Source organism: Macrobrachium nipponense, chromosome 14, assembly GCF_015104395.2.
Source record: "Macrobrachium nipponense isolate FS-2020 chromosome 14, ASM1510439v2, whole genome shotgun sequence".
Taxonomy (NCBI): Eukaryota; Metazoa; Arthropoda; class Malacostraca; order Decapoda; family Palaemonidae; genus Macrobrachium; species Macrobrachium nipponense.
In genome coordinates, this window is record NC_087207.1 from 61,941,382 (window position 1) to 62,002,329 (window position 60,948).

The 60,948-nt window shown below is 39.2% G+C and overlaps 2 protein-coding genes across 2 annotated transcripts in view; both read right to left on the minus strand.

The window, feature by feature from the left end:
• The window catches only part of LOC135226549 (leucine zipper putative tumor suppressor 3-like), a 231,023-nt gene extending 212,794 nt beyond the window's left edge, over positions 1-18,229 (minus strand). Inside the window, exons 1-2 of the mRNA XM_064266208.1 lie at positions 17,991-18,229; positions 11,831-12,497 (exon numbers count right to left, since the gene is read on the minus strand). The gene's annotated coding sequence lies outside the window, so the exon portion shown is untranslated. The remainder of the gene's footprint in view (positions 1-11,830; positions 12,498-17,990) is intronic.
• A 17,569-nt stretch (positions 18,230-35,798) lies between these two features.
• LOC135226251 (mucin-2-like) lies at positions 35,799-44,125 on the minus strand. Its single transcript, XM_064265690.1, has 8 exons — positions 44,037-44,125; positions 41,898-41,968; positions 39,649-40,009; positions 39,125-39,213; positions 38,641-38,856; positions 37,701-38,307; positions 36,571-37,614; positions 35,799-36,391 (listed from the first exon to the last, which is right to left on the minus strand). The coding sequence occupies exons 1-8, from the start codon at positions 44,086-44,088 to the stop codon at positions 35,799-35,801; spliced, it is 3,033 nt and encodes a 1,010-aa protein (XP_064121760.1). The 5' UTR covers positions 44,089-44,125.
• Between the last annotated feature and the right edge of the window lie 16,823 nt (positions 44,126-60,948).

The window sequence follows — 60,948 nt, forward strand, 5'->3', positions numbered from 1 at the left end:
CGTGGTCGGTATGGTGTTGGCATGCCATCTCGTTTCCCGCGAGTTCGATTCTCGGGCGTTCCACTGAAGTGTGACAGATGAGTATTTCTGGTGATAGAAGTTCACTCTCGACGTGATTCGGAAGTCACGTAAAGCCGTTGGTCCCGTTGCTGAATAACCAATGCAACGTAAAAACACCATACAAACAAAACCAAAAATATAGCAGACATAACAAACGGCGCAAAAATCATCACGAACATTGATCTGCTAAAAAGGTATTTCCAAGTCCTGGTGGCAAAAGAAGATATCGAGAAGACCGCAATCATCACCCCTTTCGGCACCTACAATTCAGTTACAGTTGTTTTGGCCTCCATAACTCAGGGGTGATTTTCCGAAGACTGATGGACGAACTGTTCAGGGACCTTCCATTCTGCATGGTTTATATTGATGACATACTAATTTTCAATCAAAACTTAAAACATCTCAAAGACATTAGGAAAGTGCTACAAAGCCTAAAAGAAAATAGGTTAAATAAATTATTACCATTGTTTTATATGTAACATTGCCAAAATAATGACCCCCATATATGAGTGCCTTAAAGGAAATAAAAAGAAAATAACTAGAGTAGAAATTCAACATATAGCATTTATTCTAGCAAAAGAAACAATAACCTCTGCAACAACACCAATCTTCCATTTACCCAACAGGTCACTCACACTGACAGCTGATTCAAGCAATATGGCGATGGCACCGTACTATTTCAGTCGCTGATCTCTGAGCCATAGGGAAAAATTCTTCCTCCCCTCAGGAAGGCCCCCATCACCCACCAAGCCACCTCCTCCTACATTTCCCTTCAGGAAATCGGGATTCCTCAGGTTATATGGATCAGCGGCAGCTTCTTTCCCTCTACTGTCATGCATTATGATCTTCGTCTCAACATTTCCCAGACACTTATAAACTTCCTTTCTTTAAAAGCAGGATTATCGCTTTCTTCGTAGTTAAACCCCACTTCCCTTGTTCCTGTTTTATTCCGCACTTTATTCTGTCAGCGTTCAGACTTTAACAGCTATTAAGGCTAGAGGGGTGCAAATTGGTATGTTGATCATCCACCCTCCAATCTTCAAACATCCCAAATTGCAGCCCTCTAACCTCAGTAATTCTTATTTAAGGTTAAAGTTAGCTAAAATCGTGCGTTTGGAAGCGATATAAGCCAGGCCCTCACCGACCTGTGGTTAAAGTTTCATGGACTGCGGTTCATACAACATTATACCGAGACCACCGAAAGATGGATCTATTTTCGATGGCCTTGATTATACGATGTACAGAAAATTCGACTGTGCCGGAGAACCTTCGGCGTATTTTTTACTTATTTTTCTTCGGACCTGGCCCAGTAGAAGTTATTCGGCTAACCCTCCCATAGTCTTCACTTTTAAAGAAAGAGAAATCTATAAAGACTAATATCCCGGCAGACGCAACTGAAAGAGAGAAAGAGTGCAAAAGAGAAATACCATCCCAGAATGACGCAAGATTACAATGATCCCTTGGTCTCACGGTATAAGGACCAAAATGGAGAACTGAAATAAAAAGAAAAGAGTTGGGTCAGGGACCTCGCCTGAGGTCAGCCGATAAGGAAAAATCCACGAAAGGGAAAGGAGCAAAATCATTCCTATGACAAGCATCGCCATCTGAAATTTGCCAGCAAGGCAAAAGTGACAGATAGTGAGTTTGTCACGAAAGCAAAGTGACAGCTGTTATTATTATTATTATTATTATTATTATTATTATTATTATTATTGCACTTCAAGTATCTTTGTCAAAAATGACAGTAAAATGAGGTCAATTGCCCATCAATTGCTGCCAGAGACGTTACATATTTTCCTGAACCTCCGAACACAACAATTTCATGCCGCTTTCTTACAAGGAAGGGATCCGGTGGTGGAGAGGCCAACCCAGGACTGGGCGACAACAAATCTAACCGTGAAATGCAATATGCAATATGCGTAGACTATTGGTTTAACAACACGGGAAAAGTAAATGGATGCACATTGTCTTTTGATTTCTAATGATCAGATAGTGGATTTTCTTCAACGGTTATCATTATTATTATTATGATAATCGTTATTATTCCGAATAAGCATATATTCTTATGGAAAAGGCGATAAGAACAGAAACTTGCCCACAAGCTTTCATGAATTTGAAAACTCATAAGTGAAGAAGAAGAAGAAGAGGAAATAACAAAAGGAAAGGGGAGTGTTCTTCAGTACACCCTTAATTAAACAAGGCGACTCAGCTCCAAGACTGGGGAAGGCCTCGGTACAGAGTCTATGGCGCAGCGCAGTTTTGAGGGCATCAGGGATATTTGGTCAATGACTCGGCGTAAATGCGGCACCCGAGATGACCCAGCAGCCGCCAACAGCAGAACAGGTGTTACTTACTACCAGTCAGTTTTGCAAAAGACAAATGAGAGGGAAGGAGGGGGGAGGGTGGACGCCCCCAATAAAATCTTTGATGATGAGAATTATAGATCAAGCATGCATTAAAGAAATCTCGTCCTGGTAGCTTGAAACAATGTTCAATTGGGAAAAGTGTTTTTTTTGGGGGAAAAAAAAAAAAAAAAAATAAAAATGAAAACAAACATTCGGGAAAATAAAGAAAAAATAAACATTCGTGGGAGACGAGTCCAATATTTGAAGAGGCATTTTATATGGCAGAGAAAATGCCGGAGATGGAAAAAATTCCGGATTCTGAATTGTTATGAAAGAAGCCCTGATCATACCGGTTGACCCTTGAGTTCATGATTTCCACAAACTGTCTGTAGACTACGAATTCAATAGACAAATAAATGATAATGAAGAACTATAGACCACCCCTTTGGGGGCAAAATTTCGTAACAATATATCAAAATAATAAGTTACATATCACACTAAACAACGCGTTAGGAACACAAGTCACAGACTGCGCTTGTGCTACTACAAACTTGATGGTGTCAATATAAATCAGTTGATGACCAAACTTTTCCTACAAAGACATTGAGGACGCCGTGAAAATCTAACTACAGATGCTCTTCTGCGTATCATGAAATTCAGTTTTACCGGGAAAACAAGTTTCAGATAGCATTTCTATTCACGAATCTTTTAATGTGTAAAAATAATAAAAAAGAATAAATAAATTGCAGGCTGTACTTGTACCTTGAAAAGAAAATCAAAGTTTTCTCTTTCACTTTTATGGAAAAAAAATTTATATTGCCAAGAAAATCAATCATATATGCCGCTTGTATCCTCAAAACTTTTCATGAAACCAAAAAAAGTAAAAGTTGCAAAGTGCTTTTGTTCCATGAAATTCTTACAGGAACAAGGAAATTCATTAAAAGTACAATAGTTTCATGAAAACTTTGAATAAATCCAGGATGGGGAAAATGAGACAGATATTGAATTTATTTTATGAAAATATGTAAATAGACACAGAAAACAAAATCTAAGGAGCACACTCAAGTCATGAAAATTTCCATTCATTCCAGGAAATAGATCGACAGAGACCCTGGGCAGGAAAAATCTAAAAAGATGATAATGAGGCAGAAATCGCCGATCGTACTTACGTACATCATCGAACCTGAACAGAACCAGGAAAGCAGAAGTGAAGTGGCAGCCCTCACGATCGTGAAACAAACTGAGCGACGCAGCAGAGGAGTGAAAGACACCACGAAAGTCGGGCCCCCAGATGGAACACCTCCAGCGTGAAAACATGGCCATCCGGAGGGGCAGGGGGTGGAGGGGGGAGGTCGAAGAATGCAAACGGGGTTCGGCACCAACGCTGCAGTCAATTCTCATTTCTTACACTCACAGGGCAGCCCAGGTTAGGAGAAAGCCAGCCCAGGCCCCACTGACCTAATCCTGTCCGATCGCTAAACAACAGTTGCTCAGCCCGTTCGACTTTGTCCCTCCACGACGCGCCGATTTCTGATTAGCATTTCGCTCTTTCTTCGACCCAATCCGATGCTGGAAGTGACGTCATCCGTGGGGAGAATCGACACCGAAATATTATAGACTCTCGAACGTTCGGCTTGAATGTATCGTGTACTATAACTGGCAGAGATAACAAGAAATGTTAGAACATAAAACAATTTTCCTGGCTTTCTTTCGAGGAGCATATCTCCAAAAGAATTTTTCCAAACAAAATCCTGATTATAAAAACGATTTCTACTTTGTTTCTCAATGTTAGTGTTCTTGAATAGTTTCCTTTAAAGAAAGGAAAGGAAAATGGGAGAAAGAGTTGGCGGGGAACATGCTGGAGCCGCGTGAGAGACCAACGTACCCCAACCCAAAGAGTAAAAAGTAGGTGAGACATCTCCCTCTCACCAGCCACCACCAGGAACCCACCCCTACCCTTTGCCCCCCCCCCCTTGCACCCCCACAAACGTGGCTCCTTTCTTTTCACGAAATCATTTCTGTGAAGAAAGTTGTGTTTTACTTCGTCATAAAAGATCTCATCTAAGATACAAGTGACATACTTTTGAAATAGTTCCTAGGGTGGATCTTTATGTTTTTAATTTTATTTTTTCTTTTAATGTAAAAGAGTACATTTTTTCACGAGTGATACTTGCAAATGTTTCTTTGAATGGCAAAGGCGAATTAATCTATGCAAATAGTCAGACCGGATTATAACGAAACTAAGTCGTCAGTTTTATAGAATCATGTGTATTCAGGTCATTAACATTCTAATATGCAGGATTTACTTTCCCATTTTCATAATTCCCCTTTTTGTTCGAAGATCAGTCAGGCCCATTAACACCGTAAGCAAAGTTTGTTTCCTTGATAAAAAGTAATAGTATCTGACTCTCGGTGACTAGACAGATTCTAGTATGTAAGATATATTTTATCTTTTCAGCCTGAAGTCGTTCCAGGGAGAGATCTATATACAAAAAAGACAATGGTCATTTCTTCAACCTTAGTTGTTTCATAGACCTTGACAGGAGGCGCTTCAGCAACGCCCTTCCTTTCCCACACCTCTCTCACTCCATCCAGCAACCTTTCTCTAGGTCTTCATCTCCTCTTCAAAATCGCCCCCCCCCCCCCCCCCCCCCCCCCCCCCACCCCCCCACTCTGCCGTCGTCCAGTCCATTCTCGTGACATAACCGGACAATCTCAGCAACACTCAGCTCCATCCTGACTGATCCTGACATCAGTGTTAGCCATTTCCTTGTTTCTCACCCTCTCAGTTCTTCCTCATATACACCACGCAAATAGTTCGCTCATCTCAACAGTTTCAACCTTTCTTCTTTCATTGACATCAACATCCAAACTTCCAATCGCGGCTTCCATCGACCCTCACTTCCTTCCAAATCTTGTGTGCACATACGTACTTATTATGAACGTTACTCCCTTCCTCGATTCGTCTATGAGGTGAAGCACCTCTTCTGGCATCCTGTCATCACCGTCACATTTACTCCTAAATGCCTATATGAACCAGCCACTTCCATTCGTCCATATTGAATTCATTGTTCCATTTTCTAGGTCTTCATTTTCCCTCTCACCCTCAGCGAGGCTCACATCATTCCAAAATTTCGCATCATGTAAACACCTTCAAATTCATTCAAGAGGTTCTGCAGTCTTTCTTTACTATCCTCAATCAGTGCTGTAACATCTGCAAACAACATCATCCACCCAAACTCCATTAACTGAGCATTTCACACCACCTCAACATAACAGTTAATTTATCAAAAGGATCGAAGGAAAAACTATATATGTTGTGGTAGGTACAGCTCGTAACCAGCAGATAAACGAGAGCAACACTAATTTGATGGTTATTGTGTGGTATCTTATGTGAATTGAAACTTAGGCTGAGTTTTCATTAGTTTCTCCACTAAAGGGGCTTCCAGTATGAGGAGAACTTTCTTATACATTGTACATTGGTGTATATAATTTTGCACAATCATGTTTACATTCGAGAGATAAACAGGCAAGATTGCAACTTGTAGATAAATAGAATTGCCATTTACAGGCATTTGGTAATCTGAGATCATTCCAGAATGTAAAAATCCATTAATTTTCCATTACAAAAGAAGAAACTTGCTTCTACCATAAGTGTTTTTGTTGCTTGGTCATCGCGTAACTTCTTTTATGATGATTTTTTGTACGAGATGCCAAACACGGAAGAAATTAACTATTTAATTAGTTTTTTTCTTATGGAGTTTTACTTTAAACAACACATTATTAATTCTTCATATGACGGATTATTTATATGGGAGTTCAGAGGGAACTGATATTATACTTGCCAGGGACCCATTAAAAAACTGTACCATGTATAGTTCTTCTCAGTTACATGTGTCGATAGACTAATAAATAATGAATGTAACTGGCAAACCAAGAAAAAGAAACATTAATGTACGTCACAAAGGGCGTTCCACATTCCGATGCTTAGTCAGTGGCAGGTGCAGTTCAAGCAACGTCAACCCTTTGCCCATCAAGAGAGCGAATATTTCAATGGCATTTGACGCTGAAATGAAAATTATCCGTCATGTCTGTACACCAGCGCCAAATCCCTCTGTTGCAGATTAGATAGGTCAATATTGCCATTTAAAGAGACCTCAGTCAACTTTATTGGCATGATCATAAATTACAGTAAAATTGGTTCCCTTTAAGGAAAATGTATATCTTTTCAGCCTGAGTGTAATACTATAGTTCCACACGGCTGAATTAGGAAATGATGCAAGATAAACAGCAAAATGAAACGCAAATGGTATTTCATTACATTATCAGCAGCTGAGGAAATAAACAGAAAGATTTGTGAAATAACTGAATATCCTGCATGAAGACAGGCAATTTAGGCTGTCGTCGACACTTTCGCTAGTGCCACAACACATCAACAACGTTCATACATCTTTTTTAAAATCAGTTTTCTAAGTCTGCATTGTCATCGGTTCTGTGGGCTTCTGAAAACTCTGTACTAACCGCTGATTCAGCTGTGTGCTGTCGACTTGTCAATAAACAAAATTTATTCGCAAGAGGAATTCTAGGATAAGAGATCCTGTAATTGACAGAATTTTACTCTTTTCAAAATCAGCCATGAATCTCTAAAGCGATAACTGCCACTAGCACATTGCCATTTCATGAACAGGAAAAATGACCCATAAAATTCTCAAAGTGTTGGTGGAATAAGAACATATGATGCTGATAGTAAACTATTTACCTGGCATACATGCGTCCATTTAGATTCATGTGATAGTACATGTAATAAATAATCTCTCTCTCTCTCTCTCTCTCTCTCTCTCTCTCTCTCTCTCTCTCTCTCTCTCTCTCTCTCTCTCTCTCTCTCTGTACTTAGGAGATTCTGATATTGTTAGCTGAACTAAGCAATGCAAATTTTAATATCTTCCTCACTGGAAATATCAGGGGTGTCGGCATTAGCCGCTTGACCTTTGCAAATCCTCATTCCCAAGCAAAGTACAACACGGAAGCACAACAGAAAGTGATCACGCTGAATAGTCAGCAGGCAACTAAAGTGCTTGGACGGATAACTGCGTACAACTGGCAAAAAACTGCGAGATGGTTAAACATATATATATATATATATATATATATATATATATATATATATATATATATAAATATTATGTAATATGTATGTCTATGTGTGTGTGTGTGTCTAGTGTGTATACATGTGCCTGAATGATCTGTTCACGGGCATATGTGGCGCAAACTGTGGTAAAGTATGGAAAAGGCTCTGTATACTAATCTAGACGATTGAAGAACATTACAAGAACGAAGAATTTACAGAACATGACGATGTAAAAGAGGAATTCAAATTTACTAATGCAAAACTTATCTCAAAACTATTATTGTTATTATTATTATTATTACTGAACAAAATAATCATACATTCTTAATGTGATATTATTGTTACTGACCTTCGAAGATCACGTTCTGACAAATGCGAATGACAAATGGACCCGTTACAACGTACATATTTTAAGCATATTATTATTGAAAAGCATAAATCTTTAGCTTTCGAGGGTAACGGCCGTTCTCATGAATAATTAGTGTTATTATAATTACTGGCAGTAGTATACATAAAGAACCCTTTTCTACGAGAATATAAGCAAGTTTCCAGTAAGGATCACCGTACATACCTGTATGGTTTTGAGGTTTACACAGACCAAACTTCTGACCAAACGTAACCAGCGATACCTCAAGATCTATGAGCGTGTCTCCCTCAGTACCAAAACTGTGAGGTCTTCTTTGTCGAATGTTTACTTCTCCTCAAAGAGCTAAAACTATTTGTATACCTCCTGATGGACAAGCGGAAAAAACGTAACATCGATGATACTCATTGACAATTTAAGTCAAAAATGAGACTAAATTAATAAATAAAGTGGAACAGAAATAAAATGTTACCCCATGAGCCACAAATAGTGGAGCAGAAATTACATGAGGCTCCAATAGCCCAAAATAGTGGAACAGAAATTAGATGATGCACGATGAGCCACAAAAAGTGGAACAGAGATTAAATGATGCACCATTAGCCACAAACAGTGGAACAGAAATTAAATGATATCCAATGGGCCACAAAAAGTGGATCAGAAATTAAATGATGCACCACGAACCACAAATAGTGGAACAGAAACTCCGTTTAATGAAACGAAACACAATTAAAAAGAGGGAATGCCAAGGAACCGTTCAAAATTACGCAACACTTTTTGTACCTTCCCCTTGTCACGCCTCATAACGCATGCCCATGCCCAGACGCCCACTTGAGAATGAAGTAGAGTCAGCTAGTGTGGCCTCCCACCCCCCTGAATGAGTACGTTACCTTTTTTTAATGCAATAATATATTAGAGTGCAGCCTAATACCTGGAAATTACCTTGAACTTTTTCTGAACACCTGAAGTTTATCATGCTACACAAAGTAGACGATATCAAAGTTTAGAAGAGGTTTAACTTACTTTGTGATATTTTTCTAAGATATTTATGCATAGGTATATATATATATATGTAGTAGAAAATGTTGAAGTTCAGACAACGGTTGAGCTTGTCAAATTTCTAAATATATAATTATGCAAAAAAATTAAATATCATACCCTCAATATTACTAAAATATGATTAAAGCCTATTGCAGAATCTTTATTATCTCTCTTTTGTCCTTTTACATTTATATCTTTAAAAAAAAGACAAAGCAAAAAATTTGAAATTGTTATGTAACTTATGACTGCATCCCCTTCCCCCAATGGTTATACTCATAACACTTCACCTTACCCCCTCCCCCCCTAAGGCGATACGTCATTTTTGAACGACCTCCAAGCACCACAACTAGCAAGTCTATAAAGCCAGAGAAAGTTCACTACAAGATATGTACCTAGAGTTAAGTTAGATACTGCAGGAATACGAACACCAGTCTACATCGTCCGTCAAAGGTCATCTTCATCCGTGAATATTTGGTTTCAGGACAAGGTCAATAGATGGCAAACAACGCACGAACAAATGACCGGAGTTGAATGGCCAACTGTGCTACATCTGCGTTGTAGGCATCGAGAAGTGCTGAGCCCCAAGAGTAAATGTCTCGTGACTTGGCTCGATTCTCGGCTCGGCCAAAGCGAAATCAGAGGAATTTATTCCTAGTGATAGAAATTCATTTCTCGATGTAATGTGGCTCGGATCCCACAATAAGCTGTAGGTCCCGTTACTAGGTAACCAATTGGTTCCTAGCCTCGTAAAAATATCTAATCCTTCGGGCCAGCCTTAGGAGAGCTGTTAATCAGCTCAGTGGTCTGGTAATACTAAGATATACTTAACTTCTCGTGACTTTGCTGTAGTTTCAGTTCCAGGTTACCTATGGAGTATGGACCAACTCGAGCTGGCAAAGTACAACTACAGCTGGTCGAGGGTGACCAGCTGCTTCACAGTTCCCTCTATCCAAGATGTAAGAAGATAAGGCGAGTTACATCTCTCTCTCTCTCTCTCTCTCTCTCTCTCTCTCTCTCTCTCTCATTCCATTACCAAACAAAGAACTAGCTATTTCATACACATAAAAACAATTCAAAAAATAAATTGCCCTCTCTCGTTTTTGTGTTAGCTAGGATTTCCTTTTGCAGTTATTATCAACAAAAATAGGTCTAGTCCTAATTCCGGTTTTGTCAATCGTAACCAGTGAACATGATTTATTTGCATCAGGAATCGAAAGGAAGATATGTCACTGTATATGCTCTTTAATTGCCAGAATTATCCTTATAAACCTACGGTTCATTCAGTTATGCAAACCGCCCCCCCCCCTCTCTCTCTCTCTCTCTCTCTCTCTCTCTCTCTCTCTCTCTCTCTCTCTCTCTCTCTCTCTCGAAAATAACTGTCCCCTTCCTTTGCCCGACAAGTACTAGGCCCATTTCATACACAGGAAAACAATTTCAATAAATTGTTCCTCTCTCTCTCTCTCTCTCTCTCTCTCTCTCTACTAAATTATCCCTTTTGCAGTTATTCTTAAATACACATAGGTCTAGGCCTACATTCAATCGCATCACTCTTAACCTGTCAATATGGTTAATTGCATTAGTAATCGAACGGAAGATACGTTTATGCACTTTGGTTGATAGAGATGTTCATTTAAGCCTATAGTTAATATATCTACAATTTTAAATGCAACGGTTCGACTAAACCAAACTAGAGTCAAGATGTTAAATAACTGCATCAACAATGGCACTACCATGCACAGGTAAAGGTTGCTTTGGTATGGCATCATCCTTCAATTTTCTTTCATTTGCAGGGGCAGCAGTTAACCGAATCATGCCTGAGTTTTCTTGCATAATCGCATTGTTGACAATAAATCGAACACCGTTTGCATTTTTGGTGTTTATATGGTCACTTCTTCTTCAGATGTTCACCCACTTCCCGCGCATTTCGGGATCTTTAAGGAAACAGTAAAAGCTAACCTTATCACTTCCACCATTGTCCCTTTCTGTGTTACAGCATTCATAAATAGTACACATCACCATTGCAATAACGTATAGAATTCCAGAAACCTCAAGAATTGTCACAAATTCGTGACAGTTACCGCTTGCAAGGGGCAGAATGTATAGGCATTGGCTTGCCCAGCGGCTACCGATGAGAGCACCAAGTGACGTCATGCGCGGGAGAGTTGAAAAATCGACCTCTGCGTAACTTTCCTTATCTTTTTGCATCTTGCCTCTGCCTTTGTGTCCATTCCCTGTAATGGCGTACGTCGTGACGCCCCTGGTAATTTTCCCCGAGTACAATGTAGGTCATAGAAATTCAGCTTTTGTCTCTATTCCTTGCGATGACGCATGCCATGACGCAAGAGGTCGTTTTCCCCTGAGTACGATGTCAGGCAACAAAGGTGCAGATGTTGCAGAGTGGGATACACTCATTTCTGGGCGGATGAAATCTCACGTATATCTATTGGTGTTGCGCAAAGACTGGCCTTCTTCCTTTTCTGGATTTTCACAAATGGTAATTCATTGAGTCTTCTTTTGCGTTTGCCGTTGAAATTCAAGTGCCTCCATTTGTCAGGACAGGTGAAAAATTGCTCATCATTTTGCCGTATAGAATACATTCGTTCACATTATTCTTTTTTTAAAATTTTCCTTATTAAGTATCAGCGTGTACGCTGCAAATTTTCAGTTATTTTATCCTCTTATTTCATAATGATATGCTTAAGCAACAATGCAAAATTCATACCAATTAAGATATACAATTTTCGACGAGGAAAAAGTTCACAAGAGGACATTCAGAGAGGATTAAATACATTCAACATTATGCATTTTACACGTGAATGAAACAAAACAAAACAAAAATGCAGAGAGATAAGCTGTTTTAGTTGCAGGGGAAATAAAAACAGAAAACAGACTTACCTTTTAGGTTGTACTGAACTTGAGCCGAGCTGCGTTGTCAGCCTGAAACTTGCTGGAGCGACAGAAGGCGCTCAGACAGACACGAGCCTTACCATCGCGGCTGGATGAGGCAAGTAACATTTCAGTCCGGAAGTGGAGCCAAATCCAGCAGGGAGGCTTCGGGGAAGGCACGATGAAACGGACCAGTAGGAGCAGTGGAGGGAGTAACTTGGAAAAGCTAGGAGTGGGAGTGGCCCACACAACACAGACACTCCATCATCCACTAACCCGACCCTCATTAAATGCAAACGGACGGCCTCCGTTTCGATTGAGACCACCTGTGAAGACTTTCTCGCGGTGCTTTCCCAGTTCGTTAAGACCATCTCTGTCACCTGACCATAGAAAGGCGACTTGCCATTTATTCGTACATTGGATTATCACACGACTGTCTTGAAACAACAGGAAAACGGGAACTTTCTTCACTCATTTCTCAGTCCATCAAAATGTTGCACACGCTCTGAGCCTCAAGAATCAACCCAGTTCCGTCCGTATTACTCACTCTGCTGATATTCGCTTATCAAATCACTAGTGTGCGGAAATGGTTGCAGAAGTCATGTTTTCCTTGCCGATTTGATTTTAATGTCTTTATAAAAGCGTATTTCTCCTCTTTTCCCCGTTGAGACTGAATCTGCAACAAGAAGATAAATTATTACAAAATCTGATTACACAGAGTATGTGCGCTTGTATTCGCAAACAAACGCGCACTCACACACACACACACACACACACACAGGTAAGAGATTGTGTGTTAGTGTTTGGATGAACATACAAGTTCTATATACCGACAATAATGTTCATAGATACTAGAAAAGTCCTGGGTCATTCTGATGTCCTAAATTATAAAATATTATTTAACATTATGTAGGTATGTATGTATATATATATATATATATATATATATATATATATATATATATATATATATATATCTCTCTCTTCTCTCTACGCTCTCTCGCTCTCTCTCTCTATCTTCTCTCTCTCTCTCTCTCTTAGGAATTGGATGTGATGTAATATCTCAAATTTCCAAATATCTAACCTTTGTTTAAAAGAAAAAAAAAACTCTGCATATAAATGTAACGACATTGAACTTTTCTGGCCAGTCACCCAACGACGGGCAGCTAGGTAGTCCGCAACATGACCTTCTCATCGTTTTCCCACTTGAAGCCTTCGCCCTCCCTAATGGGGAGTGGCTCTAGGAAATGTTATCCTGGCGGTTTTCAAAAAGTATTTTGTCACCCTCTACAGTTTAATAACAGCTCGTCACAATCAGTTAGAGATTGTAGTTGACGAAATCGATATTTTGAGGAAACTGGGGAGCGAACTTGCGACTGGCTAGCCAGACGAGGCAGATAACGCTTAGCCAATGAGCCGTTTCCCCAAAGATGTTCTCCCAGAGAGGGAAAAGGGCAGTCGCTGCCACATTCGTCTTTTAACTACTGCCTACTGTCAAACATCTGGTGCAGAAAACTTCCGAACTTCAGGGTCATCGTGTATGTACCTATAAAGGGTTTCAGCAGCAACATGTCAACCAAGTCAATAAACAAAGATTTGTTCACCTCTGTTTTGCACACACTTCAACGCCTCCTGAATACTAAGGCCCTCTCGCCCCAACGCTTTATTTACACCTCCAGTCATCATTCGAATGAAAACAAATGAACGCGTTCACGCACAGGAACAAGTCAAATACGAAGCTCATTTCCAGTGCTTCTTCCGTAATCGTTCATAATGGTTAATTGAACACGAGGCAAAGATTCACATCGAGCGCAATTAAAATTTTGGAAGCAACCGTTGCAAGACTTCTTCCAAAAAAAAAAAACTTGACTGAGTGGTTAACCTAAACTGGCGTTACAAGGGCTATAGCCATCGACGTCATATATTCCTCACTGTTCATTGTGATCGAGCAAATATCATTTGTCTGAGACTTAATTTATAGAATGATTTTCATTCCTTCAATGTACTTCGATTTTATTCTCCTAATTGCTCCTAAATGATCGAAGAACTTTCACAAATAAAAAAAAGAAAGAAATCGAAGGGGTATTTATCATTTTGCACAAATTAGCGGGAAACGGAAATTCACAAGCTTTGATACTGCATGCAACAAATTAGTTCTAAATGAGTTAGGTCTAGTTGATCTCGTCAACAGGTCAAACTGCGAGAAGGTGACTGGAAATCCCCAGACAGAAACGAGGGAGCGAATGAGCCAGGACCCCGAGGAGGTACACAACGGACCGTGGCCGAAGATCTACGGCTACGAAATAATTACAGGAGGTCGTCGGACTGAAAATCATATCACGAGCACGAGGGTACTCTGAACATGACAGGAGAAGCTACCCTAAGATAAAAACCAGCTTTATAAAAGTAAAAAAATAAATAAATAAAAAAATAAATAAATAAATAAAAAATCGTAAAAATGTGTATATGACAAGAAGAACAAGAAGAAAATAGATACAAAAGATTTCGCTAAATGGGTCCCTATCTATTATCATTACTATTATTAATGCAGTAAGCCATACTTGCAACGCAAACTACCACAGCACTGAATGCCCAGATGTTGGTATAAAAAACAAAGCAGAACGTGGACAAAATGAATTATTTTAAATCAAAATAAATCTACACACACAAAGCAGCAATCAGTATAAGTCAGAATCTACGTTAAGACAGCTAGCTGTGCGAGGCTCTTGAAAACACTACCACAGCTGCCTTAAACGCAGGAATATTAGCATCAACAATATTGCCAAGAATCCGAGTTAATTTTGAGCTGATGGAGGCCACAAAATCCTAACTGGAGCTTCCCTGAATTAAAAGTAAGGAAATAGAGATAGATCTACATAAAAGATCGCCAAACATTATTTCTTAAAAATGATCGACTTTTAGCATAGAAACTAATAAAAAATTCTACAACATTTTTATTTCATTACGATGAGTAAGCAGAAAAGAACTAGACGCTTGCTTTAGACTTATCATCACATGAAATCAAAATGCCTTTAGTTATGAAAGTGATTGAAATAAATTTCCAGTTTTTCTATCAAATATCATGTAATTTCATCGTATTTTTCCCCTCAAAATTCGCTTTTTGCTCTTAAAAGAATTGGTTCAAGACGGCACTAACATTCCAGTTCTCAAATAATATTTTGGGATGAGATTGCTGGCCCCATGCGTTACCCTAGCTACAGCTACATCAGTTCGCCTGCTACTGGGTAAACAAGTCACTGGGTCAACTGAGACACACTGAATGTATCAGGAATAAACATAAGTTGTTTCACCCTTTCCAGGATCGATCCCAAGGAATCTGGCTGCTGAGATGAGGCTAGTAAGCACATGACCTGGATAAGAATATATATATATATATATATATATATATATATATATATATATATATATATATATATATATGTATGTATTATATATATATATAATATATATATATAATATATATATATATATATATATATAAGCTTGTGTGTGCGTGCGTGTGTGTGTAAATATTCCGTTTCCTGCCTCCCTGCTAGATAGCTATGAGATGACGTAATCGATCATGTGCTTCATTCCTGCTTTCCTGGAACCAGAACAAATCGAGACGAAGCCAAGAAGCGATTTCGAGCTGCGTTAAAATCAACTTCTCGGGGAGAACTGAATCCACTTCAAACGCGAGGCGCACTGGCCCTGGTCCGTTATGGATGGACAGATGACGACAGCGAGGGTACTTCTTCGAACCATTTCATTTCCTTTCTTTTTCCAGTCTGCTTTTTTCTCTTGAAGGTGGTGAGATGCCTTGCGAAGTCATAACCAGGATGCATCTCATTTCAAATAAAATCGGGAGCACTTGTGGCGTACAGACTACTTCCTATTTCTTGCACTTGCCTTCTGCTTTTGAAAAGAATAAGACACCTTAGAAGTGATAAAAGGTCCTCATTAGATTTAAACACAAAAGAAAATGTCCACCTGTGGCGACCCGTCTTTAAATGCCACGAATTTGGGGGATATTGACCAAGTATTCCAAATACTCCACCTAACTTCCTTAGGTCAAGGAAGTGGAAATATATATTAACCCTCTTCCAGTACAAAAAATAAATAAATAAATAAAAAGCGCTTCAGACCTCTCATAAAATCAATCTGTCATCACAGAATACAACAATGAGTGGAAATAAATGATGACGAGGCAAATCTAGTCGTATTCCTTTTACAGTTATGCCGAGATAAAAGGCTATGGTCATGATGCATGATATCCGGGTACTGGGTACTGGCGGAAAGAGGTCAGGCTTATTTACAACACCATCTGGGGAAAGGGCACAGAACTAACCTTGGGATATTCTTTCACCTAAAATGTAAACAGCGTGTATTACATGGTCATGTAAACGTGTGGAATATTGAAGGAAAAACAAGAAATAAAGAAAATGTTTCAAATTCTACGTCAAGCTCAGAGAAGTTAAGGAAAAATAGAAAAGAAAGAAACATTATGATGATGATGATGATGATGATGATGATGATGATGAACGAAAACAAGGAGTGTTTGGGGATGGGCCGGTAAATGTTCACTAAATGTAACACATGTACAACACCCGAGAGGAATATTCCGATAAAAAGGGTATCATTATGAAAATGCACGGCAAGATATGAGATGAATCGTCGGAATTATCCATACTATATACTATATATATATATATATATATATATATATATATAAAATCAATACTACATATATGTATATATATATATACTATATATATATACATATTATATTATATATATATATCTATAGTATATAATAGATATATATATGTATGTATGCATGTATAGGTATGAAATTTGTGTTTGTGTTAGAGAGAGAGAGAGAGAGAGAGAGAGAGTTAGTTTATTTGTTATCATTATAATTTCTCATATATTCTGCGCGTCACAGGTAAATGTCATATAGCATATGACGTCTATGAAGACCACACATGTATGTGATTCCCATGTGACAAGAGCACAATTTTAAAACTGGTCCTATAAAGTCAAAACAGATTCAGGTGAAGGATCATCCATGCTTCATTTTCTCTCCGTTTTGAAAAGGTAAGACGCACTGGCATTTTCAAAATGGTCAACATCCTTTAGAACACACACCCACCCTCTCGCAGGCTACCCAGTCAATGCAAGGTGGTCGGTTGCTCACTTAGTAGGTCATTAAATTGGGTCAAATCGTGACACACTGAGGGCAAAATCCAAGTCGTCTCTGTTGTCAACGTCAATTTTATAACTATCGAATACTGAAACTTGACCAAAAAAAATTCTCTCTCTCTCTCTCTCTCTCTCTCAAGCACCCACACACACACACACACACACACACAAACATACAGCACAAATACAAAATGATTCTCAAAAATAAATTAATACACGAGCAAAATTCTAGCACGCACAGTTCGTGTATATATATATACATATAAATATATATAATCACGTGACTATGTTAAATAAGCGAATACCACAGGAAAATGATGGGCAGAAATCCAAGACGAAAGCGCTTCGATTTCTTCCTATCATTTTCCTGTGGTATTCGCTCATATATGTGTATATATATAATATATATATATATATATAATATATATAGATATATATATATATATATATGTATAATATATATATACCTATACCTATAATATATATTATATATATATACTATATCTATATATATACTATATATATTATATCTTATCTATGTATATATATATTACTATATACATATATAGTATGTATATATATAGATATATTATATATATATATATGTGTGTGTGTGTGTGTGTGTGTGTGTGTGTGTGTGTGTGTGTGTTGAAAGTCATTACACTGATTCTCGCAAAGTATTCGACGGCACACTTCAAATAAAGAAAATGCAAACACGAGAAAAAAGTTAAATTCATGATTTTCTTTTCTTCTGACAGAACTTCCACGCTACTTTCTATTATTTTCCCCGAGAGAAAGTACAGTGGTAATTTCAACGCTCCAATAAGCATAAATCCAAATGCATACGCACTTCTTAATTATCGAAGCACCCTTCTATTCCTAATGAATGTTCTCAACCAAAAACGGAAACCCAGAGTTACAGAAAATAGAGAAAGAATAAAAATCGTGACACCTGTATGGTACTTACCGCTGATAGTCGGTACTAGTAAGTAATCGAGAGAGAAAAGAGATGTTGGTCCTTTATTCGTGTTTATATAAAAAGGTCTTTGCGAGTTTTCAAGTTACTAGTCACTGTCACCAAGAGGTCCAAATCCAGTGCTCGTTCCGGGAGGTGGAGTCGAATGGCTCGTGAAATCGCGACACAACACGCACAAGAACGTCCATACAAGCAAGCCCGAGGAACGGATGCAACAGGAAGAATCTCGAACCGATCCAGTGCTGGCAGCACACTGAACTCGCATCGAGGGAGGACTGTCTTCACCACCTCAAGTTTCACGGGGTCACTTCGCCTCGGTCTCAGTGCCCAAACACTGTTGCCATCTCCAGGTTTCAACGTAGCTCATTCATCGCACGTTTCATTTAGCGAACTTCAGCTCATCTTTATCGTTTTTCTCATTTTGACTCCATTTAGCATCTTCCCTTTCGGCCAAGGCATCGAAGGCCTCCTCTCGCTTCGTCAAACTGTGACATTCCTCGTAGGCTTAACTTTCTCCGTCTACGTCATGAAACATGGCAGGACTGGCACCGTTGGCAATGACTATGGAGTCCATGGGGTGCTGGTGGTACTAGGGAAGGCGGTGGTACCAGGTAGGGGAGATCTCTCGCGTGTGTGTGCGTGTGTGGCCCGGTTGGTAAAGTACCAGGAAATCTGAAACTTGCGTCTCGGTGATCTTCCGTTCAACTTCCCTTCTTATCGGTTCGAATTGAATACGAAATGACGGCCAAGCGTCCGGGGCAGACAAATGCTGATTTCCATCAGGAAAATGAATCCTCTTTATGTGGCAAACGTCGCCAGGAAAAGGAAAAATGCAATTGATAAACAAAAACAAAAAACAAAACAAAAAAGCAAAACAAAATCGATACAAGCCCGAACTCTGGTCTTTTCTAATTTTGGCTGAACAGCTGAGAGAAAACGGCCAATGTTTCTCTCTTCCTCCTTGACCGGAGAGGTGCTTTCTTCGAGGGCAACTATCCCCATCCCTTCCCACCTCTCCCTCCCCAACCCCTCCCCCACCACCCTAATTCTCGAGGCCATCACTTGCCCCAATGAACCAATAGAAAGCATTGCTCCCAACCGGTTTACTCTCTCCACCTTCCGTAAGCCTTTCTCACTTCCTCATAAAAACCTATCGTCCCAAAATGCAATGTATTAAAAGTATTTTGAGAATAGCCTGCTGCACGATGGTATTTGCGGGAACCAGTGAGGGTGTTTGTAGGGAAATGAGCGTCCCTTCAGATAAAACTCGCCCAAACACCTTCACAACTCAACATATCTTACGAAATCGAGGGTCAGAGTGGTAAGTTTGAAAAGTATAGGCTCATGCTTTCTCCGGGAGAGGTGCGCTAATACGGCCTGAGAGTGTGTGTGTGTGTTCGAACGGTGCAATGACCGGTAGGCCAGCGTTGCCACCGCCAGCGAAAACCCTAAGCATCATTCTTTAACCTTGAAAGGAGCGAGGGCTGCTTCGATAACGTTACGACGGCGACGATAACGTCGGAAGAGAAGGAGATCGACTCGGATTGAGAAAGGGCCCGAAGTCTCTCGTGGGAAATTGTGACAGGCGTCCGAAATGTCACCGCTGGTAGGTAGTGCGCCCTTCGGAGCAGGGTAGTATACATATTATGTGCCAGAAAAGCCTACGAAAGGATTCAGCTGACTGAGCTTTGATTTAACCGGGATCTACGAACGAGATATCCTAGCTTTCTCTGGCAGTGCTCTACATGAAGTGCTCTCTCTCTCCTCTCTCTCTCTCTCTCTCTCTCTCTCTCTCGTCCTCTCTCTCGCCTCCTCTTCTCTCTCTCTCTCCTTTAAAAAAAAGGTGTATAACCCTGTCTCTCTCTCTCCTTTAACAAAAGGTGTATAACCTTGTTACAAAAATAGTTCCTCATGAAAACAATGAACTGACACATTAATATTTTTGAATAATGATGCGGACCTTATATAATGTCAATTCCCTCAAATGCACGGAAGAAGATAAACTGTTTGTGATGGATAATGTAAGGCTAAGTATTTACTTGAAAAACGATTGTTCAGTTTGTAAAATAAAAGCCTAGAAATTTATCTAAATACGACTTGGAAATATATTTTAGAATGTCTTAGCTAAATGAGCAGACGTAAAAGTTACGAAGACTAAGATATAAACGGGGCCAGGCTGATTGCTCTCATTGCGTCAATTTCGTGTTTGTCAGGCTCAGCTGTGAAGGAGAACAACGAATAAGGAAAATGTAAAATTTGACAGGGGCAAAAAGGGGAGAAGAAGAATATGAAAGAAAATATGAGACAATGAAAGGATGATAAGAGAAAAAGAAAAATCACGAGATAAGCAAAAGGAGGAAAGAAAAATACGGAAAACAGAAAAAGAAAACTAAAACGCTGAATGCCTAAAAGAAAAAAGATTAAGAGAGGCGTGGAAGAAAAACAAGAAACGAGGGAAGAGCTAAAAGAGAATAAAAAAGAAGTGAAGGAGAAAATCAAGTGAATGGAGAAATGGAGAAAAATGAGACGTAGAGAAATAAGGAAAAGAAATAAATAAAGAGAACATGGAAAAGAAAGAAAATAAAACGAAGGTAAAAAAAAATTGACAAATACGGAAAGGTTGAAAAGTAATGAGAAGAGAAAATAAGCCAAAAATAATAAGAAGAGAAAAATAAGGAAGTGAGGGAAAAGAGGGACCTGCTGGCCTCCCAGGCGTAGGGGGAGGAGGAGGAGGAGGAGGAGGAGAAGGAGGAAGATCATGAATGACCTTAGAAAAAGTCGAGAAGGGAAGAGACGAGTGACCTACTCAAGTGGTATCTGAAGCCGCTGCCTCCTCCTACGAGAAGTCTGGCTGGAGTGAGGAGGCAGTCGGTGATTCACCTGATGTTTTCGTTGCCCCAAATCAGACCTTCATCGGGAGAGGAAAAAATAATAATAATAATAATAATAATAATAATAATAATAATAATAATAAATAGTACTGAAAGTAATTGCTGGGTCAGCTGCATTCAGTTTATCTCGAGTGTTCTCTGTTTTTCTGATAACTAACTAGTTCAGTTATTAGAAAATGAGAGAAAACTCTACATAAACTGAATGCAGCTGACGCAGCAGTCACTTTCAATACTACCTAATAATAATTATGATAGTAATAATATACATGGGACATAGTACACAGTAAAGACAATAAAAGACACGCACTCTGACACGCGAAATAGAGTGATTAAAAAAATGACAATTGGTAATATCCACACAGTTGCTGGATCTTGAGAAGGAAACTTGGGAAAAGGAGATGATCGAAATCGGTCAATGAAGATCTGAACGCAAGAGGAAGCAGAGAACAAAATTTAGATCAGTGGTTCCTAAACTTACTTAGCAGAATGCAGGGGGCCATCATCTGAGGAGAGGTATGCATAAACCCATGGGTTTTATACATACATGGGCTATGCTTAGCGGTGGGTCATGGACAAGTATCCTGTTTGAAAACTGGTAACGACCACAAAAAGATTTTGAACCACTGTTAGGTCTTACATACAAAGTATATGTTAGTATTGCCAATACATTCGAACAAATATGACTATATACATACATAGTTTTAGATATTTTTCTGTTTAAATTTATGACTGCGTCAATAACCTAAATGTTGTGACGCCAGTTTTATTAGACATAATCTACCAATCTCATATCCATAAAAACAGTTACCCATAACAAGTGATAGTGAGAGGCTTAATTCACTGGTAAAATCAACAGAGGCTGATTGGATGTCAAGAAAAAGCCACAATATCGTATCTTACTTGTCTTGGGATCATATATATATATATATATATATATATATATATATATATATATATATATATATATATATATGTATAGATATATATATATATATATATATATACACATATATATATACACATATATATATACACACACACACACACACACACACACACACACACACACACATATATAATATATATATATATATATATATATATATATATATATATATATATATATATATATATATATATATATATATATATATATATTCGATTGTGAGCTGAGTGCACCCGCTTTAGTAATATGAGTCCAGAGAGAGAGAAGAGAGAGAGAGAGAGACGAGAGAGAGAGAGAGAGAGAGAGAGAGAGAGACAAAGAAGAGGTTAACTGAAATATAAACAACTATCATTTTCCACTATTTTGGAAGAAACATTGCAAGTTCTAGAAGAATACTGAGAGAAAATACGGAAATAAAACCGCTTTGTAAGTTATTCAAAGAATTACTCTTTTCTGTACCTTGTTCCTTCATTTCAAATTCGTCTCCACAATGAGTCTTGCCTTAAGGTTTAGTATTTGTCTCAGAGCAAAATGGTAATGAGATGTTAAGTTATATTCCTTTACACACTTATTGCGCGCATTAAATTATTTTATTATATTTATTATGATTATTATTATTATTATTATTATTATATTATTATTGCTGCTGCTGATGTAGGTGTTTCTGTCTCATCAATAATGATGATTGCATCAGCAGAATTTAGCCAACAGCAAAGTCTCTTATTTTCCAGGCAATTACCATCTCTGTTGAGGACAATTCGCGAATACTACATAAACAGAAATTCTCAGGAAAAAAGACATTGTTCTGGAGACTAAACTCCGCCGATGCGATCATCAATTTTAATAAGACATGTAGAAGGGGTCTCCTTCCTAAGGATATCATTATCATAATATATTAAAAATAATTAACATAGTCACGTGTAATAAAAAACAGATTATTATTATTATTATTATTATTATTATTATTATTATTATTATTATTATTATTATTATTATTCCTAATAACATATATTCTTGATGACTAGAATATCTATATATATATATATATATATATATATATATATATATATATATATATATTCGTGTGTGTGTATGAACATTAAATAGAGATACGAGCAAAATTATGAAGACCAACAGAATCTTAGCCTAGTTCAGAGTGTGAAGACAAAGCAAAATGATCAAAGTGAATACAGAATAAGCAATTATACACTGCAACCGAACCTGTACTTGGCAGGTTTTTTGTACAACACTTCTAGAAAAGCAAGAAAGAAACAAACAGCGATTTATCTGAGAGAGAACGCCTTACGAATGGCTTCACACCGGACTGGTTTTGCTCTAGACCTCCCAATCCTAATTAGGATATGATGACATACATTTTGACGGCGTACTGATCAATCACAGGCTTTAATTTTTGCTCTCTTTCCTTGAACACAAAGTGAGACCCACATACACGAACAACTACGTACACAATTCGCTGCTTAGGTCCCCCGAACCAAATCGGACTTTTTGAAGTTAGTCGCCCGTGTCGTTCCTTTCCGAGCCCGACGAGAAGAACCGCCTCTAAAGACTGATTTTTATTCACATGACCTGCAACAAAGGTTGTGGCGTTGCCTCACAGTCTGTGCAGTTAGTCGATCTGAAACTGTCTTTGGAAAGTTCGGTAAAGGTTTCATAACTCTAGTCACAGTTTAATGTTTAAGGAATTTATCAAAGCGTTTGATAATGTTTAAATGATGATTAGTCCAAAATATAACAGAAATAATTTAGCAGACAATAGGAAGAAACAAGGCTGAAAGTAATGGACTCTAATGAAAGCGAAGGAACTATGTAAAAGCCGACAATAAATTAAACACCCAGTATTATGCCGATTGCTCCAGGGTAAATAGCTGAATATGCAGTGTACGCTCATTAACCTCTGTTTCATTGTCTTCCGTAAAGAGACTTCGTTTGGAAAATGTAGTTTCTCGGAAGCTCTTTCTCGGTAGTAGTATCTTTTAGTCCGCTCTGCTTGTGTTGTAGGCCGATGGTCTTGTTGGTGCGAGCGAGCGATCTCCAGCCCCGGAATGCGGCGTTTTGAGCGATCGTCCCGCCTGCCCTATTGCTCGATAACTCTCTTCAGACTTTGGGTATTATTATATGGAAATTAACGAGCATTGGCGACTTGATAAACAATACTTGAACGTCTTGGGGTGAATTTTTCTTCTTTGGGCGAGAACCAGTTGTGAAGTTAATGAAGACAAACGTTTGCTGATAGGAATTACCCAATAATGTCAAGTTTTTCCAAATTTTAAGGCTTATATTTTGTAAATATAAGGTAAAACTGATAATTTTGAATAGCCATGATACTTATTTAAGGAGTTTATTCTAATATTTATAAAGATAGAATTTGTGAACTTCATGAAATATTACGAATGGATGTAAATTGTAGCAGTATGATTTTGCAAATTCCGAATTTAGTGACGAAGCCGGAACAAATATGTTCTATCGGAAAGTGGTTTTATTTCATTCTCTAGATCTAAGAAAGTCTAAGAGTAAATTATACAAGAAAACCAACAAAAAATACCTGGTCAAGTATGTGATTTTTGTTAATATGAATTGACGAGGAGAACAATTAACTTATTGTAATGATGGAGCCAGGAAAAGGGAGATTATAAGAATTATCATCTTCAAATATAGGTTTCATGCTTTTATGAGATGTTAAGTATAGAAGAAATACATCCACAAACCGTTAGCTATATATGTCCTGTACGGCCGGAATATTGGTCTCCCAACTATCTGGATATGCATCCTGCTTTTAGCGTTCGCACAGAATATCCTGTTGTTGCGTTGGACACGTCCTCGAAAATGTCTGCGCCGCTCATGTTGGTTGAATCCTTCTTCATCGGTGATTTTAAACCAGTACTGGTGGTCTCAACGCGGATGATGGCTATATTCGCTCATAGAAATTTAAAATGCGGTTACTTGAGTTGATCCAATCCGTAGGAACTAAAGCACTACAGATGATTGACTTAATAACAAAATTCATTCGATATTTTTGCCAATGCTGAAACGTGGCTGAAAGACTATGAAACTGCCAAGACTGCTGGAATGACCTCACCCACCCAGAGCTTCCTTCCTTCCTTCACGTTCAGAGGGAAGATGAGTTCCGCCTACTGGCTGCTTGACGGGACTGATATATCAGCAGCCAGTGTCTGTATCTGTGGTGATTTTTAATCTGTGGATGGATGATCCAGCCAGTGGAGGTGTCAAAGCGTTTAATGCTATAGAATAGCAAGCAGTGAATGTGGAATTTGCAGCGTGATCAATTACATCTGTTAACTAAGTGGCCATTGGAGTCCTGCGAGCGCTGTGGAACTGGCGCCGGACCTGGAAGAGCCATCAACAAGTAACAAGTAAGTGTCAGCGTGGTTACCCAAAGATGCCATCGAAAGGGCTGCGAGTGAACTCTAAGGTGTTAAGTCATTCATCAATCATATTGGTGTGCTTTCTCTACAAACAGCATTTTTAGGTAGCAACTGGCCATATATTCCACTAAAGGAATCTAATGGTACGGGGTGGTCGGGCTTGCGAATATTTCGGTAACCTATATAGGCGTCAGTCTGGATCTACATGTAAAGTATTTTATCATATTTTCATCCTTATTTCTCTTATTCCCTTCTCTAATGAACCCACTTTATTCTGTTATCCACAGCTATTCATGCCTTATAAATATCCGGAATAATCGCTCATCATAAAATCCAAGTGGATCTTGCCTGTTAGGGGATCGGGAGGGGAGGGGAGACACGGCACATCCGCCCTCTTCCTGCAAACATGTTTGTCCGCCCGAGGTGGGGCCTGGGTAGGTAGGGGGATTGGGAGGGTACGGGAGACAAGACGGGCAGTGCCGGGTTTCCAGCAGAACCGACTTTTTTTTTTCACCACTCGCTTATCAGCATCCCTTGCGTTATTGTTACTATTTCTTTATCAATTAACAAAAATTAAGCTAAAGATTTTACTATCCTGTAGTTTGTATTAATCAGTGTCTGTTTGCCGATGTCAGTTACTGTAGCTAACACGCGTTTATAAACTGAGAGTTGCGTTACAATTGTCTTTATAAGACTTTTTTTTTTATTATGCATTTAATTCCATAGATAAAAATCAAATACATTTTATTTATCCGTTACGTAATGGAGAAGGTGTTAAGTACACCACTAACTAGAAGCAGCTGCATGTGGCTAAAGAAACGAATAATGAGCAGACGCCAAAAACGATTTGGAGGCAAAAGCGACGCCTGAAACTTGACAAAGTCCCACTTGTAGGACTTCATTTAATTTACTGCGAATATGAATAGACTATTTGTTATTTTTAAACCCAGATTTGATCATCTACGAAAGAAATGCGTCTCTGAATTAAGTTCCATTCGGCCGCTAAAGACAGTGATGATGTCGGGAAACCGCAATCGGCTGATGATTCTGAGAATGCAAACGAAACCAGAATCCAAATGGCACTTGTTTGCTCTGTTCATATTTTGTAATATGATAATATGACAATAATATATGCCCTATGATTAGGTACAGTAAAACAAAAGTTTAATTAAAATATTATTATTCTCAATACAAGTATATTCGAATTTTGCAAATCGGTAGCTCTGTGTAACAACTCATTAACCGGGGAAATTCTCTCTCTCTCTCTCTCTCTCTCTCTCTCTCTCTCTCTCTCTCTCTCTCTCTCTCATCACCCTCTATACTTGTGATGATCCACCTCTAAAAAAAGTCCGGTTTTTAGTACTCCGGATAAAGGATTGTCACCCTGTACCGACATGAACTACCGAATCGAGAAACAGCTGATTGCGACGTCATTTACCGTAACTGTCAAGTAGACATGTTGTTAAAACCAAGGTATATAGAACATAACTTGATTAAAACTGGCCGATTCTCAGTGGTGGCTTCCGTTGCTGAAATTTATATACTTTTTTTATTTGTCCTTCATAAACTAAAGCTGAATAACACGAACTTAGGTCAAACTGTCAAACGTTTAGGAATAAGCGAAAATGATGTCCGGAACTGGCGGAATCATAATTATTGCTTGTACAATACAATACTGCGCACGTTTTAAACCCGACTTAGTTCATTTACAAGAAAAAGGATCTCCGAATTGTGTTTCTTTTAGCAACTAGTGGCAATGAAGTTGTCGGTAGTTAAAGTTAAGTATGCTATCCTAAAAGTTTAACCAGACCACTGATTGATTTGCAGGCCTCCTGGACCTGGCCTGAAGGATTAAGATTCTTTTTTTTTCTTTCTTTCTTTTTTGTGACTAGGAACCAACTGGTTACTTAGCAATTGGACTTACCGCTTATTGTGGGATCCGAACCACATCATATTAACAAACGAATTTCTAATCACGCCAGAAATAAATGGCTCTGGTTCCACACTGGCAGCTGCAGGAGCGAACTCGGGCTACCAGTTGGCAGTACCAAGACCACCAGTTATCTTGGTAGTTTTCAATCAGCCAAGATTTTGAGAATGTAAACAATATCAAATGCAAATGGCGCATAGCAATGTTTATATTCTGTAATACAGTAACAATATGATGATAATACATGAAAAATACTGCAATTGGATGCCTCGAGCAAAACAACCTTTATTTAAATCATCGTTATTATAAGTATAATTGTACTGTCTAACCTTTGCATGATCACTTTTCCCCAGAAAATATTTCTGCTTTTAGAGTTGATCGGTTCTAGAATTACGGATAAGATAGATATGTATATTGCGGTGTTTACATTATTAATATCAATATCTTAAAATAGTCAATCTTTGTTATAAGCCTTTCATGAGTGTTTATGTCTACTTAAGAGTAACAGTAAGAGTAACAGTTGTAGGAGGGTAATATAACAAGCAAGATGACGTTGGGTGTTTTGGGATGATAGTTTGGGATGTATTTTTTTTAAATATTTAAATGTTTTAGTATGATATTCTAAGGTACATTTTTGTTAAGACAATTAAATTAGGCAGTGAATTGTTAAAGTAGGCAGTTATAAGCGTTTTAGTTTAAGGGGTAACAGCGCTGATATCTGGCTGGCTTCTAGTGACAATTTATGAAGGTGAAGGTGAGAGAGTAATTGCGTTCAGAAGTGAATGGAAAGATTTGCTATTTCCACCTGATGAATAACACGATTCTTTACTGAAAAACATGAACAGGTAACTCGCCTTTGCCTCGTTTTAGTTGTGGCACGACAGATTCCTCTGAAGTGTTTCAGATATGTTCGAGCGGAGCAAATGTGTCCTCTGGACATCCGTCACATTAAATGACGATGTTTTGTGCAATAATTAGCGTTCGTAATAAACAAATAACGTTAAAAGTGCATTAATACAAGTGTTGCATCTTTTTCGTCAGAGTCCATTCACTCAAATAAAGCTTTTGTAACTTTTATCCTTCACCAGAGACCTAACCTTATTATTTTTTTTTAACACAAAATTGCTAGAAAAAATGACTTTTATTAAGATATTGCGTTTTAAAATGAGCGTTGTTCGTGTCTAGAGAATAGTGAAATTATGGTGAAATTGTTACTCCTTGTACCCAGGAGCTTTAGGAAGACAGTGTACAGCTATGCTCAGAACTGATGCTACTTGACTGCATCATATATCGTTCAAAATTCACTAACTGGCAACCTAACATCCATCATATTTGTCTATTATGTCAATGCGAAAACACGATTATTGCATACAGTAAGGCCGTAATATGTTTTGTAAGAGTTAAATTGGTCCTATATTTCAAAACAGTAAGAAAATATCATGTGTAACCAAATTTCAGAAAAACAGTTACGAAACATTCAAGAAACTTTCGTTCACTCACTGCAGACGCATTTGACAAAAAAAACCCATCATCAAACCTCAGTTCAAATGTTAAGTAAAAAAAGGAAAAAATTATAACATTGATATTACTTCCAATGCAACCATAAAATTTTAAATATTCAGATTTCATTGCTTTCACTCCTCAACACTGAAAAACATTTAAATAAATTAATACAAAAGTAGAATGCACCCACCAATATCAACCATTGAGGAGAGCATATGCTGAAATTATCTTTAAACCATTTATTTTAAATTTGTTAGAGAAATATTGGGATTTTCATAAAAACGGAATTATTTAAGTTGCATTTCTTAACTACTTCAAAACTTATGCCTTACTAGCAAATATTCGCCTATATGATTATTTTGTTAAAGCCAAGATTTTGTTCCTAGGCCTAGGTGTCTTAAATTTCTTTACTTGCTGTAAATAAATTATACTTAGCATTCACACCTCTAAATTAACAATTTCTGGCCAGATAGCATATGAAGTTATCTACACATTCTTGCACTTCAAGTTATCTTATGAATGAATAAATTATACCCCAAAGCGAGAGGAAGGACTTTTAAGAAAATAATATTTTAAACCAATTAAAAAACAAGTGTTCCATAAGCCTTGCCATTTCAAATGATGGCCATCTTCTCAATATCATTAAAATCATCATCATCTTTTATTCCTGAAAGAATAAATCATTTTGCAAAATACAGGCAGCTTGAACACAGCCTAAAACTGCAACATTTAAAGAATATGACTGAGCTTATTAGGTCTACTGTTATAATGCTGCAGAGGTAGTTACGTTGATATGGAGCATGTTAAGCGCACTGTCATTGACGGCTAGCTGTGAATTCGCAAATTTGTCAACATGTATGACATTAGAAATAAAAAAACAAGTTTTAGCACTAATTGGCACCGATACGTTGAGTCTGAGATTCTGATTTGAGCATAGCTGTACCAAGTGGTCCCTTCGACGGCAATCACAGAAGTGCAGTGTGTTTCACATCTTTCGAAGTGGTATAGAAGCACCAGTGTCATATTTGTTGTTCTTAAGGAGGATTTCCTTAAGGTTTGCTCTTGCTAGCCTCTTTAACTTTTACTACCGAATTTTAGGATAAGAATGAACCGCGAGTATGTCCTTCAAGTACCAAACAGGATTTGTAGAGATAATCCTTTGTAATGCATTCAATGCAGTAGAATGACAATATCAATAAATCTAGATAAAGTAGAATAAAACTAGTTACTGTTCAGCAGTGATGACACACTTCGGCAAAATTACCGTAAGTCACTTGGGATGAGGCGCTGTAAAAACTGAAATCTTTATCAACGAAAATCTTCTTGTCTATCAGGAAAGAGATTGACTGTCACTTGGACTCTTCGGGTAGGCACGAAAATAGCTTCACGGGTAGATTCGGGGAAAGATTCTGGTGGATTCAAACAAATCTCATTCGTAAAATGACTTAATGATATTTCTTAGCCTGACCCATGTTCTTTGGTGAATCTGTGGCAGCGTTCATAGAATCCCTTTTAAATAAACTTTCAAATTATATCTATCTCACTATCTACTATCAATTCAACAAAGTAAGCATATCATTCAAACCTGCTGTTTTGGTTGTCTTTGAGAATGAACAAAGCAGTCATGTGAACTGGTATGAAATTCTTAATAAAATCATTACCCTTTTGAAGGGGGAGGACTGGACATAATAACCACTTCTTCAGATATGTCCTGCAAAGTCCAGAAAAAATGTCTACCTATCCAGGTTGACAACCCCAAAAAATTAGTACAAGTCTTTATAATCAGCCAATACCATACCTTGGCACACTTGCTCCGTAGGAGAGTAGCACCGTCAGTCTGTAGGCATTATTTAGGGTTCTTTATAGCATTCCTTCTGCTCCTGGCTGCAGTCTCATTCGTTCCTTTTACTGTAACTCCGTTCATAATCTTTTTTCTTCCATTCACTCTCTCCTAACAATTGCTTCATAGTGCAGATGCAAGGTTTTCCTCCGTTTACAACTTTAAAACCTTTTTACTCTCTCTCTCTCTCTCTCTCTCTCTCTCTCTCTCTCTCTCTCTCTCTCTCTCTCTCTCAAGATTAAGCCAGCCTTATTCTGGTACGGGCTCTTGCTCCTGGAGTAGCCCGTAACTCAATTTTTCTTTCAGCGCTGAATACCTCATAGGTCCCAGCGCTTGGGCTTTGGCCTAAATTCTATTTTCTATCCCATTCCTTAGCACACCTGTTACAGTTATCGAAATATTCCTCCAGAGTTGAATGGCATTAGAAGAATCACTTGGCATATCTTTGTGAATAAAAAAACTAGAAACCTAATGAGACCAAATCTAGCATTTAAAATATTTGATAGTTGGCGATGATTTGTGATAATTAATTTTCTTTAGTTTTTCACAACATTCAGACAGACGCTACCCTCCAGTAACTTCAAGTACCCAACATCACGGAAACCAAAGGTGAAAGTTTGGTGCTGAGTTCTCAAACTATCCATACCTTTAGCCAATTTTTGGAAACTTTCTGCCCTCTCCACAGTATCTTCACAAATTGTGTTCGAAAAGGATATTTAGATTAGACAGCATGCTTATTCACACGTGACTAAGTAGCTGAGTAATGGTGAGGCGTCAATGAAATGCTCGAGTTATGACCCATGTACAAGTATCAAGTTTCAATAAGAATTATTTGATATTTGAATGAATTTCATTAGGATCGTTAACGTCAGTGTAAAGAATGGTTACGAAAGAGGTAAAAATCTTTTGTCCATATAACTAGTTCCAAACATTCCCTTTTTCATGCCATTAATACCCCTAATGATGAATAGGTGTGGACTTTGAATCATTTGTAGTTGATGACTTCGCTAGAATACGAGTGTGGTTGGGACCTCCACCCCCCACCAGTAATATTCAGGCTCCTGGCAAAAATGGCAAAAGAAATACTTCACTGGTCAAATCCACTTCTGTAACCATAGTCCGCATCAGTGGCAGGGTTGCCAAGTTGGCAACTTTGGTGCCAAAATCCTGAAAGTTGGCAACTTTTTGAGGTGGTTGGCAACAGAATTTTGTGGTTGGCAACTACCACCAAAATTGGCAACTTGTTGGCAACTTTCGGTTATCAAAAATATATTTGTTGTTTTTCTAAACGATTGTTGCAAAATCTCTACTGCAAAGTCCACAATTATGCTTTGCCGCTAACCATCACAGCCAAGATAGTTTGAAATTAACTTCTTTGCCAATACAAAGGTCAAACTTCCACTCTGACCTGAGTAATCAAGAATTAAGAATGACGTTTTTGCCGCCACGGCCACGTTTGTTGTGTTGTGTTGGAGAGTTGCTGTGATATTTTGCTTGGTTTCATAGAGTTGTAAGTGATATTACTACGATTTATTGTTGTGTCTGTGTGTATAGTATCTCCTTTCTAGATAACACGATCATAAAAATTGACGTAGACCTATAAGGGCGTATGCCTTTTTGTCGGTTTACGCATCTTATGACGTTTGAATTATAGGCCTATCTTATATTCAACTGGTTTATTTTGGTTCTTGTGTTTATTCTTGTTTTTGTTGCTGCTGTTATAGTTCTTGTAGTGTCTTCGAAAATTTTTCATATGGTATCCTAACATTGCAGGATAAACATAGACCTATTCATAAAATATTGGCGCAAAGAATTATCCGCCTACTCTTAACTGAAATTTAGTAATGCTTTAATTAAAAGTAATCGAGATCTTTATGAATATTGTCTGCTCTAGAATATTCTCCTAACAACAAAGAGAGAGAGAGAGAGAGAGAGAGAGAGAGAGAGAGAGAGAGAGAGAGAGAGAGAGACTCAACTCAATAAGAATGCCTCAAAACCAAATGATTCATGGGCTACTCGCAGTCGCAGACTGGTTTGAATCATACATTTTTCTAATTTGTTAAGTATCTTATGATGCCTTCCTACCATAGCCTTCATTCCCATAGAAACGCTACAGCAGCCTTATATTTACTCGTCACAGCAATATAATTTATCCCTTTAGTAAATATATTTTCAGTATAGTTCATTGAAAGCAATTTGATAGTTGGTGTAAGGCTGAGACAGTCCTAAGATTTGGCCATCCACGCATGTATGTGTATGTGATCTTGCTTATAAGTGTACAGTCCACTTTATACATATACATTATACATCGAGGAGTTGAAAGTTTCAACTTGAAACTAGTATATTAATAACAAGGTAGCCTACCCTATTTCCAACAGATACGGGTAGAAAACCATTTGCAATAAGAAATTGACGTGTAGGCCCATGCCCTGTCATTGTCTCAAAATATAAGAATTTGATGTGTAGGCCTATCCCCTGTCATTGCCTCAAAATATAAGAATTTGACGTGTAGGCCTATGCCCTATCATTGACTCAAAATATATGAATTTCACGTGTAGGCCTATGCCCTGTCAGTCTCAAAATATAGGATTTTGACGTGTAGGCCCATGCCCTGTCATTGCCTCAAAATATAAGAATTTGACGTGTAGGCCTATGCCCTGTCATTGTCTCAGAATATAAGAATTTGATGTGTAGGCCTAAGCCCTGTCATTGACACAAAAGGTATTTCAACAAAATCTGTAGACTCCCACTACTGTTTATTTATCTCATCCTCACTGGTAGCTAATAGATAGATAGATATAACTTAATGTGATAACAGATTTGAATTTTGGTAGGAATAATGTAAAATCAGCTGTTGTTACTTATTGGGGCTTGGGGCGTGAGGGGGGCAAGTTGAGTCTTGAGGGGAAAGTTGCCCACCAGCCCCTCCCCCCTAAATGACGCCCCTTACTGAGATAATCAAATTTGCAAACCTACTATTTGTATCAGTACAAAGTTTCAACACAACGATGTATAATACCCTGTGAAATTCAAGTTTCTCTCATTTTATGGCAAATGCACAGGTAACTAAGAGGAAATGCATATAAGGAAGGATGTTTTTGTCTAAATTAATCAAGGGTTATTAGTAGAAAAAGGTCTCCGTGTTGTTACATTTTCCATCTCTTCCTTAACTTTTTCCAGAATGTTCTCTTGCCTTTTTCCAAGATATCTTAAATCTTTCTTGTTACCGTGGCAGTGACATACTTTTCTGAATTATTTTGCCTCTACAGCCAGTCATTACCTAGGCCTGTTTTTGACTGTTCAGTCACCTTGTTTTCCACACTGCTGACGCTCACAAAAACCTATGCTATGTGGTGGAGGTCGGGCGTCTTTTAACCGAGATAAGGAAAGACTTCATTCACTTGGTAAACTGATGCCATGCCCATTATTCATTCTTCAGATTCGTTTATTCAACATAGTCAAGACAGATCTTAGATGATGAATAATTGGAATAGAAGAGAATTGACACTCTTACCGGTCAAAGTTCACTTACCCGATATGAACAGGTAAGGGGAACGGTTCTGTGAGCACTACCACGTTGAAAGATGTTGGGTTAGATTTATTTGTGAATACACCATGCGGTCATCGGAGGACAGTCCCCGTAGGAGAGTAGTTCCGTTAGTGGACCTACCTCATGCGATGTACTGTAGGCATTACTTAAGGTGCTTTGCAACGTTCCTTCGACCCATAGCAAAAACCGCTTTCGTTTCTTTCACTGTACCTCCTTTCATATTCTCTTTCTTCATCTTACTTCCCAACCTCTCCTAACACTTGATTCATAGTGCAACTGCCTTGAGGTTTTCCTCTTGTTACAACTTTCAAACCTTTTACCGTCAATTTCCATTTTAGCGCTGAATGACCTCATATGTCCCAGTGCTTGGCCTTTGGCCTAAATTTTATATTCAACTCAACTCAATCGGAGAACAGCAGTACCTGAGAAAACCTCTGTTACAACGACAGTTGTTCTCATGTCCTGATTTACATAACCAACGGGATCTTTGAATCTGCAGGTTACAGAATATCGTTTTATCTTATTACTTTAAACTTATCATTACGCAGAATTCTTGAAGAAGTCGAGTTTCCTTGGCAATAAATGATTATGCAGTGCTTATTGAACTGTTAATATTTTTTCTTATTTTATTTTTCGGCCACTTAAGTGTCCATTTTGCTGTATTCCTCATCCTACTGCCCTTCATGCAAAGATGATGACTGGCTGACCCACCTGACGTTGCCAAAAGCCTGTACTAATTGAGGTTTACCTTAATGACTCCTCAGTCGGGTGGAGGTGACTCGAACAGAATAGCTCTGCATTGTAATATGAAGACAAAATTTGAAGTCTTTCCAGAGCCCCATCGGCTTCTTTTTCCGTTATTTCCAGTGTCGGACTTTTCCCCTCTTCCTGATGGTTTCTTCCTACTCAGTCGCCCGACTTATGGGAAATTGATGTGGTTCTATATTTCGTTTTCATGCGAAGGGGGAATTTAAAGTGTGACTTCACTTTATGGAAATTCGCCCTCCTTTCCTAGCAGCAATATTTTGTGGAAATGACCGACTGCTAAAAGACAACAAAAACGGTCACATTTTAAGATCACTAGAAATGACCTTGGAACAGTGTCGGCACCTAACAGAGAAAGAAATTTGTTACTGAGGAAAACTGTCATCATTCTAGACTGTTTTTCTCATGCAGTGAATGGTAGGAGAGCTGAAATTGGCAAATTTAAAGTCGGCCGTAATTTGATACATTCTCCTCGAATCAAGAGAATTCTAAAAATGGTGATGTTACTCTGAAATACTAGGAAACACTGAATTCTATTTCAATGACAATACAAAATACGAAATGAAACTGTATCGTGGTTGGTAGATACCAATGTCACATTAACCCACATGTTGTAGCAGTTAGAAAACTAGTCATATCTCTTTTGTTATATTTATTCATAGTACATGGAACCAATCATAAACATTTTCAGCTCTGCTTTTTACAGTTTAATATTGAATGTTCTGTAACATTAGGAGACTACCACATCACTTTACGCAAATGACAAGGCACAAACTGCAATCATAGTGAAAATAAAATTGAAATAACATTCCTCTAGTTATTAATAGACATGGCAATCAAGTTCATAATGGATTGACATGCATCATTACCTCTGCGATGATCATTTTTAGAAAGGCATATTTCCCAAAACAAAACAGCATATATGCTGGCTTCATCTGTAGCTTTTAAGGAGACTAGTAGCTGAAGGTTTTCAAGCTGTATTTGTCGGTTTAGTGGTATGACAAGAATCGACTGTGGTGGTCGACATCATTGAAGACAACGTAGTAGTTGAAGCAGTTGTGGGTGACGTTGTTGTGACTGTTGTAGTCGGCTTCTCAGATGTAGTTTCCGGTTTTGTGGTAGAATCGGTGTGACAAGCCGCTGTGCTGGTGCTCGGAGTAGTGACTGTTGTTGGGACTGCTGATGCTGTGGTTGAAGCTGTTGTTGTTGGGGCTGTTGTTGAAGCTGTGGTTGAAGCTGTTGTTGATGCTGTGGTTGAAGCTGTTGTTGTTGTTGCTGTTGATGTTGTGATTGAAGCTGATGTTGTTGGGGCTGTTGTTGATGCTGTGGTTGAGCCTGTTGTTGTTGTTGCTGTTGATGCTTGTGGTTTGAGCGTTGAGCTGTGGTTGAAGCTTGGAAGCTGTTGATGCGCTGTTGAGGCGTGTGGTTGAAGCTGTGTGGTTGTGTGTTGATGCTGTGGTGAAGATGTGTTGAGCTTGTTGATGCTGTTGGTTGAAAAGCTGTTGATGCTTGGTGTGTTGAGCTGTTGATGCTTGTGTTGAGCTGGTTGCTGCTGTGGTTGAACTGATTAAGTGTTGATGCTTTGGTGGTTGACTGTTGATGCTGTGGTTGAGCTGTTTGATGCTGTGGTTGGACTGTGGGTGGCTGTTGATGCGTGGTTGGAGCTGTTGATTGCGTGGTTGTTGATGCTGTGGTTGGAGCTGTTGATGTCTGTGAATTGATGTTTGCTTATGTGTTGTTGCTGTTGATGCTGGTTGCGTGTTGAGCTGTTTGAGGATGTTGATGCTGTGGTGGCTGTTGATGCTGGTTGCTGTTGATGCTGTGTGAAGCGTTGTTTGATTTGTGTTGTGTTGGATGTGTGCGTTGTTGATGCTGTGTTGAAAGCTTGTTGATGCGTGGTTGCTGTTGATGCTGTTGGTTGAGTGGTTGAATGCTTTGTTTTGTTGAGCTGTTGATGCTTTGTTGGTGCTGTTGATGCTGTGGTTGAAGCTGTTGTTGTTGGAGCTGTTGATGCTGTGGTTGGAGCTGTTGATGCTGTGGTTGAAGCTGTTGATGCGTGTGGTTAAAGCTTGTTTTTTGAAGGCTGTTGATGCTGTGGGTTGGAGCTGTTGATGCCCTGTGTTGGGGCTGTGATGCTGTGGGTTGAAGCTGTTTTGATGCTGTGTTTTGGGAGCTGTTGATGCTGTGATTGGGGCTGTTGATGCTGTGGTTGGAGCTGTTTTGTTGGGGGGTGTTGATGCTGTGTTTGAATTCTGTGATTGCTGTTGTTACAAAGCTAATAGTTGTTGTTGCTGTTGATGCTTGTGGTTGAAGCTGTTGATGCTGTTGGTTGAAGCTGTTTGTTGGAGCTGTTGATGGCTTGTGGTTTGAAGCTGTTGTTGGAGCTGTTGGATGCTGTGGTTTTGGAAGCTGTTGATGCGTGGTTGGAAGCTGTTGAGCTTGTTGTTGAGCTGTTGATGCTGTGGTTGAAGCTGTTGATGCTGTGGTTGAAGCTGTGAGCTGTGGTTGGGCTACGTTGACGCTGTGGTTGGAAGCTGTTGATGCTGTGGTTGGAGCTGTTTGATGCTTGTTGAATCGTTGATGCTGTTGATGCTGTGGTTGGAGCTGTTGATGCTGTGGTTGGAACTGTTGATGCTGTGGTTGGGGCTGTTGATGCTGTGGTTGGAGCTGTTGATGCTGTGCTTTGAAGCTTGTGATGCTTGTTGGTTGGAAGCTGTTGATGCTGTGGGTTGGAGCTGGTTTGGATGCTGTTGGTTTGAAGCTGTTTGTTGTGGGGGGCTGTTGTGCTGTGGTTGAACAGGATTGATGCTGTTGTTAAAGCTGATGTGTTGTTGTTGTTGATGCTTGTGGTTGAAAGGCTGGTTTGGATTGCTGTGGTTGGAGCTGTTGATGCTGTTGGTTGAAAGTCTTGTTGTTTGTGGGGCTGGTTGAATGCCTTGTTGGTTGGAAGGCTGTTGATGCTGGCGTTGAAGCTGTTTGTTGGGTTGGAAAGCTGTTGAATGCTTGGTTTGAAACCTTTTGTTGTTGAAGGCTGGTTGAATGCTGTTGGTTTGAAGCTGTTGATTGCTTGTGGTTGGAGCTGGGTTGATGCTTGTGGTGTTGGAAGCTTTGTTGTTGGGGTTGTTGTTGATGCTGTGGTTGAAGCTTGGTTGAATGCTGTGGTTTGGAGCTTGGTTATGCTGTGGTTGAAAGCTGTTTGTTGTGGGGCTGTTGATTGGCTTGTGGTTGGAGCTGTTGATGCTGTGGTTGAAGCTGTTGATGCTGTGGTTGGAGCTGTTGATGCTGTGGTTGATGCTGTGGTTGGAGCTGTTGATGCTGTGGCTTGGGCTGATTGATGTGATGGGTTGAAGCTGTTGTTGGAGCTGATGATGCTGTATGTGGAATGCTGGTATTGCTTGTGTTGAAGCTGTTGATGCTGTGGTTGGAGCTGTTGATGCTGTGGTTGGAGCTGTTGTTGTGGGGGCTGTTGATGCTGTGGTTGAAGCTGTTGATGCTGTGGTTGAATCTGTTGATGCTGTGTTTAAGCTAATGTTGTTGCGGGATGCTGTGGTTGAAGCTGTTGTTGGAGCTGTTGATGCTGTGGTTGAAGCTGTTGTTGGAGCTGTTGATGCTGTGGTTGGAGCTGTTGATGCTGTGGTTGAAGCTGTTGATGCTTTTTTGAAAAGTGTGTGGATGGGGACTGTGATTGTGCTCTTGTTGTTTGTATAGCTTTGAATTGTCTGTGTTTTTGATGATGTTGTGTTGTTGGGGCTTGTTTTGGATTGGGGGTCGTTGTGTGTTGAAGTGTTGTGGTTGTGTGTTGTTCTTGTGGGTGAAGCTGTTGATGCTGTGGTTGAATCTGTTGATGCTGTTGTTAAAGCTAATGTTGTTGTTGCTGTTGATGCTGTGGTTGAAGCTGTTGATGCTGTGGTTGAAGCTGTTGTTGTTGAAGCTGTTGATGCTGTGGTTGAACCTGTTGTTGTTGAAGCTGTTGATGCTGTGGTTGAAGCTGTTGATGCTGTGGTTGAAGCTGTTGTTGTTGGGGTTGTTGTTGATGCTGTGGTTGAAGCTGTTGATGCTGTGGTTGAAGCTGTTGTTGTGGGGGCTGTTGATGCTGTGGTTGAAGCTGTTGATGCTGTGGTTGAAGCTGTTGTTGTTGAAGCTGTTGATGCTGTGGTTGAAGCTGTGTGCGTGGTGAAGCTGTGTTGTTGAGCTGTGATGCTGGTTGAAGCTGTTGATGCTGTGGTTGAAGCGTTGTTGTTGTTGTTGTTGGTTGAAGCTGTGAATTGACTGTTGGTTGAGCTGTGTTGTGATGTGTGTTGATGCTGTGGTTGAAGACGATGAGCTAGTGGTGGTTGGCTGGGTAGTTGTCGTGGTTGTTGTTGTTGTTGTAGTTGTCGTTACTGCTGGAAAACACGAAGGTGTCTTAAATATCCAAAATAAGACTATGATATATATATATATATATATATATATATATATATATATATTATATATACATATACATTGTGTGTGTATTTATATTGTTGCTAATTCTTCCCTAAGCTCCAATAAATTCTGTTTCCAGTTTTGACTGGAGATTAATGAGTAAATTCAAAAGAAGATTAACACAAGGATTTACTTTCTAGTTTCTTTTCACAGACGGCATAAATATTTGCTGCATTCTTAGTAATTTTGATTTCTGACCATAAATAACACTGGTAAATTTAATGCCATCCTGTATTTTAACTATAAGAATCCAAAGCTTTATTCGTCGGTCAATTTCTGTTTATTATATGCAACATAATCAATTTGCACAAGGGCAGCCGAACGGAAAAATGCACAGCAGAGGATTTACTTACTTGCGCAATTGCATCCTGTTACTGTTCGGGGTTCAAGATAACTCGCTCCAGTCGTAACTTTCACACAGACGAGTCTGACGCAGTTTTCGTCAATTCTGGCGACTATGGCTCCGCCCCAAACTAATTTGTCGTTGAACTGGCACTGGTTGCTCGACTGCCTCAACACGACCATGGACTCGGGAGAGATAGGACTCACGTCAATGGCTCGAGGCACAGACCCATACATTTGCTCCACAAAAACTTCCTTCTTTCTTGCTGGAGTACAAGTGCAGCCACTTAAAGGAAGAAGTTCTATCTGTGGGCCAGCTGCATACCATTTGCATTTCACTTCAGCACAGTTCCCGGGAAGAGACTGGATTGTCTGTTGAAGAAAGGGTTTGATTTTTCAGTATTCCAAATTTTTTATTATTCATATTTCTCCAAAAGAAACCGTTTTTTTTTTTTTTACCAAATTCCATTTAATATTTTAAAGTTCTTCGTATGTCTTCGAAAGTTACTTCCATAAAGATTCACGAAGTTACAATGATCCTTCCACTCTGCATTCATAATTGCCTTTCCTCTGTGTAAAATCTGCTGGCTATTTTTACCAGATACATATGTAATTGTATAGCCACAATGGCCTCTTAACTTCTCAAATTCTTTGGTCTTTTTCTGAATACGCTTAAGCCTCGAGATTTCAGAAGTTAAGAGGGTTTTGTGGCTATGACAATTACACACACACATAATGCATGTATGTATACATAATGTTAACATGTGTGTGTGCGTGCGTGTGTGTGTGTAAACAAGGAAATGATGTAACAATGCTTTTGTTTTGGGGCTTTGACAGGCAATGCGGCACTTCGGAGGCCTAAAGACACCCAATAAACGAGTACAAAAAACAATGTTTGAAGCTTGAAACTTTTTTAGCTTTGTTTGTATTCCTGGTAACTGTGCAAATTCAATTTAATTTATCTACAAACAATGCAGATGCAAAGTTAATGCTGACTGGGTCTTGTCAGTGAATTTACAGGTAACGGTGCTCACTACAGGAGAAATGTTGCTACCTTAGCTGTTTGCTCATCGAATGGGTTTTATTAAAAAAAATAAAGGTTGGACTTGGAAGAGAAGCTTCAGAGACTGGAATAATAATGGAAGCTTGACAGATTTGGAATCGGCAAAAGCTCGCAAATTAGAATACATTCACATTTCTACGAATATAGTATACGAGATACATCTAAGAAAAACTGCCATAATGAGGACAGGGTGTGCACAGAGGAGAAAGGATTAATGAGGTTGAGTTTTTCACTCTCTAGGAATATTGACATCAAACACAGGTTTTCTCAAGTTAGAAAGTCGAGACACACTAAAATAAGTAAATCAGGCTGAATAAGATTTGGAATTTTTGGAGTGAAATTACGTACAATAGTAAGATTATACACAAGTACAGTGCGATGTATGTTGGTATAGTACAGACATGAATCGTGGTGTGAAAATGAAAAGTTGCTGTTGATGTAGATTAGAGAATGAAGGCTTAGTTGGAAGAAAGTGTTACGGGTCAAGCAACAGGGCAGAATGAGAAATTATACCAAAAGGAAAATGACGAAGTTCCTTATGTAGACGAGAGAGTGGTGAAAGAAAGATGAAGGTTGCTTGGCTGTGGAGCTACTAGGAGCAAAGAGTGTGAGAGTTTCGCCTGGGCTCCTGAGGGCACCAGAAGGCAAAAAGGCCCAGGCCTACTGCAACTGCAGTGAGAACTGGGACAGGGATCAGGAGATTTGTGGAAGATTAAGCGTAGATGAAACATGATTGGCGGAAATTCATAGAGGCCCTCTGTGCCATACGCCCTACGTACGTATGTGTGTGTTGGCATGAGATTTATTAGGTATGATAAATTCCCATAACTGAAATAACGATTGCTTATAGTAAATTTACGGAGAGAAAAAAAAAAAACAAATGAATTACAAATAACACTAGATTTTCGAACAGCAATTAAAGATATTCGAGCTTTCTAAAAGTGGCCATGTTATTCGTTTTGGAGATATAATAATCGTCAGTTTGATCTAAGTCTATTTTTCCTTCGATAGTCTCTAAGTTATTTGACGTTGGGATTTAACTTAAGATTTGAAATGTGCATGTCGCAATTCTATCAAACTGAAGTAACGAAAATGAGCACTCGTAAGGAGTTTGAAGCCAGCGAAAACAATATGGAAGTAGTTTTAGAAGCAATATCATAACTACAATGAAGGCGCTCTCTTTGTTATTGTACTTGCCTGTCCTCCCCAGTAGATTTTGCCATTGTATTCGCAAGTGTTTGCACGCAGATGAGCTGCCCAGGTCCATTCTGCAAAGAATAGTATATGGTACTCAGGAAATTTGACGGATGCAGAGTCATTGACATGTGATTTCTAATAATCGTGTAGTTCAAACGCAATCGAAACTGTTTCATTTTTCGCTTACTCGGTGAGTAAGCCTACAAACCACTTTGTTGTTGGGCGGGGCCTGGGCTAGGGGTAGGAAAGCCTAAAAAATTCCGAAAAAAGGTGTTTTGCACAAAGTTAAATATACAGGAATTTTAGGACATGATATTTATGGTTTATTTATTGGAATGAAAATGTAAAATATAATATGCATGTTAAACAGTACACAATAATGATTTCTAATAAAATATGTCATATTCTAATTTGCGTTGGCGAAACAACGCTCTATTTGACAGCAGATTTTAGCACGCGCCCCAAGTGAGCTGGAGGTCGGATCGTTCCTTGTTACTATGCTAACTGACAGGAAGCTAGGAAGTCATGGATGAAACAGAACACTACAGAAAGAAGCCAGCGATCAATTTTCGTCTTGAAAACTTCTTCCCTTCAGGTGGCGTCGTTATTTCTTTTCGCCTTTGCTTCATAGTACTATTAGCGATATGGTCGCGCATCCTCCCCAGGAGCCCTTAAGGAATGCTTCATGCGAGGCCACCTTCCATTCGAAATCAACATTGCCCAGAGTCTTCGTTTCGGTTGCTGCTTCTTCAGTTGTTCATCCAAGCCGCGCGCTCTCGGTGCTTTCCCTCTCCTGTAACCCAACTCTTCCTTAATTCTTTACATTTTCTCGTTCTGTTTCCTTTTTTAATTTGGTATGAGGTTTATCCTCCTGTTGCATTCAATTTCCCACAAATTTTTTCGTCCTTTTGTTCCAATTTCCTCCAACCTTATCTACTTATTCTCTTTTACCCGTAACTTTCCTCTATATTTTATGTTGTTACCTATGGTTTTTTTCCTTTTCTTCTTCTTCTTCTTCTTCCTGTTCTTTCCGGTATTCTATGACCTTTCTCTGGTTCTCCTTATCCTCAGATCTTCCTTTTTTATTGCTTTCCATTTCCTGTCTTTTCTATTCTTGTTGTCATCAGTTCCCATGATCTTATTTTCCTGTTATTGTTTCATATGGCCATCTCTTCCTTCTTTTCTATTTTATTTAACCTTTCTCTTCCTCTAACTCTTCTATCCTTTATTTAATTGTCGTATACCCTTTCTTTTTCTGTTTTCAGTTCCCTGTAACTTTTCTCTTTCCTTATTTTTCAGTTCCAATAACCCTTTTCTTCCTGTCAATTTCAGTTTCCTATGCTTTTCTCCTTATGTTTTCAGTTTTCTAGAAGATTTTTCTTGTTTCCATTTTCATATAGCCGTATTCCTTCTGTTGTTCTCAGTTTCCTAACCATTATCCATCCATATGGCTTCTAATAATCTCATCCTGACCCTAGAACCCCTTTCCTCCTATTGCCATTCTTTTCTTTTCTCAATGGTTCCTGGTCCCTATAACTTTCTAATAGCGTCGCTAGGTTTACTGTTTCTTCTGTAACCTTGTCACACTCTCTGTTCTCTCCATTTTCCCTGTAACCTTTCCAGTTAAAAAGTCTGTGTTGGGACTACTGTTGCTAATATAACATCACTATCCTACTCTCTTTCATTATTTTTCTTTATTTGCTAGCTAAGATAGGGTACCAGATTGTGACCGTCACGTTTGCTAATATTTGATATGCCAGATAACTTTTTAGATTGAAAGCGGAGGGACAAAGGCTTTGGAAATCGTGAGAAAAGATTAAATCAAATCCCGATATAGCTGTGAGGCGGAGGGGTTATTCTCTACATAAAAATAAGGTAGAATAAGAAATAGTATTATGGAAATTGGCAACGGGTAGGGAAGGACGAATGGATAATTTAGTTTTATACACGCAGGGCGCTATCTGACAACATTTTTCGACCTAAAATAATGAGCTTGAGTACACTTAGGTATTGGAATCCCTAAGAACGAACCCTCAAGGGTAATTTAGCCAATTCCTTATAATCACTGCATGATGACAACTATCGAGCGTGCTACCTTTTCACGTGCGAGTAGTAAAAAGAAGAAGAGAGACAATGTACCTGCAAATGCTAGACTAACGAGGATGGCGAAGGTAGGACCTGCTGCAGCCATGGTGAACCTGAGAGTGGCGAAGCTTTGCGACTTTCTGTTTTTATATTTTCGTGGCGTTTGTAGTGTCGTCTTCGCGAAAAAGCACCTCAAATTGGATAAGATAAGTAATGAACAGAATTCACTTGTACAAACAGGAACCGCTCATACAGTTGAAAAAGGTCTGAAGCACGCGTAATGAGGTTCACTGAAAAGAGGAAAGTGCCACGGAGAAAATTGCTTTTAAATTGACATCTTTCTGGCCGAGTCGACAAAATAGTTTACACAAATAACTTGCATATCTTTACACTGACAGTGGTCAAAGAAATTACCTAACCGGGTTAAACGGTAAGTCTACATCACATTTTTGCTGCCATCGCGGTCTTTCTGTTCGTATTTCCAAAATTAATTTATTACAGTACAGGGTTTCCAAGGGTGTTTTTTGCATTTTTTTTTCAGATTAAACAGAAATTTGACAGTTAAGTAAGTGCTTAGTGATACTGGATCGAATGTATACTTCCAAGAAAAGTTACAGATATTTACGTGCACCAACAAAGCTACAATGTTTGAAATCGTGTTTCACTCAGCCAGTGTGACAAGTCACCTAAGAAATTAATTGTCATGGGCCTCCAGTCTGTTCTGTTTCTAGGTTCACATCTCTACGTACAATAAAAAGGAAAAAAAATGGCTGAAATCATTTTCAGCAACTGTGACTCATTTTGGAAGTCACATTTGCTGAAAATTATATCAGCATTGTTTTCCTTTTTATTGTACATAGAGATGTGAACCTAAGAAACAGAGCAGATTGGACGCCCATGACAGTTAACTTCTTAGGTGACATGTCACACTGGCGAAAAAATGAACCCATACTTCCTTATTCATGTGCTGGGTGAAACACGATTTCAAACATTGTAGCTTTAATTGTTGGTGGACGTAAATTTCAGTAAACTTTTCTGGGAAGCATATATTCCATCCAATAGCACTGGGCACTAAATTAACGGTCAAATTTCTGTTTACTCTGAAAAATATAACATAATGCAAAAAACGCCCTTGGAAACCCTGTACTGTAATACATTAATTTTATCAAAGTAGCTATGCTTGGATTATAAAATGAGAAAATAATTGTCAAATAGTCTATGAAGCAAATATTTTACTATGGCCATAAAAGAAATTACCATTATCCATTCAAAACTGGGATTCAAAACAAATTAGTGTGCAGAGAGGGTCAAGAGTCTAGATTTGATAACAAAGTATGTAGACTAAATATTGCACGGCGTCGAGAAGACGAATTGCATCCCATGGCATTAAACTGGATAAAGATATGATTTCGAAACGGATGCCTTATTAAAAGTTAGATCTTCAGAGCGAGACGTTCATTAAAGAAGTCAAGAAAATTTGAAGATTTGTGTAGCAATGAATATACGCCGTCTTGAAAAGGACTCTTCTTTTTTTCTGTGAACTCATTCTTGAATATTTTCACTGCAACTAATACTGTTATTCTCTCTCTCGCTAACCTTGTGGTTTCTCATGTCATTTCAGGATGTCGAGGCCATAGAGTTATCTAGTCACTTAGGACAGAAGCTTGCTGGAATTTGCATAATAATCTTTGTCATCTCTGCTTGAACATTGGATGCCATGTGTCACCGTGGAAGCACACCAGATGTAACCAGGAAAGGTGAACATTCTAGCTTTTATTTATTTCTCTTGGTTTTACTTCTTTTACAGATGCTCCAAAACAAGTTTTGACACTTCTAGCTCCTCTGGTGTTTCCCATCTGTAACTTCTGTTAAAGATGCTCCAAAAAAGTTTTGACATTCTGTTATTGTGGCTTGCAACCTTGCCACACGTCCATGTATTGAATGGGACGAAGGGTGAAGAAATGAAACTGTAGGTTCTTAAAATTTCATATATTGACAGCTACAGCGATGTGAAGGCGGGAGGAAGTTCCGTGCTTCACTCCTCAGTGACCACAGGACAGGAACGGATTAATGCATCGTATATATGGCGGGAAACAATAGCGGTGTTGCCGCATATAAATGCAATGGTGCCACGATGCGTAATGAAACAAGTGGTCTTACAATAAGTACAGTGCAAATGGTAAAAGGACAAATGCAAATTAATGATAATGTAAATGATGCAAAGTAAATGAAGTAAACTTAATTCTCTGAATTAATAATATACATGTGTGCATTTCATCTGTATGCAATGCAATCGTAATGGCATTTGATATCTATACAACTTCTAGCTCCTCTGGTGTTTCCCGTCTGTAACTTCTGTTACAGATGCTCCAAAAAAGTTTTGACTGTCCCGTCTGTAACTTATGTTACAGATAGTCCAAAACAGGTTTTGACGATTCTAGCTCCTCTGGTGTTTCCCGTCTGTAACTAATGTTACGGATGCTCCAAAAATGTTTTGACGCTTCTAGCTCCTCTGGTGTTTCCCGTCTGTAACTTTTGTTACAGATGTTCCAAAACAGGTTTTGACGATACTAGGTGCTCTGGTGTTCCCCATCTGTAACATCTATTGCAAATGCTTCAAAAAAGTTTTGACGCTTCTCGCTCGTCTAGTGCTTCCCGTCTGTACTTTTGTTATAGATGTTCTTTGAAAAAGGTGACCATTTTAATCCATCCAGCCTCTTTTATAACTTGTATTATAGAAATAGTGCTCACCTTCTGAAATATATTCTCTCTCATCATATTATAGATTCTGCGCGATTTGATCAACTGGTGCTCTCATTTACTAGTTTACTCGTAATTATCAGTCCTTTCTCTCTCAGAAACTTTGGTCATTCATTTACTTTTGTTCTTGACACCTCTTAGGCTTTTAACAGAATCGGGTTACAGCTGTTAGCCAAGGTCCAGCATGTGACCCCTGTCTTTACCTTGTAAACTTAATTCAGATTTCTTATCTAATTAGTAGCGTTCTGAGGGTACTACATCTGCCTTTTTCATTATCTCTAGTAGATTTGTTTGTTGACCTATTTTGTCTGACATTTTATATTTAGTTTTGTTCATGACTGTGTTTACTATTTACCTCTTGCCCTACCCGCTCATGCGAACATTTCCCTATTCTTCGGAAATCATAATACCCCTTAACTCCTTCCCTCTTGAACCATCTTCGTTTCTCGGAAAAGGAATTGATTAATGTAGATCTGAATGGCAGTTTCAAATGGGCAGGAAAAACTTGTTTAATTCCAATACTTTCAGTATCAATTTCCTTTCCGTTTTTTTTTTTTTACCTATTTATAAACATTCTAGAACCTCGGAGATTGGAAGTTTTAGAAGCAAATAGCGACATCATGGTCATAGGTAAGGTGATGTGTGTACTTCTGATCTGTACACAGATTTTGAAGGTTTTCGTAGTCTTTGTCTTTAATTGTGTGGGAGGTTATTTTCATTCAAGATTCTTCTTGACTGAGTTCAGTTAAATGTCTTATTTCTAAAGCACGGTCGAGCTATTAATTACATTCAGCGCAGGCTCATTTCATCTCTTGTGTAAGATTTTTGGCCTCTGCTCTTTCTGTAAATAAAATTTTGGAAATTGTTCTTAAAGGTTTATGCTGCCTCCACTTTCTCGGCCTCATGGTTCATGACGTCATGCTTTGTAATCCTATAGACCAGGGGTTCATAACCTTTTGATGACTCCAGACCCCCAATGAATTGCCCAATATGGTTCCGTACCCCTTTTGCTTAAGTCCACTTAAGTCCTACTTGTTGACAACATATCTTCATATACTTAGTTTAATACATACTTTAGGTATGAATAGCTAGGAATAGAACATACAAGGAAATCTAAAGTATTTAGAATTTTATATAGGTACTTATTTACAAAATATACCCATGTATACATTGGCACATTAAAATAAAATATATATCAATATCCAGAGATCAAGACCCATACCCCCAGCATCTGGTTCTCATACCCCCAAGGGGTATGGATACCCCCTGTCAAGAACCCCTACTATAGACCCTTTGGTGAAGTTATGAACTCGACGGTCAACTGTTTCTTGAGTAAAGAAATCTCCACTTTTCGAGTTATTTCCTAAAGAATTCAACCTCTTTCTTATTTAAAGGTGAATTTGTTCTCGCTTAAGGAAGAAATCCAATTAAAGCCATTCTTGAAGAACGTAAGCTTGATTCGAACAGCCACACCTGTCGTGGTCTGTGGCCACGAAAAATACTGAGGTTTGCTTCTTCGTCTAATGAAGAGCCAGCAAACACAGCTGTTATGAACTTGGACAGGTTACTAAAGGGGCATAGGAAAATTGGAAGGATACCATTTCGAGGAAAATGTTGCAGATTTCAAGTAAAAGTAAGGATTATTATTATTATTATTATTATTATTGATAGTGTGCCCATACCATAAAAAATTATGATAATATAAGTCTGTAACGTAGTTCGCTGGTCGTAAGCTCTGTTTATATTTCCATGACCTTTGCATCTTCATTTTTATTAGTTTTCTAAAAACAAAAATATTGTGACGGCTTTGTCACCCGTCCGCACTTTTCCTGTTCGCCCTCGGATCTTCTACTGAGGCTAAAGGACTGCAAATTGGCATGTTGATCATCCATCCTCCAATCATCAAACATACCAAATTGCAGCCCTCTAACCTCAGCAGTTTTATTTTTATTCAAGATCAAAGTTAGCCATGATCGGGGTTCTGGCAACGCAACAACACAGGCCACCATGGCCGGCTGGACGCGTCCTGGGCCGTGGCTCATTCTGTGTTATACCGAGACCACTGAAAGACAGATTTATTTTCGGTGGCCTTCATTACACGCTGAACAGAAAACTCGATTACGCCTAAGAGACTTCAGCGCATTTTTTCCTTGTTTACTGGTATATCTCGCTGATAGGCCATTTTAAGTACAATCGGGGCAGTAGTCTACGGGTAGTCATCTCCGCGCTTCGACTTACACGAGCACGAGCAGGGCAAAATCATTCTGCCCACCTGGTAGGCAGACTAGTGGTAAGATGAGAGGGGCCCTGGCGGTGGTGGATATTACACGATTGAAAAAATTATAACATAATATGACTGCATCCTTTTTATATAGGCCTATCATAGTTTCACCAACCACATCAGTAATTGAAGTCATAGGATTAGTACAAAATAATTGTGCTGTTATGTTACAGTTACTTCTTGCCTAATAAATAACTTTCGAGTTAAAGAAATGGATGAATTGAAAATATATGAACATTCTGGCAGGTTTTTTAAAGCGATTTTTTGTCAAAGACTTTTAATTCATTGTATATAATACTTATTTTTATTATTGTCATTACTATTATTATTACTCATTTCGAAGATAAGCTCTATCCACGTGGAACAAGTCAACAGGAGCCATTGATTTGAAATTCAAGCTTCCAAAGTATACCATGTTCATCTGAAAGAAGTAACAGTCGGTAATAGTAAATACAGAAGGGAGAGATCACTTATCAGAAATAAAAAAAAATTAGCAAATAAATAAATAGATAAAGAAATAAATAAATAAAAATGCAAGTTAATAAAAGAATACAATAAGAATTGCTTTAGGGCAGTAATGCCTTGCACTTTCGCTTGACGGTCCGTAAGGAAGATCACCCATTAAGACCGATTTTATCAGCTATTGGAACTGCCAACTATAATACAGCTAATGTCTTGTTCCCGTCCTTTCGCCGTTAACTACAAATAAGTATAACTTAAGGGTCAAAGGCTGACGTGTTAGATTAGCTCTTTGAGCGCTTGCGATATTAGTAATAACGTAAATGACTATTAATAGCTGATTTTTCACTGCTGACTTGTTTTTAATGTTCATATTATCCTACGTATTGGATGCTGAACTCAGAATTATGGTCAAATAATCGTTGTAATTCGCATAAATTGATTTTAGGCGGAAGTTAATTCACATTCTTCAATTTTTATTGACATGAAATTTTAGGTGAGGTTATTGACGATGAGATGATTCTGTGTGTATTCATTCCTTAGATTGATATAAATTAGTCCATTTTGATTTGTGTCTGTTCTTTTTAGTGTTTAGTATTTAAACTCTATGCGGTACGCGTCCTTTATCATTTTCTTTCATATTCCGTTTTGTCAGTCTGATACCGGGGCTCAGCTGTAACCTCCCAGTTTCTAAGTATATTGCGCAAGTGAATCGTTTCGTTGGGGTTTCTGAATTCTTTTGTTTGTGAAGCTCTCTTATGACTAATGTTGATTATTAAAGTAACCTTAGGTTTTCACTGACACACTGGGCGCATCGCAAGAACGACAGTGTCGAATACCGAAGATCTCATTTCTATTAGATGACAGGAAATAGTTTTCATAAGTTTAAAGGATTTTTAAATATATTTTCATTAGATCTTGCTCCTGTTGGAGTTTAGTGTTTCTATCTATATACAAATTGATTAAACTTTTTTTCCTTTTTTTTCTCTCTCTCCCTCTTCCCCAGTATCTTGGTGTTGCTTTGATGACTGATGACACTGGGGTGCCATACGTTTTGTAAGTTTCAGTTAATTAATTTCATCTTTCTGACAGAAGTGAATGTTATTATCATTACTATTGTTGCTGTTGTTTTCTTTTGTCTATCACAGTCATCCTATTCGACTGGGTGGTTTTATAGAGTGGGGTTCCTCGTCGCATCCCGGCTCCTTTGGAGTCTATCACTTTCCTTACTATGTGCGCTGTTTCCAGGAGCACACATTTCTGCACGAGTCCTGGGGCTACTTCAGGGATCGTTCCTATTCTCCCTATGATTATGGGTACAATTTCCACTGGCATATCCCATATCCTTCTTATTTCTATTTTCAGGTCTTGATACTTATCAATTTCTTCTTTCTCATCTACTCTGGTGTCCCATGGTATTGCGACATCAGTGGGTGATACTTTCTTCTTGGTTTTGTAAACCAACGTCATGTGTGGTCTATTTGCACGTATCACCCTATCTGTTCTGATACCATAGCCCCAGATGATCTTTGCCTGATTGTTTTCTATCACTCCTTCAGGTTGGTGCTCGTACCACTTATTACTGCAAGGTAGCTGATGTTTGTTGCACAGGCTCTAGTGGAGGGCTTTGGCCACTGAATCGTGCCTCTTTTTGTACTGGTGCTGTGCAAGTGCCGGACATTCGCTTGCTATGTGGCTTTGGTCTCATTTTTCATATTGCACTTCCTACATATGGGAGAGATGTTAATTCCATCTATTGATCTTTGGACATATCTGGTTCTTAGGGCCTGATCTTGTGCCGCTGTTATTATTCCTTCTGTTTCCTTCTTGAGTTCTCCCCTCTGAAGCCATTGCCATGTATCATCGCTGGCCAGTGCTTTAGTTTGTTTCATATACTGTTCGCGCATTGGTTTGTTGTGACAGTCTTCCAATCTGTTAGCCATTCTCCTGTCTTTGTATATTTCTGGGTCTTCGTCTACTTTTATCATTCCTTCCCATGCACTCTTCAGCCACTCGTTCTCACTGGTTTTCAGATATTGCCCCAGAGCTCTGCTCTCGATGTTGACGCAGCCATCTATGGTTAGTAGTCCTTTCCCGCCTTCCTTATGTGTTATGTATAGTTTGTCTGTATTTGCTCTTGGGTGTGGTGCTGTGTGTATTGTCATGTGTTTCCTAGTTTTCTGGTCTATACTGCGGAGTTCAGCCTTTGTTCACTCCACTACTTATGCGCTGTACTATCTGATTACTGGTACCTACTGCCCATGTGTTTAGGGCTTTCATCATATTTCTGGCGTTGAGTTTTGACTTTAATATCGCCCTAAGTTTCTGCATATATTCTTTCCTGATCATTTCTTTCATCTTTTGTTATTTTATATGCTCTTCTATTATTCCCAGGTATGTGTATCCTTTTTCATATACCTATGTGTTTGATGCTATTCCCATCTGGTAGCTTTATCCCTTCAGTCCTTGTCACTTTGCTTTTTTTTTGTTAGCTGCCCTATTCAATGCGTGCATAATTCACCAATTTCTTCCAGACTCCCTACTCTTAGTTCACTTGATACCTTTAATCAAAAACAAGCTAAAGGATGCAGCTGACCCTGGCAATTACTGGCCGATTGCGATCACAACGATCGCGTCGAAGATACTTGAGTCGGTTCTTCTAGTGAGACTTTTCCCCTTTCTACACACCACTGACAACCTGTTCAGATTTAAAGCAAACCACTCAACCGACACCTGCATCTACATACTGCAAGAATTGCTGAACTATTACCTATCATCAGCCTCTCCTGTTTTCCTATGTTTTGTGGATGTAAGAAAAGCATTTGACAGAGTAAACTACCTGAAGCTCTTCCTGAAGCTGCATAAAAGAGGCACACCCCTATATTTAATTGGCATTTTATATTACTGGTTCTCCACACAGAAATTCTGTGTCAAATGGGGTAACATATTGTCGCACACCTCTCGCTCCCTAAACGGGCTTCGGCGAGGGGGCATTCTCTCTCCATGCCTGTTTGATACGTACACAGATGCCTTGAATGTCAAACTGAACTCACTCCCAATCGGAATGAACTGTCAATGAAACAACTATAAACAACCTGTGTTACGCCGGCGATATGGTTTTCTGATTTCCCCATCAGTGCAAGGTCTACAACGACTCGTCGACACTTGCCGCAGTGTGATTTGATATCTTATACAACGAAACCAAGACCCAGTGCATGTCGCTGCTCCCTAGATCGCTTAAGCAAATTGCAGAACCACAAATTTTCCTCGGAAATCATCGGCTGGAATTCATGCACGAATTTCCGTATTTGGGTCACATTATCACAGACGACCTAAGACATAGAACAGAGGCGTCGTAAACTATGTGCAACTGGCAACATGATTGCAAGGAGGTTTGCCTTCTGTCACCGAGACTTGAAACTGCTGCTCTTCCGCTCGTATTGCTACAGCATCTATGGGTGTTCCTTGTGGACGAACTACACCAGGGAGACTATGAGACGTATCAGTGTTGTTCATAATGACATTTTGAGACGCCTCACAAACACTCCTCGTTACCACTCCGCCACACAGATGTTCACAGAAAACCACCTGGATAATTTGAAAATCATTGTAAGGCGAACAATGTCCAATCTGATCACCCGACTGCAAAACAGCAGCAATTCGCTCATTCAAAGTAACCTAAGTAGTGAAGCAAGAAGATCTAAATTGTGTGGAAGATGGGAAAATGAGGGGTTTGTTCCCTCAATGACTTAATCTCTGTTTTTGCAAATGCCATCTGCAGAATCTGTCACTATTATTGTATTGCTATGATTATTGTCATTGCTGGTATTTTCCTTTTTTCATTATTACTGTGATTATAATCAATATACTTTTTACATTCAATTTTTAACTATTCTCAATCTTAGTACGGGTATGACCATTATTTTGACTACCTTCTTTTATACTACCTCAGTAAATATGGATAGCGTCGATTAATCATTGTTTTTTTTGTATCATGTTATCTTATGTATCTAGTAGACTGTATGTTATTGTCTATTCTTTGTATGAAGCCTTGAGCTGAAAATAATAATAATAATAATTATTATTATTATTATTATTATTATTATTATTATTATTATTATTATTATTATTATTATTATTATTATTATTATGAGAATTATATTAACCTAGGCAGTTTTCTATTCCAAACTCCATTCTGATGACCCCAGATACAGTCCTTACAGTCTGGATTAGGGTATCTATTTCCTTGATGCTCTTACCCTACAGCTTTACGTCGTCCATGAACTTCAGATGGTTAATTCTGTTGCCTCCTTTCTCGAGTTGGTAACCAGCATCCATCTTCTGCGGTACTTATGTCGTGTAGTCCAGCGGCTTAGTGATGAAATTGTGCATTTTTTGCTACAAGCATGAAATTTTGCACAGAGGTGCCTTTTGATACCCTAGAAAGATAGATATGGAGACATTTGACAAAATTGGTTAAACCATTTTTTCGGCCATTTTGAAAAATGGCCGCCATAATTGTAAATTTCGTCTATCTTTGCTTGTTTTAGGCAACTGTCTTGAGAAATGTTTTTGGGGTCAAGGAATTCATTAAAACATATGAAAACACTCTAGGTCTCCTATTTTTGAAATTACTTGAAATCAGATTTATCAAATTAAATTAGCTTATTGAAAATTCTGTTTCTAAGATAGGTTTGTGAGGTATAGACAAAGAGGCAGGTAAATCGGTACTAAATTTATTACAGGTACTAAAGGTTTATAAGTACAGTGTGCGGACAGATATGTAGTGCCTGACCCACAAGAGAGAGAAAACTGGGTCTGAGCGAGCCAATTTGTGTTTTCTCATAGACATACACACATAGATAATATGTGAATTATACATTGGCAGAAAGGCCGGAGAATGTTCTACAGAATGGTATAAGGAACAATGCAGCTATGATGATTATACACAATATATACAGGAAAAACCATTGTCCTTACAAATACTCCCCCCACAGCCGCTAACCCCCCCCCCCCCCGAGACAATAATTATGTAATAATAATTGGAGGGCAATATGGGGTCAGGATGTCTAATCGCAATAGTATGCTGGAGGGCAGAGGTGGCCCCGAGTTCATGAGACCAGCTGTCGTCTGGGGGGTGGGAGGGCTCTCGACCTCTGAGTCCTTCGGAGGGCTGGGTGACAGGATTCCTCCCCTGGACCGGGTCCTGGGGGTTTCGACTGTTGTCTGTGGGCGGCCACGGCTCTGTTTGGGGACCTCAGGAAACCCGGGAAGTGTTCTGCTTTGTGTGGGCACCCTAGGACGTCTGCTGGGTTCCTCTTAGGTGTCGTCCTCGTTCATCAGGAATGTGGGCTTCAGCCTATTGACGAAGACTCAATCCTCGCGACCATGTATGAGGATGAGGTATGCCTTGTCCTTGAGGCGGAGGACATGGTAGGGGCCTCGATAGGGGCCTCGGTAGGGTCTCGTCAGCAGTGGGTGTTGTTCCGGATGAAGACGTGCTTGCAAGATGATAAGGCTTTGGGATGGAAGTGGCTTGTCCTGTCAGAGAAAGTTTTGAGGCAGGGCGGGAATTTCCCGGCAGTTTCCTGGAGCTTCACAATCAGGATGCCTGCATCATCAGTGTTCATCGGGAAGAATTCGCCAAGTACCGCCAGTGTTTCCCCGTAGTTCCTTGTAGACCTTCTCCGCCAGGGACACCTTGCCATTGGCCCAACGGGGTGTGAGAGGTCATGGATCACGTCGAACACGATCATCCTGCAGAGGCTGGGATCAACGGGCGGGAGCAGCCGGTGCTGGTGCCGCAGAGGAGTGTCATGCCAGAAGGTGTGAAGGGCACATCTTCCCACTTAAGGGAGGTGAGGGCCATGTGGTAGGCTGGTACTTCTAGATTGGCAGCTTGTTCCCGGGCAAGGCTCTAGTAGTCGATCCCGAGGTGGACTGTGCTGATCTCGACCCTCGATAGGGCATCAGCCACGGGATTCTTCTCGCTGGGGACATAGTGGACAGTGCAGCAAAACTCAGCGATGGCTGCAAGGTGCCTTGTTGCCTCGTGGACCAGGCATCGCCAACCTTGATGAAGGCGTGGACCAAAGGCTGATGGTCCGTCCTGATGGTGAAGGGGGAGCCCTCCAGGAGGTATCAAAAGTGGTGCACAGCCTGGTAGATGACCAATAACTTGCAGTCAAAAGCGCTGTAGCAGGCCTCGGCGGGCTTCAGCTTCCTGCTGAAGAGTGCGAGTGGTTAGGTAGACCCGTGAGTCACCAGCTCCAGGACAGCCCCGCAGACGACATTGCTGGCATCAGTGGTGAGTCGTAGGGGCGCGTTGGGGTCCTGGTGGGCGACGGTGGCGGTCCGGTGAGGGACATCTTTGCCTGATGGAAGGCATGTTGCTGCTCAGCTTCCCACACCAACTTCATCAGCTTCCCCTTCAGGACCTCTGTCGAGGGGGACATAGTGTGGGCGATGTCCAGAATGAAGCAGCTGTAATAATTCACCATGCCGATGAACTCCTGTAGGCCCTTGATCGTCGTTGGTGTTGGGAACTTCTCTACCGTGGCCACCTTCGAGGCCATGGGGCGCATGCCCGACACGGAGATCTCATGTCCAAGGAAGTCCACCTTCTCTGCACTAAAGATTCATTCATCGTAATGGACGACTAGCCCATTCTCTTGGAGACGCTTCAGTATGGCCCAAACACGGTGGAGGTGTTCCTCTGGGGACCTGGAAAAAATCAAGATGTCGTTGACATACAGACACAGAAGGGCAGGTCTCCCAGGATGCTATCCATTAGGCGTTGGAAGGTGGCTCTGGCATTCCTCAGGCCGAAGGTAGAGTAGGAAAAAATGTAGGACCCAAATGGCGTGATGATGGCTGTCTTGGTCACGTCCTCAGGGTGCACAGGAACCTGAAAATAAGATTTTAAGAGGTCCATTTTTTAGAAAACCTTCGCTCCGTGAAAGGCCCCGGTCAGGTCTTGCATGTTTGGCAGGGGTTAGTGATCAGGGGTCGTTGCCAGGTTCAGCCGACGGTAGTCCATGCAGGGCCTCCGGGTACTGTCCGACTTCTTTACCATGTGGAGAAGTGAGGCCCACGGGCTCGAAGCCTTCCTGCAGATACCCATACAATCCATCTCTGCGAAGGCCCTCTTAGTGTCCTGAAGGAAGTTCGGCGAAAGTCAGCAGAGCTTTGTTTGTGAGGGGCCCCGTGGTCGTGATGTGGTGGAATACACTATGCTTGGCCGGGGTCCCGGCCACCTGATGGAGTTCTGGCTAAATAAGTCGGGGAACTCCTGCAGAAGTTTTTGTGGAGCAGAAGTGTTTGTGGGGCGTGATGGAGCAAACAGTGGGTATGCCCGAACCTGCAGCGAGTGGGAGGAAGCAGCATATCCCTGTGTCAAGGAGGTGCTTGCGGCCCACGTCCACCAGGAGCCTGTGCTGCCCCATGAAATCCCCCCCAAAGGAAAGGGACCTTGACGTCCGCGACAGTGAACAGCCAGACGTAGTTGCACCCCAGGATGGAGATTTTTATGGACTTTGTGCCGTAGGAGCGGATGGGGATCCCTATCGCGTTAACAAGGGCGGTCGTAGCATCGGGAGGAGTGCAGCTGCGGTCATCTCCTGACAGCAGGAACACCAACTGCATCACCCCATTGTCGCCTAGCATCTTGCGGCTGTAGATCGCGTCGTGGACGTAGAAGCCTATGGGGTGTGGTTTTGACACGGTCGCAGCCATGGCTGATGATGGGGTTGGCTGCCTTCCCTGTTTTTTGACATGGAATATTTTAATGGAAGCTAGGAGAATGTCAGTTAGGAATAGCGTAAATATAAAAGAGAGTGAGAGAGAGAGAGAGAGAGAGAGAGAGAGAATTAGTCACAGGAAGAGTCTTGAACAGTAGCCATAACACACGCAAAGTTTTAATCTAAGCGCTCCCATAAAAATCTTCACCTGTGACATGACCTTTACACTCTCGCCGGAAACTCGACAGTTCCGGTGACGTCATTAGTTCCACCCACAAGGGGAGGAATTAAGTCAATTCATCACACCTAAAGGACGGCGTTAGATAATCCACAACTAATATGAATGACCAACAGACGGGACAAAAGCCGATCCCCGCCTATTCTAGGTGGGACATTCTCCTTTGTAGAATCTTCGAGAAGCCCAGCTGCGAAGGACAGCACGAGTTGGAAAAATAAAGGACCGCCGTACAGCCGTGACGAAAGTAGGTCAGCTACCAGAGATTCCCAGAGCTGTAGCGGTCAAGAGAAACTTCATTTTTTTGATTCGTAGTCCTGATTGTTAAATTTATAATTGTTACTGTATTGTTCTAGTGTGAATGAAGGAAGAAACTTGCACTGTGTCTCATTTAAACACTCGTGAGAGACTATACCACTAATAATAAATAAAGCAAGAAACGACAAAGGATATAAAATAAACCAAACCCAATAAAGAAGAGAACAACAAACAAAAACTCTACAAAATGGTGCCAGCTAGTGCAGAACCAAAGAAGACGTAAAAAGTGCAGTATGAAGAAAGAAAAATTACACATATCCGAACTCAGACGGCGAAGTGAATCATAACATTAACGAGAAAATTCGCGCTACAAATGTCAGCATAAGAAGTTAAATCATTTATAAACATTACTATTTAACCACAACGAGAACATTATTTCCCCAAGATAGAACAACCTGCGTGAATACAGCGAACAAGTGTTAAACAGTGGAAACCAAAAACTGTTAAAATTGAACCAGCAAATGAGTGCGCGGCAAAGACAACACATGTGAGAGGACAAGCAGCATAGTTACCAAAAGATTTTTTATACATTCTGTTAAAAAACGGATGAGTGCATTGCAAAATCCATGATAAACATTCCGTTAACGATCAACTTTACTACAGAATATTTTCGACAAGGTCGAGTCTTTGCCAAACAACGAAACAATTCAAGAAAAAAGTCAGCGTCAGTCAAGATTGATTTTGAAACACAACAGTTGAATTCGAGTGCCGACAACGAAGAAAGTGTAACCGAAATATAATTAAACAGGACGACAACAGAAACATACTGAAGTTGTGATGAAACCGAATTTTTTTATGCTCTCCGTATAAGAGTGTGTGAAAATTTGCTTTTTCTCTCTTAGGAAATATAAAACTTTTTTCATTCTCTCTCGACTCTGTCAGAGACAGCTCATACAATTTAAGACCAAAACCAGACAGACGCAGCCGAATCGAAATACTAACCCTAATAACACAACTAACGATAACCATAACAGTGCTAATAATAATAATAATAAAATAATAATAATAATAATAATAATAATAATAATAATAATAATAATAATAATAACACATTTAGATATAGAATAATGAATCAAGCAGCTGTAATCATTCAAGGAATGGTCAATCTTCAAAAACAAATTACTCAAATCAAGTGAACTATTCAGCTCAAGGAGCGAGACCAAAGGCAGTATGCGAAAACTGTGGGTATACAAATCCTTCCAGTAAGGAGTGCAGAAAGCCTAGAATCTGTACAATTTGCAAGAGGTTCGGCCATTTAACTAGAAACTGTTAGTTCAGTAATAAGGAAACCAATAAGGAAGTTGTAGAAATAAGTCGCCCTAATCCAAATAAGTCTTCAAGCCAGTAACAATTGACCCCTTCACAGAAGAAAGAAAATAAATCCCCTCAAGATGATGAAAGAGAAAAAGAAGGAATAGCTACAGTGGGTAGTAAAGTTTCATCCGCATTTTCCTATTTAGATAGCAGAGAAGTAGTATTCTCCATGAAAGAAGAAGAAATAAACAGAAAGGATCGGCCTATTGTAAAGATTCCAATAAATGGGAAGACATGTACTGCACTTAATAGATTCAAGCAGTACCGTAAATATAATAGATAAATCAACTTTAACCAGATATTTAGGCATTGCAAAAACTTTGATTCAGGGTCTAAATACAGAATGAATAGCGGGTAAACAAATTAGAAGTCTAGGAAATGTGAACTTAGAAATAGATATTTTGTCACACAAATTTTTTGAAAGTTTTGTAGTTCTACAAGACAGAATTTTTCCCGTACAAGTATTGTTCTCATTTAATTTAATGAGATGTGGAATAATACTAGATGGTCATGAAGGAAAGATTAGCCTGAAACAGGATAATCAGAAGAGCATATGTTTTACGCTTGACGAAGAAAAGTCTCACCCAAATCTGATCAATTTGTCTGAGACAGTTTCGACAAGCGAGAGAGACATACGGGAAAAGTAACCAGAACGAGCAAGATAAAATAGAAACAGATAGAAAAGAGGAGTTCTCACCATTACAGAATAAAGAATCGAATCAATGAGATGTGCATATAAGGATAATACATACTCAGATACAAGTAATAATGGTGATCACCGAAACTGAATATAAAGAAAATCAAGATGCCTATACAGATACCTATACAGATACATGTACTAATAAATGTAGCAATGTAGTAATGAGTTATGACATTGAAGGGGAAATACTAAATGAAGTATTACTATTAGATAAATAAATCAGATATAAATAGTATTATAGAAGTAACAGAAGAAACCACAGAAAATGCAGAGCTTTGTTATTTTGCAGACATAGAAGGAAGAGATATGTTGGGTTAGCACAGCTGATGAAAATAAAGTACAATAATACTCAATAGAGCTGTAACTTTAAATCCAAAATGCTTAACAAAAATATATTTAAGAGCAAAAGAGAAAGTAAGGGATAAAGATGTTCTATTATTGAACGACGAATTGCCAGTTTTTGTCAGAATGAATAATTCATTAGTCCACATGAATGGTGATAATTGTGAAGCTTATGTCCAAACTATTCAGATAACAAACTAACACTATACGCAGGCCCTGTCTTTTGCACAGGAATACCTATTAACAATCCCTTACTAACAGTAGAATAAAAAGCATTTTTCTCTATAAATGGCAAAAATGCTCAAATAAATCAAGAAGTAAATAAAAACATATTTTCCAGAAAATAGAAACAAATTAATTCAAGTATTAGAAAAATACAGAAATGTAATAGCTGTAAGAGGAAATAAACTAGGAAGAACAGATGTTCTACAACATAAGATTTTGTTAGATGATGGAGCCAAGCCATTTTCTATTCTTAATTACAGATTACCAATAAGCCAGAGACCCATAGTAACTGTCGATAATTTGATAGAGGAAATGAAAAGAGATGGAGTAATAATTCCTTCTAAATCTCCATATATTTCTCCATTGTTACTTGTTCCAAAGAAAGATGGCAGTTGGAGACTTGTAATAGACTATAGAAAGTTAAACTCCTGCACAGTTCCAGATAGAATGCCGATGCCGGTAATTCAAGATATGTTAGCTCAATTAGGAGTGGCCAAAATATTTTCATCTTTAGATCTGCTTAGTGGATATTGGCAAGTTCCTCTAGGTGAAGAATCCAAATAATTCACAGCCTTCAGCACACATAAAGAACA

Excerpts from the sequence above, each read along its gene's own strand:
- LOC135226251 (XM_064265690.1), bottom strand. The coding sequence starts at position 44,088 with ATGGCTGCAGCAGGTCCTACCTTCGCCATCCTCGTTAGTCTAGCATTT. Across the intron at positions 41,969-44,036 it reads CGTTAGTCTAGCATTTGCAG|AATGGACCTGGGCAGCTCAT; the intron begins GTACATTGTCTC and ends TATTCTTTGCAG. Across the intron at positions 38,308-38,640 it reads CCACAGCATCAACAGCTTCA|ACCACAGCATCAACAGCCCC; the intron begins CCCACAAGAACA and ends TCAACAGCTTCA.